The sequence below is a fragment of the Nicotiana tabacum genome, chromosome 19 (assembly GCF_000715075.1).
Source record: "Nicotiana tabacum cultivar K326 chromosome 19, ASM71507v2, whole genome shotgun sequence".
Taxonomy (NCBI): domain Eukaryota; kingdom Viridiplantae; phylum Streptophyta; class Magnoliopsida; order Solanales; family Solanaceae; genus Nicotiana; species Nicotiana tabacum.
Window position 1 is genome coordinate 30,556,017 of NC_134098.1, and position 72,089 is coordinate 30,628,105.

At 38.3% G+C, this 72,089-nt stretch overlaps 2 protein-coding genes across 5 annotated transcripts; both read left to right on the forward strand.

Annotated features, from left to right (window-relative positions):
• Nucleotides 1-7,002: 7,002 nt before the first annotated feature.
• On the forward strand, nucleotides 7,003-10,743 carry LOC107796523 (putative arabinosyltransferase ARAD1). Its single transcript, XM_016619307.2, has 2 exons — nucleotides 7,003-8,717; nucleotides 9,977-10,743. Exons 1-2 carry the CDS (start codon nucleotides 7,800-7,802, stop codon nucleotides 10,526-10,528), a joined length of 1,470 nt encoding a protein of 489 aa, XP_016474793.2. The 5' UTR covers nucleotides 7,003-7,799; the 3' UTR covers nucleotides 10,529-10,743.
• Nucleotides 10,744-12,860: 2,117 nt separating this feature from the next.
• On the forward strand, nucleotides 12,861-31,277 carry LOC107796522 (NADH--cytochrome b5 reductase 1-like). 4 transcript variants are annotated; one of them, XM_075239812.1, is made up of 13 exons: nucleotides 12,861-13,065; nucleotides 14,581-14,717; nucleotides 15,952-16,043; nucleotides 19,902-19,948; nucleotides 21,973-22,102; nucleotides 23,229-23,370; nucleotides 23,494-23,584; nucleotides 23,671-23,748; nucleotides 24,195-24,275; nucleotides 24,433-24,522; nucleotides 29,678-29,743; nucleotides 30,692-30,778; nucleotides 30,920-31,277. In XM_075239812.1, exons 4-13 carry the CDS (start codon nucleotides 19,937-19,939, stop codon nucleotides 31,010-31,012), a joined length of 870 nt encoding a protein of 289 aa, XP_075095913.1. In that variant the 5' UTR covers nucleotides 12,861-13,065; nucleotides 14,581-14,717; nucleotides 15,952-16,043; nucleotides 19,902-19,936; the 3' UTR covers nucleotides 31,013-31,277. The 4 variants fall into 4 exon arrangements, with proteins under 4 accessions (XP_075095913.1, XP_016474791.1, XP_075095914.1 ...); XM_016619305.2 differs by lacking the exon at nucleotides 14,581-14,717 and having other exon boundaries at nucleotides 12,928-13,065; XM_075239813.1 differs by lacking the exons at nucleotides 14,581-14,717; nucleotides 15,952-16,043 and having other exon boundaries at nucleotides 12,928-13,065.
• The last annotated feature ends 40,812 nt before the right edge of the window (nucleotides 31,278-72,089 follow it).

Below are 72,089 nucleotides of genomic sequence, written 5' to 3' on the forward strand. Positions count from 1 at the left end.
ATTGTTACTCCCCTAAAGGGGGAAAGATGGTGTGATATGGTATTAAGTCAGAGTTAAGTGGTTCAGGTAATTAAGGAATGGTAAAGGAAGAAAGCGTCAAAAAGGTGAAAGGAATGAGATTGCATTTAATTAGATCCTACAGATATGTTACGACTCTAGAACATTATGCAAACACGATGCCAGGGAGAGGCAGTAAGGGTTCGCGCATAGGATGTTATTGATAAATAAGTGTGAATGAACACTTGATACATAAGGAGCCAATGCGAGAGGTAAGTTAAGATAAAGGACATAACCCAAGAGGGGTTACACAGAATATAGATATGAGAATGGACCAATGAGTAATCAGTAGATGATTCAGGAAGAGCCTAGTTATGTCTAGACAAGAGGTCATGACGGTTGGTCGCATGGGACTTAACTTTTTTCAGCTTCATTTTGCCTTTGTAGGCTTTTCACTTCTTTCCTCTAAATTTAACTTCAGAGCGTTGGGGAACCTTTGGCTTTTCAAACTTTGCCAAGACGGTTAGCCATGTGGGACTTAACCTTTTCAACTTTATTTTGCCTTTGTGGGCATCTGACTTTGCTTTTCTTATTTCAAGAGTCTTTGACTTCGAGGCATCGATCATCATTGCCAGTCGGAGTCGACTTGATTCCCCTACCGAGGCTGGGTGCCCTTTTGCTTATTGGCTTGTATCAAATGAGAACCCTGTAAATCAGTCTTGCCATCCCTTCTTTGCCTTAGTTTGGAACAGAGTTGGACCGAAAGGAATTCAAAGAAAAACAAACAATGGAATGGATAATGAATTCAGACAAGAAGTGTCCCTTTAGGGGAAGAGAAAGAATGACTTATCTGGAGTACATGCGGACTTTAATAAACATGACATGCCTTTTGGACTGAATGCCTGATCTGTGTGAACCGTCCGACTCTCAGAAATTCATCACAACTTTTGCCTCGAAACTGAGAGACCTTGCCCAGGACTGTGTCGGTGCCAGTGACTGTGAGGATCCTTTTTTCAATCAGTGGCGCCCTTTATGGGTTTTCACCGACTGACCTCTCTCATTTCTCTTCTCACCATCGCCTTATAGTACCCTTTCCAGGTTTTCACTAATAAGACTCTCATTTTTGAATTTCTCTACTCACCATCGCCTTACGGTGCCCGTGAGGGTTTTCACCAATAAGACTCTCTCATTTTATTTCTCTCATTTTGATTGTATCAGAACCAAGCGATTGTATCTTCCAATTCTTGAACATTCTCGTCGATTGATCAGAAGGAGTTGATAAGGATTTGGGTAAAAAATAATTTGGACTGACTTACAACTTTGGAACCTTTCATGCGAAACCATTGCCGAACCATTATAACATCTGCCCCCAGTTTCAAATTTAGGAGGAATGTGTATTTTTATTTTGGTATGACTGAACCCCAGAGAGAGGCTGCCTACGTATCCTTTCGGAATCAAGCCAAACGTAGTTCAAGAAACTTTGTTTCTAATTTTCTTTTGTTTTTCCTTTTTTTCTTTTTTCGTTTTTTTTTATTTTCATTTTGCTTTTTTTATAACACTTTCAGGTTCCAAAGAGGGTAATCAAAGAAAGGAAACCGGCTCAAAGGTTTTGCAAAGGATTGGTAGTATTTGGATAGTGAGAAAGAAAGCATTTGTCATCCCAATCGGAGCATGTTAAAGCTGTGAAAGTAGTCAAACGTAATACCTTTTGACCGCATCTGCATTGACAGCTCTCTTAGGATCATTTCCTTTGATGTCTCCCAAATACAGCGCTCCTTTCAGCAACACTCTTTTAATAATGTATAGACCTTTCCAATTAGGAGCAAATTTTCCTTTGGCTTCTTCATGATACGGGAGAATACGTCTCAGAACAAGTTGCCCTACTTCAAATTTTCTGGGCCTCACTTTCTTGTCGTAGATACGGGCCATTCTTTGTTGGTACAACTGCCCGTGGCAAACTGCAGTCAATTATTTTTCATTAATCAGTGTCAATTATTCTAATCGGTTCTAGACCCAATCTTTATCCTCAATCGCGACTTCAACAATGATCCGAAGAGAGGGAATCTCAACTTCATTCCAATTTTCTATTTATTTTCTTACAAGCTTTGTCTTCAAAACATTCTGCTTCTTGATTCATTATTTCGAGGTCTGACAGCGTTTTAGGATATGGGCATGAAGTCCGCAAGCATGTCATGTTATTAAAATCTGCATTAACAGAACTGAAAAGTGAATAAGAAAAAATGATAAAATTAAGAAAAGAGATATTCTTGGACAATGAAATATTAATTTCATTTGATTTTTTTTAATTTTAAAGATAGAAGGGTTTACATCGAAAAGTAAGACAATAAAGTAAAACATCCAGATCACACCCTCAGATAATCTGGACGTAGAAAGGATAGCAAGACTGGCTACCGAAACTCCCGTATGATGGGGAACTTTCAGGCTTGGTGACCGTTTTTTCAGCTTTTCTTCTGTCTCGGCAATGGCTGCAATGACCTTCAGTGCCGGATCAAATTCCTCATCTCTCCAATTTCTGTTCATCAAATCCTCTGAACCACTCTAAACGGCCTGTGATGTGGCCTTAAAGGCAGCATGATTCAAGATTCGGCCCGTTTTTAAACCATTTTCGACCATCTCCCCAATTTTGATAGCCTCAGCGAATGGTCTACCCATAGCAGACATCATGTTCTGGAAGTAGTCCGCCTCTTGGGCCTGTAGGAAAACCGTAACAATTTCTGCTTCGTCCATTGGAGGCTTTACCCTGGCGGCTTGCTCGCGGCATTTGACAGCATATTCACGAAAATTTTCCGCGATTTTCGTTTTCAAATTGGACAAAGCGTTCTGTTTTTGGATTTTTTTCACTCTTACTTTTCTTTTCTTTTTTTGGTTGTTTTTCGCTCTTTGTTTTTCTTTGTTATTTTTGTCACTCCTTTATTTCTTTTTCTTTCTTCTCTTTTTTTTCACTCGATTTATTTAATGGCTATGATCGAATCCGATGGGGATTGCCTACGTATCATGATGCCGCATGAATCAGATCTTGCGTAGTTCGGAAATATCGGGAATAGACTAACCCATTTTTTTTTTAATAAAGACTTTTAAATAATATTTTTTTTTGAGTTTTTTCTTTTTATGAAAATTTGAATTTTTTTAAAAAAAGAAGGAATTCTAAATAAGGAAGAAAATATTTTAGATTTTGATTTGAATTTTTTTTTTATCGAATGAAAGACTTCGGAAAAGAAGGAAACTATTTTTGATTTTTTTTTTTGGATTTTCTAAGGAAAGAATTTTAAAGATGGAATTAAGTAAAGGGAAAAATATTTTTTAATTTATTTTTTAAAAAATTGGGGCCAGAACCGATGAGGTTTGCCTACGTATCTCAAATCCTGTGAGAATCAGACCCGCGTAGTTCGGTCAGAAAAGCATGAACTTTTTTTGAAAATATTTGGCGTGTTTTGAAGTTTTTTTTTTCAAAATGTCGGCAGAGTTTTGGGATTTTAAAATACCTGAATTTTCAGAAATCGGGTAAATTTCTCTCTCTTGCCTCACTCTTGGTTTTTCTTGATTTTCTTTCCCTATTCTAGAAGTCGGTCAACATGCAAGCCGAAATAAATAAATGTACAAGTAGCACGTAACAATGTATCAGGATGGTCTTTTGATTTGGGTACACCTGTCCTAGACGGACTCAACCCCTGTATTGAGTCCCCAAAGTCAAATGCACGTGATTCAAACAGATGTACCTACTAGGGATCCAGCATGAGGTTATGTCATTCTAAGTTTAAATCCTGGGCGTATTGTTCTAGACCTGGCTTACCCGAGCAGACAACTCGAGCCGGGAGGGGGGGGGGAGCGTGGAGGGAACAGCGTACCGGGAATATAGAAGCTTCACCGGCTTTGCAACTTGTCTGATCCTCGTTCTAAAATTAGGGTATGACTCTAACAGAAAAGAAGATACGCGAAGCGCACGCTTCCTAGAAGATTTAGAAGACTCAGAGAGAAGAAGGGTCTTCGTAACAGTTTATATACAGTTCACGGCAATATCAAAGCGGCAAAGAGCGACAATTAGCACATTAGGCTCAAACACGTAAAAAAAATCAGATAATAAACAAAAGCCAAATATAAAAGTCATCTAAGCTCGAATTATGAACCTTGAACCAGAAGTTCTGGGTTCGTTTCCCCAACAGAGTCGCCAGAGCTGTCACACCTCCTTTTTCCCGGGGGATAGGGAAGTTTTTCCAATCTAAGTGATACTGTTCGAAATGGGATTATTTATTTATTTTAGAGTCGCCACTTGGAATAATTGTTATGGTGTCCCAAATCACCGATTTATTTTAAAATCCCAAATCGAGAAAATTGACTTTATTTATGGTCCGCGAACACATAAGATCGGATAAGGAATTCTGTTAACCCGGGAGAAGGTGTGAGGCACTCCCGAGTTTTGTAATTTTAGCACGGTCGCTTAACAATTAATACCTGGCTTAATTATCTGATTTATTATATGTCTATAACCTATTCTGTATTTTTTACTTTTTAACCATTTTAAATTATTTTTAGCACTTTTAGTATTTATGAAATTTATTTAAACAAGTTGCAATGTCGCGCACTTGTCGTTTTTGCACACATCGCAAATCACGCCGCGTGAAACGCACCTGCAATCTACGAAATATTTATTTTATTATTATTTGAAGTTGTGGTCAAGTCGCGTAAACACGCACTTGAGTTGGGATTTACGTATCATGACTATGCCACGGGAACCGTACCCATAGTCACGATGATTTATTTAAACGCGCCTAAAGCAGGCTACTATGTTTATAAGTTGTTTACTCAAACTATTTTGAAATTGTTGTAAGGCCATGAATTATGGAATTATTTGTGGAAGAATTGAATTTATTATTTATAGAAAAGTGGGCTAGCTTAAAGAAAGATGGGCCAGCTATGTTATTTATTACTTTGGGCCTGATGAGACTAAATCTTTTTGCCTAAAATCTTTTCTTCTCCAACAACCCAAAAACCAATTTCCTTAGAAACAAATCGTGGCCCAAGCAAATTATCCAACCCAATATCCCATATTCTGTACATTTCTTAAACAAAATCAATGACACCACAATCTCATGAACAAAATTAGTAAACAAGCCAAATTACAGTGATTCAATAGACTCTTTATCCGGTTAAATCAACCTAGAACAAAACTTTGCAACTCTAAAATTAACATCATGATTCAATAAACATATGAACAAGGAAACAATCAGATTCAAATGATCTAAATATCAATAGAGTGAACTACTACTTCATGCTACCCAATAATCACACCGATAGACAAGAAGGTAAATGGACAAAATAATCAGTGAAGAAAGGGAAACAAACGGACCTTTGATATAAATTAATAGAGTTGAAATTACAGGAGAGCTAAACAATTCGACGAGTGTTAACTGGAGCTTTCACCGGCCACGGAACCTCGAACGAAAAATTGTGACTTGCAACCCCGATCGACCTTGCAAAACCGGTGATTTAGCGGCTTATTTTTGCTGGGTTTAAAGCTGTTTTTGGGGGGTGCTTTTGCTGGATTTTTCGAAAGAAAGACGAAGAAAGAATGACACGAGTAGAAATTCCCTTATCCTAGAGGAAGAAAAATAAATTTCTCTCAATTCCCTCCTCCCTCTTTTTTTCTCCTTCTCTCCCTCTTTTTTTCTCCTCACATTTCTCTTCTATTTATAGAAAAAATTTTAGAATTTTTCTAATTTTTTTATTTTATTAATTAAAAAAATATTCCCACTTCCTATTTTTCTTATTTTTTAAAAAAAATAATTTCTCACTTTTATTTACTTTTATTTTTTAATTTCTCACTTTTTTACTTTTATTATGTTTAAATTCTCACGTTTTTTACTTTTCTTATTTTATTTTCCCCTTATTTTACTTTTTTTTTTTAATTTCCACTTTCTTTTACTTTTTTTTTAAAAATAAAATCACCTACCTTTACTTTTATTTTTTAATTCCAACTTTCTTTTACTTTTTATTTTTATAAATTTCCACATTCTTTTACATTTATTTTTTTAATTTTCCACTTTCTTTTATTTTTTTATTAAACATTTTTCACCTACTTTTACTTTTACTTTTTAATTCTATATTTCTACTTTTTCTTTTTTTTAAATTCCCATCCGAAATTTTAAAAAAAATATGTAATTTTTTTCGGGTTTTTAATTTATTTTATTTTAAAATAAAGATAAAAATAAAAATAAATATAATACTAATAGTAATAATTGTCCTTTTAAATTATTATTAATTTTTACCTATATAAAAAAGTGTAACAAAGCTAAAAATATATATTAAATTTCTAAAAATATTTACATAGTAGAAGGTAATAATAATTTAAATATAGTCAAAAATTAGGTGCTCACACTTACCAGACCCCACTTATGGGATTTTACTAGGTTATTATTGTTGTTGTTGTTGTGATACGAAACTGACAATACGATATACAGTATCTGTCAATAAAAAAGGACACTAAGTGGGCGTTTGGACATAAGAATTGTAAAATTCCACAAAAAAATAAAAAAAAATTGAAGTGAAAATGGTATTTAAAAATTAGAGTTGTGTTTGGACATGAATATAATTTTGGTTGTTTTTTAAGTTTTGTGAGTGATCTGAGTGAAAATGTTTAAAAACGCTTTTTGGAGTTTTTCAAATTTTTGAAAAATTTTAAAATTTATCTTCAAGTGAAAATTAAAAATTTTATGGCCAAACACTGATTTCGGAGAAGAGTAAAAAATTTTAGGAAAAAAGTGAAAAATCTCTTATGTCCAAACGGGCTCTAATTTTATAGCGTCCAAACCTAAAACGAAAATTCAAAAGCATATTACAAAACCAAAGCAACAGCTACATTATTACTAAAATAAGAAATATTTTAAGATTACAGATTAGGAAATAAAGCTTAAACTACATCTGAAGGTTGTAATAATAAATTAACAATAAAAACAGTAAACAACTCCCTCAGTTCCACACAGAGCGACAAGCCCGCTTCTTCAGATACATTTCCTATTCCTTCGCTTCTTTCAAACTACTTTTCCTTTTTACCCTTTTTAACATTTTCTTTTTCTTTTTGTTTTTTCTGCAGAGAAAACAAAGGGAATAGAACACAAGAGGAAACCCCTCTATATTTGGTGCAATTAGTCTCTTTCCGTTGTTTTCTCTTCAAATTAATCCCTGTTCCTCTGTTTTGTGGGTACGTTTCATCTTGGATTTTTTTATTCTCATTCTATACATTGGAATCAAATATCATCTGGGTTCCCAATTTCTTGGCCTTTTGTTGTTTGTTGCTCCTTTTCACATTCAGCTGTGTATAAGATATCTCGGTCATTGATATTCAAAGACCATCTTTTTTTCCTGGTCCACTCTTATTAATTGAAAGAGCACCATTAGATAATTCAAGATCAGTGGTTAATGGAAGGTGCGTCTGTTTACTATCTGTCCCGTGGGGATGTTGGGAAATAAGAAAAAGGTGAGAGTTTTGGTGTGAGCTGTTCTGAGATAGATTATGTAGGTATAGGTTTGGTTGGTGTGGTTTCAGATAGAATGAATGATTAGCTGGTTCTTGGTTTTATCAATGTGATCTTAATGGTTTTTTGGGCCTAATTTGCATTGCTTTTTTCGCCACTCATTTGTTGCATCAGCTCTGGTGAGATTGGCTAATTGTGATTGATTCAAAATCAACCTGTTTCCAAGCCCATATCGAAGTATTGTGTGGGGGGAATCTTCTTTGGAGAAATGATGAGTTTGTATTAAGTGTTTGTTACTGGTTCAGCATTGACATGGTTGAGAGAAATGCACATTCAATGGGGATTTTTGGCCGAAAATCCTTGTTTTGTTTGTTTACGGTTACATCTGTTTTGTTCATGTTGTCTTGGTCCTTTGTGCTGCGTTCAGCCGGTCGGCCTCACTTTGTTGACCTGAATATACTACCCAACTCCAAGCTTCTTGCCTTGGCAGATGATGGGAATTCCCGGTCTAGGAGTCAGAGAGATGGTGAGGTCCCTATATTAGTTGATAAGAATAGAGCACCAAAAAAGTACAACTTGTTTAAGTGCAATCCTAGTAACCAAGTTCTTAAAGTTTTTATGTATGACCTGCCCCCTCAGTTTCATTTTGAACTCTTAGGATGGAAGGCTGAGGGAAAAAACAGTATTTGGCCCAATATCCGCAATAAGGTTCCTGAGTATCCAGGTGGATTAAACTTGCAGCACAGTATAGAATATTGGTTGACGTTGGATCTTCTCTATTCTGAAATTACTGACAATTTGAATGGTAGAAGTGCCATAAGAGTGTATAATTCAAGTGAAGCTGATGTCATTTTTGTACCATTCTTTTCGTCAATCAGCTATAATCGGTTTTCAAGGCTTAAGCCACACCAAAAAACGAGCATGAATACCTTACTACAGGAAAAATTGGTTACCTTTTTAACTGCTCAAGAGGAATGGAAAAGATCAGGGGGGAAAGACCATATTATTGTCGCCCACCATCCGAATAGTCTTTTGGATGCAAGAGTGAAGCTTTGGCCTGCAATGTTCATTCTTTCTGACTTTGGAAGGTATCCTCCAAGTGTAGCTAATGTTGAAAAGGACATAATTGCACCTTATAAGCATGTAATCAGGAATTATTACAATGACACTTCTGGTTTTGATAGTCGACCAATTCTTCTTTACTTCCAAGGAGCTATATACAGAAAAGATGTAAGTTATTTTATTCGTCTATTAGCTATTTGTCTCTATTTTTATTTGTAGATCATTACTATGTTAGTGTCATCTAGGTTCACTTGTGGGTGGCAAAATAAGGCAGAACTAGGAGAAGGATAGAAGTAAAAATTGTACTTGGATGTATTTCTGTTGTTCGGGATAATGTGTTTGCTTTTTACTGCACAACATATGTTCTGGAAAGTGTAGGAAAACAGTTGACAGCTGACACTAGTGTCTTGTGACAATGTGTATCTTGTTTAGAGAGATAAGGAAGAGTTGGACTATACTACAATGAGGAGCCAGGTGGGATTGGGTGCTATCGGGAGATGATGAAGAAACTCTTCCATGAAACACAACTTTTAGCCCATTTGAAAATGCCTTTGTTAGACAGTGGTAACTGAGTATTTATTGAGGATTTTGTCGAACCATACTGGAACATGGATGACACAAGGAACCAGCCCACCTTGTTTTCTTTGATGTTCCGACTTTCAAGAAACACCTTATCCCAACAAGTGTTAGCTTATGCCCTTTCCTTCTTTGTGATGATCTTTTTTCTTTCTTCTATCTTTGGAAGTGCAATGAGGCGTAGGGTGCAGACAACATGATACTTTGTTGATCAACTGGAATTGTTCACATCCAGTTTTTACTATCTGTACTTAAGCTTAGTAGTAGATAGTAAACATGGTTAATTTAATATCAAAATGTTGCAAGGTTTAATCTGGACTAGTTTCTTGTATGTTTACCCTGATTTCTCAAACATTTTTCTTGATGATTCACCAGGTTAACTCTCAAATGAATTTCAGTGTACGCGTTGTGAATAAGAAGCCTGTGACTATATGCCATCAATCAATATGTAGATCTGGGTATTGAGAAGAGTAGTTTTTAAGCCCTTTTTTTGGGTTAAAAGTATTGAGAAGAGTGGTTCTTACCAGAGCTCGGTGGGTAATGTGTACAATAGTGAAAGCCTGAAACAATTTGATTAACACTGTGATCTGATAGTATGAATTAATACCCATAATCACTCCCTAAAGCCCTTTAATTCGACAAATATTTTGGTTAAATTACAGCAGTGTTACCTCTCCATTCCTTGCATTTCCATTATGATCCAATATAAAGAACTGAAGCCCAAATATCATAATGAACCCATGAGTCAAGCTTTACCTTCTTATGCTTTGCTCTTCCTTATACATGTTTCTAGTTCCTCCTATGTTGTGTTCTCTGGATTTGTATTTCTGACTCTTGTTTCTCATCCTCAGGGTGGGTTTATCAGGCAAGAATTATTCTATATGTTGAAAGACGAGAAAGATGTTCACTTCTCCTTTGGGAGCGTTCAAAAGGATGGTATAAAACAAGCTACAGAGGGAATGCACTCCTCCAAGTTCTGCCTTAACATTGCTGGTGACACTCCTTCATCGAATCGCCTCTTTGATGCGATTGCTAGTCACTGTGTACCAGTCATCATTAGTGATGAAATAGAGCTCCCCTATGAAGATATTCTTGACTATTCAGAGTTCTGCATATTTGTTCGTACCTCAGATGCTCTCAAAGAAAAATTCCTCATAAACCTCATTAGGAGTATTAAGAAAGAAGAGTGGACTAAAATGTGGGCTAGGTTAAAGGAGGTTGAAAATCTCTTCGAGTATAGATATCCTTCTAAGGATAATGATGCTGTTCAAATGATCTGGCAAGCCATTGCGCGTAAGGTTCCTGCTGTTAATTTGAAGTTGCATAAATCCTGGAGATTTTATCGGACCCCTTGGAAGGAAAGAGGGTTGAAATCAACTCTGTTGCCCAAAACTTTTTGGTAAGCACTTACTGAGTAGTTCTTGTATTTGCAATTGACAAAACATTTGCTATGTCTTAGCAGCATATTATTTATACCAAATTTTGGAACAAAGCCAAGTGTAGCAGACAATAGATATAAGGAAACATAGTCAGTGAAAGATAGAAAAAAGAAAGTTATGTTATAGGCTTATGCTTGTTGAATCAGTTGGAACTAATTGATAAATTTGTTCATTCGTTATTTTTTATCTGTTTCAGTCTTGATATCATTCTTTAGTTTGTATTAAAAGGAGCAGCTCCTATAGGTTAAGTTCATATTGGAAATGTAATTATTTCTAGCTAAGGGATTACAGTCCCCACCTACCTCCTCCTCCCCTCGGGAGAATCCGCATTCGGAGTGGAACGCAGTTGGATTTTGGTTCACCGTAATTCCTTAACTTTTTGATAGTTAAAATACTATATAAAATGTTATTTTGAGAAGAGACAACAACAACAACAACGACCCGCTAAAATCCCACAAGTGGGGTCTGGGGAGGGTAGTGTGTACGCAGACCTTACCCCTACCCCGAAGGAGTAGAGAGGTTGTTTCCGAAAGACCCTTGGCTCAAGAAGACGGAAAATACGAGAAGAGAAGGGAAGGGACAATATATTAGTACCATCAAACAGAAACCAAAGAAATAATATTAGCATCACAAGAACTAGAAAATAGTTGAAATGCAATAACAAATCCAGAAAATAAGCCCGATGCTATGAAAACGCAAGGATAGGGAGAACACAACATAAACTCCTAGCAGTCTAAGACCACCCTTATCGAACTAGCCTCACCCCAAGACTCGACTACGTCCTAACCTACAACTCTAATGCTCGACCTCCACACCTTCCTATCAAGGGTCATGTTCTCGGAAATAATCCGGTATAAGCATAGGTAAAACTGCATGACCAGAATAATATAGTGTTGGAAAACTGTCCGCGCGCATATATCTCTTTACCTTAGGAAATTGCCTCTTGTCCCTCATGGAATTGCACAATGTTGAATTGCACAATGTTGGGAAAACGGCATGACCGCAGTAGCAAAATGTGAACATACTCGCTGCGGTTGCCAAACCGTTCCATATCCAAAGCATACCTCTCTCCCGAAAACCCACACCATCCACGGACGGTGCCAATCCAAAAAACTGAAGCAACTAAAATTACAGAGGCCATAACCCCTCCGGCAGACGTATACGTTAATAATCCTAAGTTTCTTAGCCATGTTGTTGGTAATATAATTAAACCAGCTATAATGACAAAGGATTTTCTTAAGTTTGAGAAGAGAAAACATAGTCGGGTAAAATTTTGAGAAGAGAAAACTGTAAATTAAAATCTTAAGTTTTAAGATTCGAATTTTACGGAAACATTGTCGGGTAAAATTTCTGAACCCCTTGAGCTAAATGAGATGTAACAGTCGAAAATTTGCCAACCAATGTTCCCAATTGAATATCAGAAAATTGGCAGGCTGAGAGTGCACTCTGCTCCTCAACTATGGATTACTTGGCTTGCTTCTTGAAAGTGTTCTAGCTCTGAAAAATGCAACTCCTGACTGGGCCAACAATAGCTACCCACCTTACATCTCTTTCTCCCCAGCAGAGGATCCACTATGAAAAACATGCTCAGGTCTAGAAGACCAAGACGTGCACCTTTCAACGCTGCCGCTCATCTAACAGGATTGACCAGAAAACTAGGCGCATAAATCGAGATGAAACTGATTCCCCTACTAGGCCCTCAACCAATGCAAAAATGGCCCAATAACTTGAACGGGAACAATCGGGGGCGGATCCACCATGTTCATCTACTTTGAATGCGTAGTATAAATTTATGTCCAATAGTTTATTAAATTGCGACGAATATCAGATATAAACTCTTAATTTTAAAAATATAATAAATTTCATGCTAATAACATTAAAGGTTAAACTCATAAAATTTAAATCTAGAATTCACATCAGGGGGAATTAAATTTGAATTCGTACTTATCATTTAGGGATAAAAGCATCTTAATAAAAGCACTCAATATTCATGATTTAAACTTGAACCTCTAATTAAGGAGGAATGATTACAGATCACTTTATAGTAATCCTTATCGGTGGTTTACACATATTTCATAAGGGAAGTCGAGTCCGAGACCAAAGTAATATAAATTTGGACTTGAAGAACCAAACAAACATGGAAAAAAAAATCTTGAACCAAACTACATATAATGCATAGGGTATATGCGTTATATGCGTCTGGGCAAAGGGGCCTAACAGCCGTTAACCGGCCCAAAGTGATATAACGCATGGTGGCATGCGCTATATGTCCCATATTAAACCTCTTCTTCCCGACAGAAAGGACACAATACGGTCGCTCCCCCATTTTAAATTTCGCCCGGCTTGTGAAGGTCCTACCATGCGAATTGTTTAAGTTTTCTACCAAAAAACACAAGATTCAAGGTATATTCAAGGCGTAGAAGAAGAATTTTGCTCGAATTTCGGGGAAAATGGAGCATTTCGGCCACATTGAATATTGAGGAAAAAGATTCAAGCTTGAGGTATAACAAATCATGTATTCTTTTATTTTTCTCGAGTTTGATAGTGTTTAACCCTGAAATTTATCTTTTTTGTGAGAATTGAAATTTTTTTGAATTTTATTTCTGTACTTCGGGAATCTCGTGGAAAAATTAAAATTTTAATTATATAAATTTTACTTTTTAAAATATCTTTTTTTGCATTTTTCCGATGTTTTTGTTTATTTATTTATTTTGGAATTTCTGTCATTACTTTTTTTTTGCCAATTTCACATTGTATTATGAATTTTCGTTGTCAATTAATATTTATTTTTAATTATTTGATTTAGTTTAATAATTTATTATTGAAGTTTAATTATATAAAGTATTTGTTAGTATGCATTTTTTTATGGAATAAGTTTAGAGTTGGCGAATTGACGAGTTTGGTGAATTTGGCATTTTGTTTAAACGGATTTCATATTAGGATGGTTTGTGCGATTATTTAATGGTTATTAACAAAAATTATAATGACCTAATTACAAAGGAAACTCTATCGAAATTTTAGCGTAAAAAGATTATAAAATAATATATAAATAAATTAATAAATTACAAACATAGTTAATACTCCATACATTTTAAGTAATAATTTGAAATCAATAAATTAATGCTCTATTTTACACTCCAAAATAATAATAGCATAATATCTTCATACTTTTTTCACTTCAAAAAGTATTTAGTTAATGAATTTTTAAAAACATAATATTCCAAAATAAAAGATATATTTAAATATTAAATTATGCAATAAATAGCTCTATATATTGAACACTGCCAAAAAATATTACTACCCCTTAATAGACATGTTGAAACTTTATTATCTTCCAAGAATATGAGCTACCAAAAATACTTTTAAGTTATTATCTTCCTAGCAGCAAGGCCACCATTTCTATGACGACCCGACTTGTCATTTTGTGTAATTACGTCCCATTTTCCCTTTTGATACTTCACATATGCGTGTTTATAGTTTTATGACTTACAGGGTTGATTAGTTTCGTTCCGGAAAGATTTCGGGTTGATTTGGACCCTCTGATTCTTGACTTAGAAGCTTAAGTTAAAATGTTGACCAAACTTTGACTTTTGTGAAAACGACCTCGAAACGGTGTTTTGATGGATCCGAAAGCTTCGTACCGTGATTTTGGACTTGGGCATATGCCCGAAATCGAATTTGAAAGTCTGTAGGTTGATTTGTGTTGTTTCGCTGAAATTTGGCAATTTGAAGTTAAAAAGTTTGACCGTAGGTTGACTTTTAGCTATCGGGCTCAGAATTTGACTTTGGGACTTGGAATATGTCCGTTATGCTATTTAGAACTTGTTTGCAAAATTTGGTATTATTTGGAGTTGAATTGATATGATTTAGACGCTTAGTTGCAATTCTAGTAGTTCTTGAACTTTACTTGGAAATTCATGCGTTTTAGTGTTCGATTCGTAGTTTTAAATGTTATTTTTGTATTTTGATCACGCGAGCGAGTTCGTATAATATTTTGAGACTTGTGTGGATATTAGGTTTGGAGCCCCGAGGGCTCAGATGAGTTTCAGACATATTTCGAAATGAATTGAACTGAAAATAGAATTAATGGTGTTGCTGGTGCTCTAGTATCGCAATTGCGAGAATCAGCCTCACAATGAAGCAATTTTAGGAGGTATGTATTTTGTGTTCTTGCATGTTCTTAAGGTTATCTTGATGTTGATTAAGTTAAATGGACGGACTAGACATGAACTGGTGAATAAAGTTTCTAATTGAGGATAGTTGGAGTTGTGAATTATTTTCTTTGTTATAACTATATGGTATAAGGCTGGAATCATTGATGAATGACTTCATTTTCATGTTAATGATATCTTTAAGTTAAAGTAAGAAGTCTATAAGGGGTGATATGGGGTATATGGATTCCAATCGGAGCTTGCCGCTCGTCGTGAAGTAGTTGTGACTTGTTGTTGTTATATAGTGTCTTATTATTGATACTTATGTGTTACTGGATTGCTCTGGTTGTTGTTTTTGTTGTTTTTGGTATATGGTATTGGAGGAGGCCCTTGTTACAGGGGAGATGCTGTCGAGTTTACGTAAACGAGCTACTAGCTTAAGTTACGGACTTAGCCTTTACTCAACACTAATTTTGAATCTCCTTATGCTATGGTAGATTGAGTTGAGTTGTTTAAAGAGTTGCTTGGAAGGTATTAAGGACACAACATGGTTAAGATATGTTAAGGCTATCCCTTCTTTCCTTTTGGCATGATCCATATGATACAAATGAAACGAGCAAACGTGTAATTTTTATAAATGACTCTATTCATAGAGGTAATAGGGATGCCTATGTTCTTGATTCCCCATGTGTCCTGTTATTATATCGTCTGTTCATGGGTCTTAGATAATACATAAGTTTATAAAGTTTATATCATGATATTAACCGAAGGCATATTGATCTTATGACATTTCGAGAGATAGTATCAACTTACTTCTTTATGCATTGCATTCATTTATACATATACATTGACACATGACCAGATGGCGTTATATATACATATATGATATGTATATGGGGTATGGGGAAAGGTTACGACGTTATATACGCACCTCCACCTGATCAGTTGGTATACGTTGATGATTTCGCCTACAGAGGCCGAGATGATATGATGGGATGCCCTCAGAGGCTTGATGATGTTATGTACGTATATACATATGCATGATATGATATTTATACGCACATGCATGACATTATAAATGTTTTATGATTCATAGAGCTATTCAGACTTCCAAGTTGAGTCCTTTACTCCATGTTTTTATGTCTTTTATATACTGTTTTTCATGCCTTATATACTCGGTACTTTATTTGTACTAACGTTCCTTTTGCCTGGGGACGCTACATTTCATGCCCGCAGGTCCCGATAGACAGGTTGACAGTCCTCTTAGTAGGCTATTAGATCAGCGGAAGGTGTTGGTGCACTCTACTTGCTCCGGAGTTGCCTATTTGGTCAGTATGATTTGGACATGTATTGATTGTTATGGTGGGGCCCTGTCCCGACCTTTATAAAGCTTATGTACTCTTAGAGGCTTGTAGACAAATGTCATATATATGGATATTTGTATGGCCTTGTCGGCCTATGTTTTGAGTGTACAAATGATCATGTCATCGTTATAGGCCCATATGTCACATGTAAAAGTTTCTATATCATGTTGGGTCGTTCTATGTCTTATATTCCCTTATGTTTTATTCTGTTTATCTCATGACAGACCTTCTAGCCCATTTACCCATGATGGTATGATAAGAAAGATACATTACATTAGTACTCGGGTGAGTAAGGCACCGGGTGCCCATCGTGGCCCTCCGATTTGGATCGTGACACAAAAATCGCCTTAATCCGAGCTTGCAAAGTCCAAAATGAAAAAAATCCCGGAAACCCTTCGAATATAATTCTGTCCAGGGCCTTTCGCACCCGCGCTCCACTTAACCGTATCTGCGGTCCCACTTTTGCGGTCAAAGCTCCACATTTGCGGAGTTACATTAGACCCCCGCCCTCTCGCTTCTGCGGCCCCAAGCCCCCACCTGCAGGTGCGCTCCTGCACAAAACCGTACGTTTCTGCGGACCTGCCTCTCCAGTCCCCATTCCATTTCTGCGACCATCGTTATGCATTTGCGAGCTCGCAGATGCCGCATTTGCCTCGCACCTGCGGCCCATCAGCAGCCCAGCCAAACTCGCTTCTACGATGCCCCCTTTGCTTTTACGTCCTCGCACCTGTGACCAAGACCTTCGTAGGTGCGATTACACCAGTCCAGAACTCATCAACCATCTCTTAAGTTCAAAATTCGATTAGTTAACCCTCCGAAATCTACCCGAGCCCCCCAGACCTCAACCAAATATACCAACAAGTCCTAAAACACGATACGAACTTAGTCGAGGCCTCAAATCACATCAAACAACATCAAAAACACAAATCACACCCCAATTCAAGGCTAATGAAAACTAATGAATTCCAACTTTTACAATCGATGCCGAAACCTATCAAATCAATCCCGATTGATCTCAAATTTTGCACACAAGTCATAAATGACACAATAGACCTATTCCAACTTCCGAAACCAAAATTCGAGCCCGATAACCACAAAGTCAACTCTCAATCAAACTTCTCGACTCTCCAATCTTTTAATTTTCCAACTTTCACCATTTCAAGCCAAAATCACCTATGGACCTCCAAATCATTATCCGGACACACTCCTAAGTCTATAATTACCTTACGGAGCTATCGAAACCGTCAAAACTCCATTTCGGATCCATTTACACGTAAGTCAACATCCGGTCAACTCTTTCAACTTAATCTTTCAACCTTGGGACTAAGTGTCCCAACTCATTCTGAAACATCCCCGGAACTAAACTAACTACCCCGGCAAGTCATACAATAACAGTTGGGCATATAATAAGTAGTAATGGGGGAACGGGGCTACAACGCTCAAAACGACCGGCCGGGTCGTTACAAAAATAATAGAGAAGGAGCAGTTGGGATGCGGACACCGCTAAAAACACACACCGGTCTAATTGCGTGATTATGTTACTAATGTTGCCCAGAAATTGAGTCCATCTTGTCCTCCATCCACTTCACAACATCACTCAGATACGCCTTATCCTTTAACACAATATCTGAATTACAATAAATTCTCTATACAACAAAGGGCTTTCCTTGCAGCAATCACTGCAGCTCATGAACTGGCTCATTTCTATTTGGCCGTAAAATATGAAAAGAGGAGAGAAACAACGAGATTAAAAATACAGGCGCTAGAGAATAACAGAACATGGGTAATAAAGGATCTGCCTCCTAACAAAAAGGATCTCGATTGCAGGTGGCTTTACAAGATAAAGTACAACTCTGATGGAATAATTGATCGACATAAGGCCTAACTAGTTATTCTCGAGAATCATCAAGTATAGGGGATCGACTATAATGAAACGCTTGTCCCAGTGGCAAAGATGGTGGCTGTACGCATATTTTTGGTTGTAGCAACTGCAAAGAATTGGGAGTTACATCAAATGAATGTACATAATGCCTTCCCGCATAGGGATCTTTAGGAAGAGGTGTACATGAAATTGCCTCCTGGGTTTCGAGTTGCAAGTCCAGGAAAAGTGTGCAGACTTCGGAGTCCCTTTATGGGTTAAAGCAAGTGCTGGGGTATTGGTTTGCTAAGTTGTCGGCTGCCTTGGAGGACTATGGGTTCAAGCATTCATATTCTGATTACTCTCTTTTTACTCTGAAAATGGTGAAGTTCGAGTAAATATCCTTATGTATGTTGATGATCTGATTATCTCTAGCAATAAATCCGAGGCTATTCGCAAGTTCAAAATATGTCTTCGCAAATGCTTTCACATGAAGGATTTGGGTAGATTGAAATATTTTTTGGGAGTGGAAGTCTCCAAAAATTAGAAAGGTATCTTCTTGAGACAACGAAAATATGCCTTGGATATTATTTCAGAGGTTGGGTTATTAGGTGCTAAGCCTGTGGGAATGCCTTTGGAACAGAATCATCGACTAGCATTGGTAGGTAGACGGGCACTTGATGACCCTGAGCACTATTATCATTTGATAGGTCGACTTATTTATCTGTGCTTCACTCGGCGGAAACTATCCTATAGTGTTCATATTTTATCTCAGTTCATGCAGCAACCAAAAGAGGAGCATTGCAACTTTATGGGTTGTTCACTTTTACTAAAAAGCAAATGTAATCTACGTCTCTATGGATGGTATGACTCTGGGCTGGTTTTCCCTTGACTCGACGCTCGCTTATAGGTTGGTTTATCTCGTTTTGCTTATACCATTTCTTTGTGAATGCTCCACTTTTCTCTTTGTCGTGCTACTTCCGCTAGTAGATCGTTCAACACCTACTGCACAAACCTATTTTGAACCTATTGGTCCTAGTATCATAGGCGATCGAACGGCCGCCCCCTAATTACTAGACCAACCTGCTACAATAATTCCATAAAACACCTAGCGAAGATATGGCAAACAAATAAAGTGACTCACCCATATCTTGGAATGACAATCTGTGAGGTGAAATGGTTGAAGGAATTTTTATCAACTTTGGGAGTGACTTTCACTTCCCCTATTCATCTTTATTGTAACGGTCAAACAGCATTACACATAGCATTTTATTCGTGACAATATTGATAATGGGAATATTCGCACTAGCTTTGTGACTTCACATAAGCAATTGACAGATATCTATACAAAGGCATTAGAAAAATCTCAGTATGTTTCTCTCTTGTGCAAGTTGGGCATTTGTAATCCGCATGCGCCAGCTTGAGGGGGAGGGGGATATTGAAAAAGCGTGTGTGTGGGTGTATATATTTGTATATGTTTAGGACTAGGAGAGTTTTCTTTTTCCATATTTGCTAGGACTAGTTTTTCATATTTGTTAGTACTAAAGTTTACTACTTGACTTGTATATATATTCTTGTTAATCAATAGAAGAAGGCATGTCTTTCTCTTCCACGCTTGTCCATCGTATGCTTGCGTGTTTTGGCAATTTTCATCTTCAGGTTATTAAAGCTAATTTTCTATCTTTAGTTTTGATCAAGGTAAGCATCATAGTACGCTCCTTTAACTTTCTTGTGTTTTTTGTTAGTGTTAGTTTCATCTTTTAGATCTTAAGGAAATAAAGTAACACATATATCTATTAGTTTCTTCTTCTCTTTTCCTGGATGATATGTCTTTAATGCACCTTTGCTGGTATTTATATATCATGACTATATTGTGAAATCCCAAATTATGAGAATATTATCTTTTTAAAATATCCGCCGTTAAAATAACAGTTTTTGTTATCCCAACTACTTGATGCTGATAGGTCAGCTGAGAGCGCGAGATTCGGGGTACTCAGAGATGAAAATTATGGTAAGATTACTTTCCTTTTCTAGATTGTTACATGGTGTTATTTTAGTAGATAATGTATTATTTTTGATTGTGTTGCTACTGACGAGGAGTTGTTCTAAAGTGATGGAAACCACAAGTGAAAAAGAGTAACATATTTAGAGTACTTTTAATTTATAGTAAATTAGTCATTAGCATATGTTGCCTTTACAATTTACCAGCACTGGTCGACAACATAAATTATGAGGATGCACTATTAATTTGTGCAAACTATAGAAAAGGTCAATTAGAAAAAAAGAAAAAAGAAAAAAGGGACGAGATCATTTACATAGAGGATTCTCGGAGAAGTGATCATGCATACGAGATGGTAGTGACACTGAGTCTTAGAATCCAACATCTACGATCAATAAATTACTCATATAATGAGATCATTATCAATACTTATGTGTATTGATGTAGTTTGTAAAGAAGTCAATATCAATATAGCGACTACTTAGACTCAAACCACCAAATTATGGGAAAAAAAGAGAACAAAAATAGGTATAACACATTAATTAAATGCGCTATGTCACTCCCTCCCCCTCCTTTTTTTTGAAATATACATATGATTGAAAAGCAGAAAAATGACATTTATTGTACTTAAAGAGCAATAGACTATTGGGTGCTCCGAAGCCTAAAGGCTATGTTTTGAAGGTGGGTTTCTGCCTTGGAGTCTAGGGTTCAATTTCTACCACCTACAAATTTTATTTTTTTGTTTCTTTTATATTAAAATAATTATGATTTTGAATTCATTACAAGTAAAAAAAGAGAAGCCTTTTATTATTTCGTTAAGAAAATCTACCAAAACTTTTAATAGTTGTTATTTTATATTATATGCAATACAAAATTATTTTTTTCTCTTTTTATTTTCAATATAGAATCATGAATTTTATTTTATAATTAAAATTTTCCATAAGAGAAATTTAATTAATATATACATTTAATCTATTGCTTGGAATTCTTTATTTTTAAATGTTTTTTCTTCAATGGAGAGTACTTATAAATATTAAAGTATTTATATCTAAATACTTAAACCAAATAATGAAAACAATTAGAAATAAAAAAGAAACAGAAAAATAAAATTTTGGTAGTGGCAAGAATTGAACCCTAGAACTCCAAGGCCAAAACACACCTTTATATCTAGACTTTAACCATCGGAGCACCCAACAATATATTGCTCATTTTGTACATTAATATTCTTTATATATTTTTCATGCGCTATATATATTTAAAAAAAAGAGGAGGGATAGACTTTAACCCCATCCATTAAAAAAAGGACATAGTGCATTTAAATAATGTGTTATACTTATTTTTGTTTCCTCTTTTTTTTTTCATAGTTTGATCGCTTGAGTCTAATTTTTCGCTATGTTGGTTCCGTACTCATGACTTAAGTATAATTCACTTAACTTAACTGTAGTTCTTTTGACAAAATATTTTGACATTATTTGTTAGAACTACAATCTTACTAGCACAAAATAGTATTTTTATAGGAAAATTAATGAAATTTTTTGTCTTGAAAAATGATATCAGCATTAGCCGCCTCTTACAACGAACATTTCTTATAGTAATGCTTTTTCCTATCTATTTTTTTTATAGTTTTAGGGATTATACGTACCAGGCACATAAAAGACTAGTATACGAAAAAGTCCCTAAGATAAAAGGCATTGAGTTTGGTATTGATTCCAAAACCAAGAGTGAAGCTAGAAGATTGGGAGTTGAGGGTAGGTGAGCCGGCTGATCCCTTTATTATCTACCCCTTTTATCATTCCCATACCCAATTTTCGATATTGGGCTCTGCTCCCATATTTCTACTTCTCTTCTATTCAACTGTCTGACCTACCCTATCAGACACTTTTGAAGATTGCTCTGATCTGGTAAGAATTCTATTCATTTTATTGGTTTATATGGGCCAAAATTGATTCCAAACCCGTTTGACTTTTACATTAATATTTTCCATTTCTGGGAATTTACGATTCAATGGATTAGTGTTTGAGGTTTTTTTTAAACAGTGCTGTAAAGATCAGGTTTTGAGGATGGAGTTTTTTGAAAGAGCAGAAGCTCAATTTATCATTGGGGTTGCTGTTGCTATTGCTGCTGCTGGTGCTGCTGCCTACTATTATTCTTCCAAGAAACCCAAAGGTCTTATTTACTTTAGCTGCCCATTACTTACTACATAAGTGAAGGGCGAGCGATATAGACTTGTGCATGGCTATGTTTAAGTCTAGAGTCCGAACCTCATTTTAGCGCACAAAGTAGCGTTAGATCTTGAGTTGCTTGACCCATTGAACATCTAGAGTTCGAATCACATTTTAGCCTCAAACGCTTTGGTCTAGTGGTAAGAATATAAGAATGCAGCACCATGTGTGGGTTAGGCATACATCACGAATTTGAATCCTGCAACGGTCAAAAACTTAGTATTTAAGTGGGGAGGGTAGAGAGTTGGGCTTATTATTTATTGAGTTTCAAACTATGTGCCATAGTCCCCGAGATTTCTAGGTTATCAAAATATATATAGGATATAGGGGAAATGTTGTCAATGGACCAGGTGTGTTTGGTATGTTTTCCTCAAAATGTTTTTCCGAAAATAAGTCATTATTGTTAGTGAAAAATATATCTTGAAAATGAGCATTTATTGAAGAATGATAATAATATTAACAGATGGGATAGTGTTTTGATGAAATTGCTGTGTATATAGAGATTGATAGTAATGTTTAACCATTGATTGGAGCAGTTGGTGAAAAATGCTTTCTTTTTACAACCAAACACTGTTTTCTATTATTTGATGACTCTAAGTACTCCAAAAATGGTTGTCACAGTTTGCTTCGTCGTGTTTAAGCTGCAGACTAAGATTTTTATGTAAATGGATTTTTGACTAAGATAATTAAATAACTCTTTCTTCTTTTTTATATGAGAAACTTGTAACTTACCAAATATAACATCAAAACAGTGAATTATTCCATGTCTGATTGGTCAAATTGACCATGATAAGTAAACAATTGTCAAACAAATCGAGACAAACAAAGCATGCATTATTAGTCTTCTAGTGTTGACTTTTAAAGGCTGTACTTATTCATTTAGATAGTAAAGTTAAATACCCAATGTTTGTAGCAAGGAAACCTAAGTGCTCCTCTTGTATTTTCTAAGATGTCAGCATATCTGCTGACTTATTGGTTTAATTGAGAATATCTGCTTGAAATTTTGTGGTGACCATGCTTTTGATCTTGGTTATTATAGACTAACTAGTTAAATCGTGTTGGCTTTACAGTATGCTTGGATCCTGAGAGGTTCAAAGAATTTAAGCTTGTGAAGCGTACACAAATAAGCCACAATGTTGCTAAGTTCAGATTTGAACTCCCCACACCTACTTCTGTATTGGGCCTACCCATTGGACAACATATTAGTTGCAGGTTCAGTTTGGTTTCTGCATTAGCCTTTGATCCTTGTGCCTGAAATATTTCTTTTTACTAATTATTAGGAGACATTTGGTAACTCTTCTGCCATGATACAATACTTTATGCTCTAACGAACAGGGGCAAGGATAGTCAAGGTGAAGAGGTTGTTAAAGCGTACACACCAACTACTTTGGACTCAGATGTTGGATATTTTGAACTAGTTATTAAGGTAAATTCTGGTTTTCTGGTTAGTCTTTGCTTGCTATAAAGTATATTCTTTTGCTCACTCTAATTGGTCAATTTGCAAATGCTTAGATGTATCCTCAAGGAAGGATGTCTCATCATTTCCGAGAAATGCGTGAGGGTGATTATTTGGCTGTGAAGGGACCTAAGGTGCTGTTCTGCTTCGTTTTTGTTATTTCATGTGTTATCATTCATTGAACAGCAACTTACAGTAGTTCATGTTCTAGTGCTGTAGCATTCTAGTTTTCTTGCGGTCCTTTCAGAATGATTTTTTTCACACCTGCTCTCTTTCAAAACTGCCTGAGTTTGTTTGAACTTTTGGAACAATATCAAAATGACTTGCAAATTGGACAATGAAACGAATAACAAGTCATGTGATTTACCTAGAAATTATTGTTTTGACAAGGATAGATTTGCTAGATATCTTATCATATTCTGCACTTTTATGTAAATTGTGGTTTCTCTGCATCCATGCCTGAGGTTCAAATACGGGACAAGCTCCAATTTACTTTATTTCATTTGAATTGTAGTCTTATTATTTTGTTAAAAAGATTCATCGGTAGTGGACTCATGCAATTTACATCTCTTGTTAATAGGGCCGCTTTAAGTACCAGCCTGGTCAAGTGAGAGCATTTGGAATGCTTGCTGGAGGCTCTGGCATTACCCCAATGTTTCAGGTCTGTCCCCTTTGTTTGATGTGTTATTCCAGCCCACCTTTCTTTTTGGTTACTTATGGTTAGCTTTATTGGTTTTCCACAATAAATTGTTACCTTGCACTTATTTACTGAGGTTTTTGGGTTTGAAGTCGGTAAATATTTGGTTGTCTTTTTCCAGGTTGCTAGAGCTATTCTCGAGAATCCAGATGACAAAACAAAGGTGCACCTGATATATGCTAATGTTACCTATGAAGACATTCTTTTAAAGGTAATTTAGCATATCACCTGATGAATCTGCTGTTTGAGTTCGTGACTAAACATATTGGACAGTTTGAGCAGTGAGCTTATCAATAATCTCATTTTTCTTGCTTTTTCTATTTTCTTTCTAATTTTCAAGTTTTTCCTTTCTTCCTCTATGTGGCAGTAGTGCTGTGTTATTGTATCTGGAGAAAGTGTGCTTAGTATAGCTCTATGCTGACTGTGGTTTTGAAGGATTTAGTATACTTATCCAGTTTTAGATGTTTTTAAGTTTTTGCGTAGTAGTGTTGTGTTAGATAGCTGAAATATAAATGCCTCCTGATTATCTTTGATGTAGTAAAACACAAAATCAGCACACAGTGATCTGTACTGTAGTTGTAGAGCATTTCCACATTGAGGAAATTGTCTTAAACTTGGGAAGAATTTCTGTGTTTGTCCATTTCTCGCAGCTAATTTCCACAGGTGAATATCATCTCTAAAGTATTCAATCTTTCTTCACTTCAGCTATATTAGTAATAAAGCTGCTTCTTGTACTGTTTCCTGGGGTTTCTCCCTCACCCCAGTTTCATCCTTTGCTTATAAAAGTAAAATTAAGCACATTTATTTGTGACCGCCACATGCTATACAACTTTTCTTTTGATAGGTAAAGTTTCCAAAATGTATGTATGTTTGTGTTTCGTAGTGTCCAAAAATGTATGCACATTATGGTCTAGTTTCTTTTAGGGGGCATTTGTTCCTTTTCCCTTTTTTGGGTGGGGGTGGGGGGTGGGGTGCATTTAATCTGAGTTTAATTTGAGGGAGTTGGTTCGGGGTTTGAACTTTTAAAAACACTCTTATTTGCTTTTGGAAGAAATGGTTTTGGGTAGCCGTTGTGTTTGGAAAAATATCATTAAAACCCCACCACGTTATGGACGCTTTTGTTGAAGACATAATTAAGTAAATAAAAGTGTGCTCTCTCTAACAACTTAAGCTTTTAGATGAGATGGTTACACACTTCAACATGGTGTCAGAGCATCGGTGAAAAAAGATCGCTGTGCGTCATTCCAGCAACATCCAGGAAGAAAAAACTCGGTCACTGTGCAATTTTCCGGTGACCTTAGTGACTAATTTGCGCCATCTCACGTTTGGTGAGTGTTGTTCACAAACCAACACCACCATTAGACTCAGAAAACTCCGGCGACCAAATCCCATTTAGATTCTCCGGCATCAAACGGCGCACGCACCGGTCAGAGTGTGACTCCGCCGGCGCGTCTGTCCCACGCGCTGTGCGTGCTTATCCGGCCATTTTTTGGCCGAGCTTCTTCAGGACAGCTTGTTCACAAGGCAATTCTGACCCTACCTAGCCAGTTTACACCTAATTCCAGCTTTTTTTTCCCAGTGATTTAGTTGCAGTTGCAGTTTCCGGCGACTGTTCCGGCGGCTGGTTCCTTTTTTTTAGCAAGCCACAAATTCTGGGAGTTGCAGTGGTGCTAGACCTCTCTTCAATCCAAACCATACAACTTTTAGTCAAGAATTTGAGAAATTGGTTGTAGGAAAATGGGATCCAATACTATGAATAGTTGGATGGTTTCTCTACAGGGTTATATTGAGTTCCTTCAGTACAAAGCATGTAAACAAACATCTTCAAAGATAGCTTCCGTTGTTCAAACAAGTTGTAGCATGACTTGTGTCTCCCAATTTTCAACCTCCGAGTCTTGGGTCATTGATTCAGGTGCCTTTAATCATATTTCTGATAACAAATCTCTTTTCACTACTATTTCATGTTCTCAATCTCTTCCAACAGTCACAATGGCCAACGAGTCTGAAACCGTGGCAAATCGGTCAAGCAAGTCCACTTCGTTCCTTACCTTTAGATTCAGTTCTTTACGTTCTCGGTAGTCCTTTTAATCTCACAGTCGTTAGTCCCATGGCCAAATCACTTGAATGCTCTGGTTTATTTCTTGATGACCTTGTTTTTATACATGAATGCAGTACGGGGCGGATCATCGGTACGGGGCGTGAATCAAATGGACTTTATTACCTTATCCTTGCAAAATCACATGGACTCACATCTTGTCTTCTCTCAACAACTTGTCCTGTTGTTGATTCACCAGATTTATGACATAAACGGTTAGGATATCCCAGTTTGTCGAAAATTCAAAAAATGGTACCTGGTTTATCTCACTTGTCCACTCTAGAGTGAGTCATGTCAGCTCGGTAAGCATACTCGTTCCCATTTCCCTCGACATCCTAATAATTGAGCAGAGTTACCTTTCACTTTTGTCCATTCAGATGTTTGAGGTCCTAGCCGAGTCAGTTCTACCTTGGGATTTTGCTACTCTAGTAGTTTCATTGATGGTTATTCCAGGTGCACTTGGATATTTTTGATGAAAAATCGATCTGAGTTGTTTTCTATTTTCCAAACCTTCCACGCTGAAATTCAAAATCAATTTGGGGTTTCTATCCGCATATTTTGTAGTGATAATGCCCTAGAGTATTTGTCTTCCATTTCAGTAGTTTATGAACTCTCATGGGATTATTCATCAATCATCTTGTCCGTACATCAATAATATATTTTTCTCCCGTGCTTTCTGAGTTCCGTACATCTTGTCCGTATCAGAGTAGGCTGAGGTCCTGGGTTCGAGTCTCACCGCCACCCAAATATCAAAAAGAATTTTCACATGCTTGGCTCATAAAAAAAGAATCAAACTCGCACATGCGAGGGCGTGTTGAAGACATAATTAAGTAAATAAAAGTGTGCTCTCTCTAACAGTTTAAGCTTTTAGATGAGATGGATACACACTTCAACAACTTTCATATACGAACAAATTGAATAGACAAAATCTGATCAAACATCTTCTTTTGCTACTAAACGTATTTTCTTGTTGCCGAAAAATGTAAAAGATCTGTCTAAGGAGGAAAAACTTAGCAAAATGAAAATGTCAAATTTGCAATTGCCAAATGGTCTTGGCTTATGCAGTGAAAACATCCCCAGAGCTGTTTCTGGAAACCAACTTATTAACACGTTTGGTTTAAAGCCAAACCAAGTTGATTTCCTAAACCTATTGAGAGCCCATTTGGCTTAGCTGATCTAGAGTATCTGATTAGCATTAGGTGCTGAAAAGTACTTTTAAGTGCTGAGCTGATTTAATAAATAAGCAGTTACTTGTTAGGATAAAAGTGTTACCGACAAGTTCTTTTTATGTTAAAATGACTTAAATGACCTTAAAACTATTTATTATATGAATAAGGGCGTGATTTCTTCTAGAGTTTAGATTCCAGGTAGATTCAAATACAAAATGTTCTATTTCTCATTTTATTTTAGTACAAAGTAATTAAATAAGATTATTTTTTATAAAAATCATTTTATGATAAGCAGACAATCATAAGCTATACAATAATAATAATTAAATTAACAGAAGATTGTCAGTAAAACATACCTATGTAATACACAAAATTTGTAGAGAAGAAACAGACACTTGATGCGTATTATTTGTGAAAAATTAAATTAAAACATTCAGCTATCACGAATTGCCATCCAAATATTATTATCTCCTTGATTCTCCACATTTTCTACATTTGCATCGTTGACTCATGCGAATCTGCCAACATCAGGATCAACGAGTGGCAGATAACTCTCATTTTCAGCTTCTTGTTTATCCCTCTTGAAAATTAGATGACAAATACCAAAAAATATTCACCACAACAAAAGCTCAAAAAGATGCAAATATAATACTTCCTCCGTTCCAGTTTATGTAAACCTATTTCCTTTTTGGTCCGTTCCAAAAATAATGACCCCTTTCTAAATTTGAAAACAATTTAGCTTAAACTTCCAATTCTACCCTTAATGAGAAGCTTTTATAACTACACAAATACTGTGGACCCCTTTTTGACTTGTTCAGAACCACAAATTCCAAAAGTCTTTATTTTTTCTTAAACTCTGTGCCCAAACAAACATGTTCACATAAATTGGAACGGAGGGAGTAGCAAAAAGAGTATGAGAGGTATAAGAAAAGTGAAAAGTATATTGTACGAAAAAGATCATAGATACACTAATAGTTTGTAAAAGTTTTTGCATAACCGGTGTTGTTTTATCTCTTATAATAGGTTGCTTATGTTTTACAGGTTATCACTTCATATAAAAAGTTAATTGCAATTGACTTTGAAGTAATTCGTTAGTGTAAAACTACAACACCAGTTATGCAAAAATATGCGGAAGACGAGTGAATTTTGCTTACCCCAAATATTGCTGACGAGAATCTGGCGAATTGGAGAGGCGGCGGGTTGTTTAGGTTTTGAAGAATTGGGAGACTGAAATCATGCGAGGAGTTTTGTCTTAAAAGGAGTATTCTAGGGATAGAATAGTAGATATCTTGGTCAAAATTAAAGTGTTTATAAGCTAAAAAATCATAAGTTGGGGGTGACCAGCGGCTCATTTTTGGCTTATAAGCACTTCAGCTTAGCCAAACACCCTCTGATTTGGTTTTTTCTAATAATTGAGAATCACTGAGGGCCACTGGCGCACGGTTTAAAATTCGGTGGATAATAAACCCGCCCTGCTATTCTTCTCCACTTAAATATCATGCTTCCGTCTGCGGCGTGTTCGAACCCGTGATGTGCGGCTAACCCACACATCATGCATTTCGCTCTTACTAGTAGACTAGTACACCAAAACCCTAAGCCCTGGGACACCTTTGATTTGGTTTTAAAAACAAACATTTCGTGTTTTTCTCGAACCCTGATGTGTTCTTTCAAAACTGCATTCGGGAAATGTTATGAGAGAAACTGTCAGATGTTATGTTTTAATGGAGACTTCAACTTTTATCTATATTTTGAAATTTTGACGGGCGGGGGAGAGTGATTATAGCTATAGCACAGTCTAGCATAACAGCTACAGGCTTAATCAGATATTTTGTTTATATGATGAGCTTAATCTTCAGATACTTTATATTTACCCTTTATATTTACCTAGTCAACCATTTGCTGAACTTTCCAATAACTTTCCTACTTCCTGAAAGTTTGCATTTTAGCAATTTGGGAGGACATAGCTGAACAATTTGTGCCGCAAAAGTAAATTAGATTACTACTTGGAAATGTTGATCGTTGCGTGCTAGTCAGTTCTTGTTGAAAAGATTATGTATGAAGATACTAACTCAGCAACTGAATTTATTTTTCTTGGCCTACAGGAACAGTTGGATGGCCTTGCTGCTAACTATCCTGACCGTTTCAAAATTTATTACGTACTGAATCAGGTGACTTCCGTAACTTTTATGTTCTTTTTTGGCTTTCAAAATCATATCCTTTCATCTAGTTGTTGTTCATTATACACATTTCTTAACATTCTTTTCTTCAGGATGCCTTTATGTTTGTAAATACTAATCTCCCATCTTTCATCCTAGTTTCTAGTACTCCTGTAGATACCCCAGAAGTGTTGCATTATTTCATTTCACCTGTTTGCTGATTTATCAGAACCGAAGAAGGAACTGATGGGAAAGATGTCCCACTTTTCCCCTCAACCTTCTTGAAACACTTAACACAAACCTTTTGTGCTCGTGAAGGATAGCATTTTACGGCTAGTGTGTCAAAGGCCTGCAAACTAGACGGAATCTAACCAAAATGTCGAGTAAACATGCTTGGATCATGGAATCGATTTTGCCCAATTATTTTTAATCAAATGACATCTTGTCTTTCTTCTAAAATTCTTGATTTGTGACAAAGGATTGGGTTGCAACTAGCTATGGTTCAGTGTTTGGTTTTGATGTAATACTACAGAATAGGTAAAATATTGCCCCCAGCAGTGTAGTTAGTTGCCGAGTGTAATATATGTGGTTCAACTTCCAGAAAACTCACCACCCACCTCGAGACAAAGGGTAGAAGTAAGAAGTAGAAGTTGAGAGATATAGGTCTATGCAATTAAGCTATACTATTCAAAACATTTATTACACGTGATCAGGTCATTTCTTCTTTTGTATCTTGCCAAATTGCTCCTTGTCTAGCTGATTGCACAAATATATCTTCTCCTACATATTCAAGAAAATTTGTGTGATTGTTCACTTGTGAGAAAAAGAATATCCGACTGTTTACTCGATATATGTGTGCCTTCTGTTTATCGAGACTGTGTAAACATATATTGTTATAAAACATAGTTTGAGTTGCACATTCATGAATATTATGTGATCCTTTACTTGATTTATATGTAGCCTCCTGAATTATGGAGCGGTGGTGTTGGATTTGTGTCCAAGGAAATGATTCAGACTCGTTGCCCTTCCCCAGCATCTGACATTCAGGTGTGATATAATTTCTCTTCAATGGTTAAGCAAGAGTCTGGTTTCAATAATTCTAAATTGGATAAATAAGTGGACAAGAAATTATAATATGTTTCGAAAGGAATGTAGAGATTAAGAGCTGATTTCATGTCGAACATGCAGATACTGAGGTGTGGTCCACCTCCAATGAACAAGGCTATGGCTGCTCATCTTGAAGCCCTTGGATACACCCCCGAGATGCAATTCCAGTTTTAACTTCCTTTTCTTTTTTGCATTTTATTTTTATTTTTATCCCTTCATTGATATTTAAGCTCCATCGAGAATGCTGTCATTTACAGCTGAGGAAAGGCACTTATTATTTGCTTATGGTAGACTATTAGGGCTGTTTAACAGAGTTTGGGGATGAAACAACTCTCGAATCTAAAGCTTGTTTTCAGTTTAAGTGGGCGTTTGGACATAAGAGTTGTAAAATTCCAAAAAAAAGTGAAAATAATTTTCAAGTGAAAATGATATTTGAAAATTAGAGTTGTATTTGGAATTTTGGGTTGTTTTTGAAGTTTTGTGAGTGAATTTTGAAAAACAGTTTTTTGGAGTTTTTTAAATTTTCGAAAAATTTCAAAATTTATTTTCAAGTGAAAATTGGAAATTTTATGGCCAAACATTGATTTAGAAAAAAAAATGGAATTTTTTTGAAAAAAGTGAATTTTTTTTTATGTCCAAACGGGCTCAAATAACGTGTCTTCCCTGATTTTGGTATGTTCTTTGCTCTTCTGAAATTTGCGTGGTTCATTTTCAAAGTCTACCTTTACCAAGATAAGAAAAGAAGTAATTAAGCTAATTGAAGTATCGTTGTTATTGGGTGTCACGACCATCCCACCATAGGTATCTCTAAGACTAGGTAAGTCAAACACTTAATAACATTAAAACACCTAAAATATGATATAATAAGATTGAATTTAATATTACAGTGGAAATAGCATTAACAAAAGCCCAAAATAGCAAAACGCAATACAATTTCCCAGAGTCATGAGCCTCTAATTGGATACATAAGGATATTTCAAATACAATACTGTTGGAATGTAACATTAACAACATCAACATAAAGGATGCGATTCTAAGGACTGCGACGGTCATGTAGCTCTACCTTGAATTATGGCGATCAGTGTAAGATCTCTTTAGATCCGCTGTCTCCAGCACTTGGATTTGCACAAAAATGTACAGAAGTTTAGTATCAAGTACATCACAATCGGTACCCAGTAAGTATCAAAACTAGTATCTTGGTAAAGTAGTAACAAGGTTCAAGTCACATGATATACTCACTAGTTAAAGAACCCGTGCAATATATCAATAACTGGCAACATAATACATAGCGAAAAATATTATTACAATTTCGTTAGAACATGTGATAACAACTCAATGTAGGAGAATCCATCTTTGACAACCAATCATCAAGTAGAAACAGAGGCATATGATAGCACGTCAAATGTAATTGGCAGCTCATTAAGAATACATAACGAAGTTTAAAGAAAATATGTATATGATCAAAATATCATCCCGTTTCGTCACATGAACATCATCAAAGAATCACCCCCAAAATCATCACATAACATCATCAACAATGTCGTCTTTATTTCGCCGCATGTGCAATATCAAGAAATACTACCCTTATTTTGCCGCGTGTGCATATCACCAGTCTTGTTTCACCATATGGGCAATCCGAGAAAATAACACCCTTATTTCGCCCCATGCGCATAACAATAATCACAATCGCACGACCAAGACCTTGTGCTAACACCCAATCTATCCACCCAATCAGTGCAGAAATGTAGTACGAGTATGTAAATCAACGCATACCCAGTAAGTATCTAGCCTAGTCCCAGAGAAGTAATGATGAGGGGTCGACATCGATACTTACTAGTGGTCCAATAAATCAGTACAATAAATTATAAATAGATACAAAACACAATGGTAGTAATGAGTTAAGAACTGTAACTACCATAATTCTCTAACATAACGTCCATGTGAATTTCTCAATTATCATTTGCCATCTCAGCATGTAAGAAATATCAAGTGCTATCTTAAACAGATAAGGAATATCAAGCGCTATCTCAAACAGGTATGGAATATCAAGCGCTATCTCAAACAAATAAGGAATATCATGTAGATGCCAGGTTTCAATCAAAAGGAAAATCTCATGAATATTCGGACTCCTAGCGATATTACGCACGAGTTATGCCGAGGTCGTGCGACCCGATGCATAAGTCGTGTACATACACTGCCGAGGTCGTACGAACCGATTCATAGATGTATCACAAATTATTATTTCATAGCACTGCCTAAGTGTTCGGCCCGATCCCTAAGAAGAGAAGAAACTTATCGAATTTACGTGTCACGTATTCGCCACACAGTGATATGAGCATAAAGTAAGCATGTCTTTACCAACAATCAAATATCTCGCCAAACAACTCAAGGTAATGAGGTTCGACCTAAGATGATCTCCAATCAAATTTCAATTATAAGTTTTAGGAAATTAAACTAACAAGTTGAGTTCAAGTAACACAAATATTGTATGGTAAAAGTTCAAAGTCTACTCGGACATAAATATGATTCTAGCTACGTACGGACTCTCGTCACCTCGTGCATACGTAACTCCCACAACAAGAGCACACAATAAATACAGTACCTACGGGGTAGTTTCCCACTCACAGGGTTAGACATGTGACTTGCCTCGCTCCGAAATCCGATAATTGACTTCTACGCCTCTCTAACACCTCAAACCGATACCAAACGATCCGAAACTAGTCAAACAATGTACAAATCAATCAAAATATACTCCAATACTTATAATTTAACAATTTATAATAATTTCCAACTCCGCTCGAAAAGTCAACAAAGTCAACCCCCGGGCCTACATGCCCGAATTCAGAAATTTTTTGAAGATAAATATTACCCATAGCATCACGAACTCAAATATATAATTTATTCATAATTCCATGTCCAATTTCGTGGTCAAAATCCAAAATTACCAAATCTAGGTTTTCTTCCAAAATCCCACAATTTCTATCAATTTACATGTTAAAATCCATATATGTTCATGAAATATAATCAAAAGTGGTTTAGAAACACTTACCCCCAAGAGGTGGATGAATTAGCTCTCCAAAATCTCCCCAAAATCGGCTTCAAGAGAGAAAAATGAGATGAAATGAACAAATCTCGATTTTTGCAAACTTATATACTGCCCAGGCCACTCCTCTTCGCGATCATGGAAAATCACTCGCGATCGCGAAGGCCAAACTAACCTTGCCCAGAAATCGTACTACGCTAACGCGAGGCCAGTCCCGTGATCGCGAAGCCCATCCTGCCAAACCTTCATGAACGCGAGCCACGCTCCACGAAATCGTAGACCTAACCTGCCAGCCCTCGGCAATTCCTTCCGCGATAGCGAACAGTTCCACGTAACTGCAAAGAGCTACCCTCAAATCCAGGCCACCATGCTAACGCTTCACGCGCGACCCTTTCCACGCGAACGCGATGAACCATCAAACCAAACACCATGATCGTGAGCTACCATGCGCGATCGCGAAGAACAAATTCACCCAGCTCCCAAACAACACCTCGCGATCGCGAGCCTCTCTTCGCGATTGTAATGAACACCCCTGACACCAGAAACCAGCAATCACAAAATAAAGCAAAATGGTTTGAAACCATCTCGAAACACACCCGAGGCCCCAGGTACCCCGTCCAATCACACCAACAAGTCCCAATACCTTATCCAAACTTATCTTAAGGCTCGAAACGCCACGAATAACATCAAATACACGAATCAACGATTAAAACCTTATCTTAACTTTCAAACATTCAAACTTCGCCGAATACGTCAGAATCACACTTAAACATTCCAGAATGACGCCAAATTTTACTTACAAGCCACAAATCACAATATGAACATATTCCAAGGCTCGGAATCCAAAACGGATATCGATAACACCAATCCACTTCGAATCAAACGTAGGAAATTCTAAAACCTTCAAAATGCCAACTTTTCTCATTAAGCGCTGAGACGCTCCCGGACTATCCGATACTTAACCCGAACATACTCCCCAGTCTAAAATCATCATATGAACCTATTGGAATCTTCAAATCCCGATTCCAGGGTCAATTACTCAAAAGTCAAAGCTTGATCAACTCTTCCAACTTACAGCTTCCGAATTGAGAACTATTATTCCAAATTAACTTCGAACTTCCCGAAAATCGAAACTAACCACGCGTGCAAGTCATAATTCATAAAGTGAAGCTTCTCAAGGCCTCAAACTGCCGAACGACATGCTAGAGCTCAAAATGACCGGCCGGATCGTTATATTCTCCCCTACTTAAACATACGTTCGTCCTCGAACGTGCCAAGAACCGTTCCAGTGTTTCCCAAAACCACTGTTTAACACCTCGTGCACCTACTCGTGCTACCATAACCCATATAAGCACATTATCTCAAGCCAAATTAATGATCTTTCTTGCTACCTTAGCCCACAAGCATTAGAAATAAATTCCAACATCCGGAATTCTCTGTAAGGTCCGATTCTAACATACGTATACCGTATCAATCTCAACACGTGTTACCAAAACATGATCATGCACCCATGCTGAAGTTATTATCACTTTTATCATTATGTGATTTATTTTATTATTGAGTTACTCTTAGTTGAAATTGTTGTTACATGATATCCTTTTGTTGCCGGTTATTCGCATGCATTTAGACGTAGTACTAGTTCGTGCTATCTCTTTCATTGTTAGCATATTCATACACTAGAATCCGAAGTTTGCCATTTCATAGAAATACTTTTACTATTGAGTTTATCCTTAAACAGTTAATTGGAATTGAGGTTATCGGAAGTCATTAATCTATTTTAATTGAAGTTGTGTTTAAAGGGGGTGTTGTTCCTTGTCGAGTCACTTTTCCGTTCATTTTGTTGTTATTGAGATTCTATATACGTTGTGTTGATCCGTGGGCTATTTGTTGTGGAAATATTGATATCGTTGGATCTTTGGAAAGGTTGTGGCCTATGGGCACTTGTGATACGAGTTGATATGTTGTGTTGTTGTGATGATAGCACATGTGAATTATTGTGTGGTTTGGTTGTTGTTATGCAGAGTATAAGGGTGGCATTTCACCATTGTTGTTATGCGGGGAATAAGGGTGGCATCTCACTATTGTTGAATGTATGGAGTGATACGGGTGGCTATTGTGTTATTGTCCGAGCGGAGCAGGTGGCTATTATACGAAGTGATAGGGATGGATATCGAAGAGATAAGTGTGGCTAATGATAATGTCCAGGCTGAGTGATATGGGTGGCTATCAGATAGATAAGGGTTGCAATGTCAGGGGTGATGTGTGATGGCTTGGGGACATTGTGTTGGTGATTTTCGTGTGATGGTGTGCTTTTCCTTGTGTATGTCATACACCTTGCATGATTTGTTTTGTTGCTTCGATGAGCTACTCGATGTCTTTGATATTACTTGTTGACTTGGGCTGCAGGAGTACACTCGCACAAGCATACACTGTAGCATGCCACTTATACTAGCTTAGGAGTATGAAACTTGACCTTTATTGATCATGCCCATGTGTTCTTGTATTATCCATTTTCATGTTGCTATTGAGCCTGCAACCATGCCAGGCGGATTGTGATTGTGAGCCTATGACCATGTCGGGCAGATTGTGATTGTGAGCCTGTGACCACGCCGGGTAGATTGTGATTGTGAGCCTGTGACCACGCCGGGCGGATTGTGATTGTGAGCCTGTGACCACGCCGAACGAATTATGAATGTAAGCCTGTGATTATGCCGGGCTGATTGAGATATTGGCACGTGAGTTATCCGTGCGATTGTGATTCGAGATGTGGGCATGACGTGCTATAAGTATATGATGGTGGGTTGAGACCTGTGACTTGTAACTAAGAGATAAAGTATTACGGAGTGATGTCGTTGTGAACCTTGTGTTAGAACGACTTGATTTATTGGTTGTCATTATGTTCCTTATTTGGTTTCAACGGTATTTTCATAGTGTTCCTATTGCCTTACTGTTTATATCACATGTTGATTCTTGTTGCCATTTACTGATTCATGATTTCCATTATTAGCTTTATACTTCTATACTGCACAAGTTATTTTGTCTAGTAGGTGTCTTGACTTGTACCTCGTCTCTACTCCACCGATGTTAGTATTGATACTTACTGGGTACCGACCATGGTATACTCATACTATACTTCTGTACATTTTTGTGCAGAGCCAGGTATTGGAGATATCGGACTCGGGCGGAGTTAGCTTGTTGATCGCAAGGATTCAAGGTAGAGCTGCTTGGTCATCGCAGTCCCTTGGAGTCCTTTCCTTATATTGTACTGTCATATTGTCACTTGAACAATAACAATATTGTATTTCGATATTTGAGACCTTTCCATGTACTTAACTAGAGTTCGTGACTCTGTATTACCAGTCTTGGGAGGTTGTTATGATTATTGCGGCGTAGGCTCATTTCGCTCTTGTTTCGGTATTCATATTAAACTCTATTTCAAATTAGCATTGTTAATAATTGGTTTAATTGTTATAGTAATCGGCTTACCTAGTCTTAGAGACTAGGTGCCATCACGACATCCTACGAAAGGAGTTTGGGATCGTGACAACAGTCAAACCTCTCTATTACAGCCTTGCTTGTTCCAAATATTTTTGGTTGTTATAGCAAAGTGCTGTTATAGAAAACATATATTATAACATAGCTGTTACACCCCATGTTTTCGTACATAAAAGTATGTCGTAAGTCAGTTAATGTAAGCCTAAAAATGAGATCATCTTTAGAATTACATAAAGTAAGTTAATCATGTTAACTTGGAGGTAACAAATATTTAAGATCCTGAACTGCAAGTGCCAAGAGGGTTGTAAGGTTTAGAAGCTAAACGAATCGAAGAAAATACGTTTCGTGGAAAGTTGGCAAGTTGAGAATGTTATAACCCATACTTTTGGGGAGATACTAGGGTTCTTAACATGATAAAGAGGTGATTTTATGAGGTATTTTAGTCGTATTATAGTTGTGTGTTATGTTTTGAAGTCAAACGAATTATGAAACAAAAGTTGACAAAAGTTGTCACAAGTTATGCTCATAATTTTACTTAAACTTTAGGTCTAATGTTACTGAGCTTTTATCTCAATGCACTTGGAACCGGGGGGGGGGGGATCAACCCACCACATTGAAGATCTATGAGTTTAGTTTCCAATGCATTAAACCGTTTGTCGATACGACGTCGGAGTAGAGAGATATTCATATTTTTGCGAGACTGCGCAAGCAACTCTCTTTGGGACCCACAAGGTCGGTTGAGGTTTATCTTGATATATAAAGTTGTAGCCTTCGTATCTAAGGATCATTTAGGCCCAAATCAGACCTAAAAAGTCTCTCTAGACATACTACTTACATCCTTAGGATTTTGACGCAATTCCATCATCCGCAACTCTAAGTCAAGAGGCGAACACATCAATGCGATCCTTACGACATAGGTAAGACTTTGCCGTCCTCCTTTATCCTTATAACTCAATTTTGGGAAAGGTATTCGTGGCTAAGGAAGCTTGTCACCTCTGTATTTTATCTATACAATCATAATTAAGAGCGTAGATCAATGGGAACAAGGTTTGGAAGCAAGAACACAAGAGGTATGTAGGGTTTTCGTTTCGTTTTCGGCATGATTTGGTTTAGCTATGTTCTAGCCTTTCTTATTGATATTTTAAGGGTTGTTAAAGGGAAATATCAGCATGTATTATATTCTTGTATATTATTTAATTACATATGTGAATTATGGAATATAATAGTTTAGGTTGGAACTTCAAAACACAACAATAAAAGGGCAATTCACCAATTTGGCCTATGCGATTCAGACTTCCGTTTGTTCCGTTCCTTTGATTTTTTTATGTTTACCTAACCCCAATATTATCCTAATAGATTCATTTAAGATTATATAAGATTAATTATCATGTGTTGATGCTTAGATTATTCCTAAATCATATTTAGACTTTCATGTCATATGTTACTATAAGTCGACATTACATTTACAATTCCGTTTTGTCGATCGTTTGACACTATTGTGGATAACTGGATTTTCTTTAGTTTGATGTTATCATCTTGGCCGAGTATCCATTCTCATATACATTGTGGTGCTTGTTGTTGTTTTTGGGGATCATCCAGTTTTAGAGGAAACTCTGTCGAAATTTTTGGAAATTCTAAGAGTTAGACAAATTTTGAGTTCTTTGGTTCTAAATTTATTATAGAGGAATCCTAAAGAGTTAATTAACCTTAGTATCTCATGTACATAGTTTCTCCCTAAACTGGGTTAAGAGTTAGAATTTCGGGATTTTAGCTCATTCTTTCATATTTTAAACCCTAGGCTCGAATTTGGGAGATTTGGAGGGGGGATTTTCATCTACAATCATTGGGTAAGTGATTTTGATTAATTTCCAACTATTTTACATGATTATAAATGAGATTTAACATCAAAATTATGAGAATCAAAGGGGAATTTTGAGAAGCTGTCTATGTTTTGAAAAATAAAAATTTGGGATTTGAGAGTCGAATTGGACTCGAATTTTGAAACATATATATATATATATATATATATATATATATATATATATATATATATATATATATATATATATATATATATATATATATACTAGTATCTATAAACAGTCGAAATCTACCTTTGGACTCGAATTTTGACCGGACGAACTTGGGGTTGACTTTTGTTGACTTTTGAGAAATTCCGACCACAGGTCGTGGTGTGAGAAAGAGGCCTAAATGGGGGAATGCCCTAGCCTTTCGAATTTATTCGCAGAACAGTTACCTAGATGGAAAGCACAGTATAAAAGTATTCGTAAGAGCTGTAGGTTATGAGATTGATAGGTGCATCAGTCAACATTCGAGGACGAATGTTCTAAATGGGGGAATAATGTTACACCCCATATTTTTGTACATAAAAGTACGTCGTAAGTCAGTTAATGTAAGCTCAGAAATAAGATCATCTATGAAAGTACATAAAGTAAGTTAATCATGTTACCTTGGAGGTAACAAATATTTAAGATCATGAACTGCAAGTACCAAGAGGGTTGGAAGGTTTAGAAGCTAAACGAACCGAAGCAAATAAGTTTCGTTGAAAGTCGGCAAGTTGAGAATATTATAACCCTACTTTTGGGGTGATAATAAGGTGATTAACATGATAAGGAGGTGATTTTATGAGGTATTTTAGTTGTATTATAGTCGTATGTTATGTTTTGAAGTCAAACGAGTTATGAAACAAAAGTCGACAAAAGTTGCCGTAAGTTACGTTCATAATTTTACTTAAAATTTGGGTCTAATGTTATTGAGTTTTTATCTCAATGTACTTGGAATTAGAGGGTAATCCATCCACAAAATTGAAGATCTACGAGTCTAGTTTCCAACGCATTAAACCGTTTGTCGATACGACATCAAAGTGGAGAGATATTCGCATTTTTACGAGACTTGCAAGCAGCTTCCTTTGGGACCCACAAGGTCGGTTAAGGATTATCTTGATATATAAAGTTGTAGCCTTCGTCTCTAAGGATTATTTCGACCCAAATCAGACCTAAAAAGTCTCTCTAGACATCCTAAATATATCCTTAGGGTTTTGAAGCAATTCCATCATCTGTAACTCTAAGTCAAGAGGCGAACACATTAACGTGATCCTTACGACATAGGTAAAACTTTGTCGTCCTCCTTTCTCCTTATAACTCAAGTTTTGGGAAAAGGATTCATGGCTAAGGAAGCTTGTCACCTCTGTATTTTAGCTATACAAGTATAATTAAGGGTGTGGATCAATGGGAACAAGGTTTGGAGGCAAGAACACAAGAGGTATGTAGGGTTTTCGTTTCGTTTTCGGCATGATTTGGTTTAGCTATGTTCTAGACTTTCTTCTTGATCTTTTAAGGGTTTTTCAAGGGAAATATCAGAATATATTGTATCCTTGTATATTATTCAATTCCATATTATGGAAGAAAATAGTTTAGGTTGGAACTTCAAAACTCAACAAAAACAAAAAGGCAAATTGCCAATTTGGCCTATGCGATCCAGACATCCGTTTGTTCCGTTCCTTTGATGTTTTTATGTGTATCTAACCTCATATGATCCCAATAGCTTCATTTAAGATTATATAATCTTAATTATCATGTGTTGATTCTTAGATTATTTCTAAATCATATTTAAACTTTCATGTCACAAGTTAGCCACTATGATTCGACACTACATTCACAATTCCGTTTTGTCGATCGTTTGACACTATTGTGGATAACTGGATCTCCGTTAGTTTGATTTTATCATCGTGGCTGGGTATCCGTTCCCGTGTATATTGTGGTGCTTGCTGTTGATTTTGGGGATCATCCAGTTTTTGGAAAACTTTGCCGAAATTTTTGGAAATTCGAAGAGTTGGACAAATCTTGAGTTCCTTGGTTCTAATTGATTATATAGGGATCCTAATGAGTTAATTAACCTTAGTATCTCATGTACATACTCAGTTTCTCCCTAAAATGGGAATAGGCTCCTCCGTCCAACTTATGGACGAAGAGCGTCAGATTACGTTTGTGATTCCGTTTATGGTTTCCTTCATGATCTCTTGAGTCCATATGATGTTGCCACATGTGTTATGCCTCATACATGCTTACATTGATTATGCTGGGGGATATAGCCCATAACACCAGCGAGGCCTATTGATTATATGCTGAAGGGGGATAGCCCATAACACCAGTGAGGCCTATTGATTGTATGTTGGGGGGAGATAGCCCATAACACCAGCCGGGAATATTGATTATATATTTACATGCTGGGAGAATATAGCCCATAACACCAGTCAGGCATATTATATATGCGTATATAGCTACAATTTGTATTGCATGACTATACATGAGGCTAGTTCAGTTTTATAGTTACCTGATTGGGGGGATATAGCCCATAACACCAAACATGTACCAGTTCAGATAATTGTTCAGTTTTAGCATAGTTTCAACTTAAACTTCGGTTCAGTTCTAGATCAGTTGCTAGTTTAGACTCTTGTTTAGCTTTCAACTTATATTAAGATTTTCATCTTACAGTCATACTTTAGTATGCTTTACATATGCGTTCCACCTTCCATACTTTGTACATATATTACTCACATCCCTTCCGGGGTGTTGCGTTTCATGCCGTGCAGGTACAGATGGATCAGTGTTTGAGCCACATCAGTAGGCCATCCACCAACCGTTGGAGTCACTTCGCTTACTCCCGGAGTTACTTTATCTTTTGATATGTGTACATTCAGCTAGTTTGAGTATGACGGGGCCCTGTTTCGTCCAGTACTTGTTCCGTTCAGCACTCCTAGAGGCCTATAGATATGCACCTGTGCAGTTTTTATGTTTTTATATGTCAGCTTGTGTTAGCCTTTTCAGCTTTCCAGATTGTACAGTTCTTATCAGCTATTCTTATTGTCACGACCTCGTAGGATGTCGTGATGGCACCTAGTTTTTAAGACTAGGTAAGCCTATCAATGCAGAATAACAATAGAAATCTAATATAAATGAAACTGAAATTCAAATAATTACAACTCCCAAAACCCGGTAGAAATAAGTCACAAGCTTCTAAGAATTTATCTTCAATGCCTTTATACATCAAAGTCTAAAGAAAATAAGGAAATAACATAATAAGGATAGAAGGGGACTCCGGAGTCTGCGGACGCTAGCAGATATACCTCGAAGTCTCCGCACACAGGTAGCTCACTGATATCTGGGCTGGTAGGGAGTACCTGGATCTGCACAAAAAGATATGCATAAGCGTAGTATGAGTACACCACATTGGTACCCAGAAAGTGCCAAGCCTAACCTCAATAGAGTAGTGACGAGGTCAGGTCAGGCCCTACTAGAAATAATAAAAGACATGGCGAAATGTTTAACAATATAATAACAATAAAATGACAATAGAAATAAATCAAGTAAGTAATATGTCACCTTTAATTACACATACTAAGGGCAAATAATATCTCGCGGAAAAAAAATAGAAGTTTACAACTTTAAGAAAATCACAACAATAATCAAAGGCAATTGCAGCCATAAAGAAACATCAACAAGGGCACTCCGAAGGTACCGCCTCGTAGTCCCAAATGATAAATAAATTCATAATATCTTATTTTCTTATATCACCGCGGGAGCCTTCATAATTAATTTTAAAGAAAATATTTTTCCCAAAATAGCATCCCGCATTTTAGCCACCCTTATCACACTGCATGACTTCTAGTAGTTCCCCTACTAGCCACGCGTATCAAGCCACCCTTATCTCACCGCATGCATTTTAACACCTAGACTATATACCACTGCATGCATATCAATATCACAATATATCACAATCTGCACCTCAAGTGCTCAAATATTTCAAATTGCCAAAATAAATCAACAACAACAATATTTTCCACAATAGGGAGCTCACGACTCAATCACAACGAGTACAAAAATCTCACAAAATATTAGGGAATAAATAACTCAGCAAAAATATTTTCACAATTTTTAACACGTTGCCTCAATACTAAATTTGAAATATCAATTACTTCATATTAATAATATTTAAATTAAAGAAATTCAACCTTCAAATAATGCACAGAATAAAAGAAACCAAGTTTCAACTAAACAGGTAAAATAATTAGCAGGAAAAAGTCAAGTAAATTTAAAGTATAGAAATTAAATCAATGATGAAGAATATAACAAGATAAAATAATTTAATTAATATGCAACAATGATCTACACAATTTAAAGACATAATCTTCCACATTTAGTCCATGTACACACTTGTCACCTCGTGTACACGACTTTCAACACATCATAATTATCATATCAATACCAATCCTAAGGGAAATTTCCCCCATACAAGGTTAGACAAGTCACTTACCTTAAACCACGCTCAATCAGTCAAGTAGTATGCCTTTTCCTCGATTTTTAGACTCCGATCGGCTCGAATCTGCTTTAATATTTGAGAAATCCGAGAGTACATGGCTTCAAATCCAAGCGAAAAAACCGACGAAATCGAGCAGGAACCGCGACCAAAATCTATGAGCGTACCTCGAACGGCAACTCCACTTTAATTGAACTCCATGATTGAAATCGAAATTAGCAGGAAGAAGCTAAAATATTTTCGTATTTTTTCCAGAGAACACAATCGACAGAGAAAAGAAGATGGAACAAGTTTCTGATCGCCGATTAGGGTGGAAGAATTGAAATTAAATATGAGCACCTCATTTGGGAATCTGCTGATCGAGCTCAAAGAGGAGTGAAATAGGAAAATAGGAAGAAATAGCTAGGAGTAGAAAAGAAAAAGAGATGAAAAATCTAAAGGTACTTGGTTTGGGAAAATTGGGGCGACAAAGGTGTGCTAAGGTGTGATGTGTTATAATTTGGTTTATATTTGGGGGGTGTAAAAGAGTAAGGGCCATTTCAAGCCTAATTTAACTACGGACCTTCAAATAATTTTTCGGACACGCTCCTAAGTTCAAAATCACCATACGGAGCTATTGGAATCATCAAAATTCTATTTCAGGGTCATTTTCACATAAGTCAACATTAAGTCAATATTTTCAACTTAAGCTTTCAACCTTGAGACTAAGTGTCTCAATTCATTTCGAAATCTCTCCGGACCCGAACCGACTACCCCGGCAAGTCACATAATAATTATAAAGTACAAAATGAGCAGTAAAAGGGGAAACAGGGCTAAAACTCTTAAAATGACTGGCCGGGTCATTACATCCTCCCCCTCTTAAACAAACATTCATCCTCGAACGAGTTTAGAATTATACCTGGAGTGGTGAAAAGATGAGGATAACAACTGCGCATATCGTGCTCGGTCTCCCAAGTCGCCTCCTCGACCGAATGACCCCTCCACTGTACTTTTACTGAGGCGATGCTCTTCGATCTCAACTTTCTAACCTGTCTGTCCAAAATCGTCACTGGTTCCTCAACATAAGATAGATCCTTGTCCAACTGGACTGAGCTTATCTAACACATGAAATGGATCGCCGTAATACTTCCGGAGCATGGAAACATGGAACACTAGATGAACTGTAGTGAGATAAGGTGGTAGTGCAAGTCTATAAGTCACCTCTCCAATTGTTTCAAGAATCTCAAAAGGCCCAATATACCTAGGGTTCAACTTGCCCTTCTTCCCGAACCTCATAACACCCATCATGGGCGAAACCCGGAGCAAGACCTGCTCACCAACCATGAATGCAACATCAAGAACCTTCCGATCCGCATAACTCTTTTGTCTAGATTGGGCTGTACGAAGTCGATCCTGCATCAATTTAACCTTTTCCAAAGAATCTTGAACCAAGTCCATGCCCAATAGACTATCTTCACCCGGCTCGAACCAACCCATTGGAGACTGGCACCGCCTACCATATAAGGCCTCATACGGCGCCATCTGAATGCTCGACTGATAACTGTTGTTGTAAGCAAACTCCGCAAGTGGCAAGAACTGATCCCAAGCACCCCCAAAATCTATCACGCACGCATGAAGCATATCCTCCAATATTTGAATAGTGCGTTCGGACTGCCCGTCTGTCTGAGGGTGAAGTGCTGTACTCAACTCTACCCGAGTACCCAACTCACACTGTACAGCCCTCCAGAACCGTGATGTAAACTGCGTACCCTGGTCAGAGATGATAGATACCGATACGCCATAAAGTCTGACTATCTCGCGAATATAGACCTGAGCCAGCTGCTCCAAAGAGTAAGTAGTAACCACAGGAATGAAATGAGCTGACTTGGTCAATCTATCCACAATAACCCAAACTCCATCGAACTTCCTCTGAGTCCGTGGGAGCCCAACAACAAAATCCATAGTGATCCGCTCCCATTTCCATTCTGGAATCTCTAACTTCTGAAGCAATCCACCTGATCGTTGATGCTTATACTTCACCTGCTGGCAATTTAGGCACTGAGCTACATATCCCACTATGTCTTTCTTCATCCGCCTCCACCAATATTATTGTCTCAAGTCTTGATACATCTTTGCAGCACCCGGATGAATGGAGTACCGCAAATTGTGAGCCTCCTGGAGAATCAACTCACGCAAACCATCTACATTAGGCACACATAGCCTGCCCTGCATTCGTAATACACCGTCATCTCCAATAGTTACTTCCTTGACATCACCGTGCTAAATTGTGTCCTTAAGGACAAGCAGATGGGGGTCATCATACTGACGCTCTCTGATACGATCATAAAGAGAAGACTGGGAAACCACACAAGCCAAAACTCAGCTCGGCTCGAAAATATCCAATCTGACAAACTGGTTGGCCAAGGCCTAAACATCCAAGGCTAAAGGCCTCTCTGCTACCAGTAGATATGCTAAGCTGCCCAAACTCTCCGCCTTATGACTCAAGGCATCGACCACTACATTGGCCTTTTCAGGATGATAGAGAATAGTGACATCATAATCCTTAAGCAACTCCAACCATCTCCGCTGCCGTAAATTAAGATCCTTCTATTTAAACAGGTGCTGTAGACTCCGGTGATCGGTATAAACCTTATAATGGACACCGTACAAATAATGCCGCCAAATCTTCAAGGCATGAACAATAGTTGCTAACTCAAGGTCGTGGACAGGATAATTCTTCTCATGTACCTTTAACTGTCTGGACGCATAGGCAATCACCCTACCGTCTTGCATCAACACTATACTGAGACCCATACGCGATGCATCACAATACACAGTATAAGATCTTGAACCTACAGGCAACACCAATACTGGGGCTGTAGTCAAAGTTGTCTTGAGCTTTTGAAATCTCTCCTCACATTCCTCGGTCCACCTGAATGGAGCACCCTTCTGGGTCAATTTGGTCATAGGTGCAGCAATATAAGAGAAACGTTCTACAAATCGGCGATAATACCCTGCCAAACCAAGAAAACTCCGGATCTCCGTAGCTGAAGACGGTCTGGACCAAATTTGCACTGCTTCAATCTTCTTCGAATCTACCATGATCCCCTCGCACGAAACTACATGACCCAAAAATCCCACTAAATCAAGCCAGAATTCACACTTTGAAAATTTTGCATATAACTTATTTTCTCTCAAAGTCTGAAGCACAGTCCTCAGGTGCTGCTCATGATCTTCCCGACTCCGGGAATACACCAGAATGTCGTCAATAAACACAATGACGAAAGAGTCAAGATAGGGCTGAAATACACTGTTCATTAAATGCATAAAGGTTGCTGGGGCATTGGTCATCCCAAATGACATTACAAAAAACTCATAATGACCATACCAAGTCCTGAAAGTAGTCTTCAGAATATCTGGCTCCCGAATCTTCAACTGATGATAGCCTGAACGCAAGTCAATCTTAGAGAACACCCTGCCACCCTGAAGCTGATCAAATAGGTCATCAATACGTGGCAATGGGTACATGTTCTTCACTATGACCTTGTTCAACTGGAGGTAATCAATACACATTAGCATAGAACCATCCTTCTTCTTCGCAAATAATACAGGAGCACTCCAAGGCGATACACTAGGCCGAATGAAGCCCTTATCAAGCAACTCCTGTAACTGCTCCTTTAATTCTTTCAACTCTGCTAGGGTCATACGATATGGTGGAATAGAAATGGACTGAGTGTCCAGTAACAAATCAATGCCAAAGTCAATATCCCTGTCAGGTGACATACCCGAAAGATCTGCTGGAAATATATCAGGAAAATCCCTTACTACAGGAACTGACTCAACGGTAGGAGTATCAACGCTAAAATCTATCACATAGGCCATATACGTAACACACGCCATCTCAACCATTCGTTGAGCCTTAAGAAATGAAACAACCCTGCTAGGAACATGATCCAAGGTACATCTCCACTCTAACCGCGGTAGACCTAGCATAGCCAACGTCACTGTCTTGGCGTAACAATCAAAGATAGCGTGATAGGGCGACAACCAGTCCATGCCCAAAATAATACCGAAATCCACCATACTGAGCAATAATAAATGAGCTCTGGTCTCAAAACCACTGATAATAATCAAACACGACCGATACGTATGGTCAATAATAATAGAATCACCCACGAGTGTAGATACATAAATAGAAGAACTCAAAGAATCACGAGATACGCCCAAATATGGGGCAAAATAAGATGACACATAAGAATAAGTGGAGCCTGGATCAAATAAGACTGATGCATCTCTATGACAGACCAGAATAATACTTGTGATAATAGAATCGAATGCAACGGCCTCTGTTCTAGCAGCAAGGGCATAATATCTGGCCTGACTTCCCCCTCTTTGGCGACTTTTACCTGTTCGACCTCCACCTCTAGCTGGCTGTGCAGGTGGAGTGGCAACTGGTGCAGTAATCATGGCCTGAGAAGCCTGAGGGCCCTGTGGAATAGGTGGGGCCCGAGCAATCTGTGGAGGTGAACCCCTCCTAAATCTAGGGAAATCCCTCATTATATGACGAGTGTCACCACACTCAAAACAAGCCCGCGGAGGACGTGGCTGCTGGTACTGGCTCGGGCCTGATCGACTAGATTGCCCGCTGAAGGCACCCCGTATAGGAGGTATAGTAGACACTGGCGCTGCATAATATGGAACCTGAGGTCTGGGAGTAGCCGGAATACCCCTGGAAGCTGGAAGTGCTGAATGAATAGGACGTCTCACATAGCCTCTACCATGATGGGCTGCAGCTGGGGCATGAAAACTATTATATGTGCCAGAATCTTAGGGTCTCTTAGCTTCCCTCTCTTCCCTCTCCTGGATCCGCATACCTTCCAATCTCCTAGAAATTTACACCACCTGTTGGTATGTGATGTCCATCTCTAGCTCTCGGGCCATACTGAATATGATACTAGGGTGGAGCCCCTCAATAAATCGGCGAACCTGCTCTCGAATAGTAGTAACTAAAGCTGGTGCATGCCTAGCCAAATCACTGAATCAGACCGCATACTCTGACACGGTCATAGAACCCTGACACAACTGCTCAAAATCCGCGCGCCATGTATCTCTAAGACTCTGAGGAACGTACTCCCTCAAGAACATATCTGAAAATTGAGTCAAAGTGAGTGAAGCTGCCTCAGCCGGACTATCCAACTTATATGCCCACCACCACTGGTAGGCTGCTCCTCTAAGCTGGAATGTCGTGAAAGAAATCCCACTAGAATCCACAATACCTATAGTACGGAGGATACGGTGACATTCCTCAAGAAAAACCTGAGCATCCTTCGAAGCTAAACCGCTGAAAGTGGGAGGGTGGTACTTCTTGTACCTCTCGAGCCTGAGCTGCTCCCTCTCTGAAACTGCTGCCCTAACCTCGGGCTAAATTGGGACAACTGGCTGTACTGGTATAACCTCTGGGGCATGGTCAACCTGGGCCCGTGGCTCTAGAGTACGGGCGGCGGGAGTCTGTGCTCCTCCCCTAGCCTTAGATGTGGCAGGAGCAAGTGGAACTAACCCTGCTTGAGCTAGAGTGCCAAATATGCTCAAAAACTGGGCAAGAGTCTCCTGAAGTGCAGGGTAGTAACAAGCGTCTCAGGTGACTGCTCTCCAACTGAAGCTACTGGTGGCTCTGCTGCAGCAGCTCGTGCAGGTGCTCTGGCTGCACCACGTGGTCTTCCTCGGCCTCTAGCTCGGCCTCTGGCCCGGCTCCGGCCTCTTGCGGCTCCAATAGAGGGCGTGGATGTCTGATCATAGGATCCAGTCGTGGGTGTCCTCACCATCTGTGAGAGAATAGAAAGACAATGGTTTAAAATTTCAAAATCAACAAATACGCACGATAAGGAATCAAAGAAGCGAATATTTTTCCTAACAGTTCCATAGCCTCTCGAAGATAAGTACAGACGTCTCCACACCGATCTGCGAGACTACTAAACCTTCTTGTGACTCATAACACCTATGAACCTAGAGCTCTGATACCAACTAGGTAAGCTTATCAATGCGGAATAACAATAGAAATCTAATATAAATGAAACTGAAATTCAAATAATTACAACTCCCAAAACCCGGTAGAAATAAGGCACAAGCTTCTAAAAATTTATCTTCAATGCATTTATACATCAAAGTCTAAAGAAAATAAGGAAACAACATAATAAGGATAGAAGGGGACTCCCGAGTCTGCGGACGCTGGCAGATATACCTCGAAGTCTCCGTACACAGGTAGCTCACTGATATCTGGGCTGGTAGGGAGTACTTGGATCTGCACAAAAGGTTGTGCAGAAGCGTAGTATGAGTACACCACAACGGTACCCAGTAAGTGCCAAGCCTAACCTTGGTAGAGTAGTGACGAGGTCAGGTCAAGCCCTACTGAAAATAATAAAAGACATGGTAAAATATTTAACAATATAATAATAATAAAATGACAATAGAAATTAATCAAGTAAGTAGTATGTCACCTTTACTTACACAGACTAAGGCAAATAATATCTCGCGGAAAGAAAACATAAGTTTACAACTTTAAGAAAATCACAACAATAATCAAATGCAATTGCAGCCATAAAGAAATATCAACAAGGGCACTCCCGAGATACCGCCTCGTAGTCCCAAATCATAAATAAATTCATAATATCTTATTTCCTTATATCACCGCGGGAGCCTTCACAATTAATTTTAAAGAAAATATTTTCCTGAAATAGTATCCCGCGTTTTAGCCACCCTTATCACATCGCATGACTTCTAGTAGTTCCCCTACTAGCCACGTGTATCAATCCACCATTATCTCACCGCATGCGTTTCAACACCGAATACGTATCAATATCACAATATATCACAATCTGCACCTCAAGTGCTCAAATATTTCAAATTGCCAAAATAAATCAACAACAACAATATTTTCTACAATAGGGAGCTCACGGCTCAATCACAATGAGTACAAAAATCTCTCAAAATATTCGGGAATAAATAACTCAGCAAAAATATAATTTTTATAATTTTTAACACGTTGCCTCAATACCAAATTTAAAATATCAATTACTTCGTATTAATAATATTTAAATTAAAGAAATTCAACCTTCAAATAATGCACAGAATAAAAGAAATCAAGTTTTAACTAAACAGGTAAAACAATTAGCAGGAAAAGGTCAAGCAAATTTAAAGTATAGAAATTAAATCAATGATGAAGAATATAACAAGATAAAATAATTTAATTAATATGCAACAATGATCTACACAATTTAAAGATATAATCTTCCACATTTAGTCCGTGTACACATTCATCACCTCGTGTACTCGACTTTCAACACATCACAATTATCATATCAATACCAATCCTAAGGGAAATTTTCCCCACACAAGGTCAGACAAGTCACTTATCTCAAACCACGCTCAATCAGTCAAGTAGTATGCCTTTTCCTTGATTTTCCGACTCCAATCGGCTCGAATCTTCTTTAATATATGAGAAATCCGAGAGTACATGGCTTCAAATCCAAGCGAAAAAAACCGACGAAATCGAGCAGGAACCGCGACCAAAATCTATGAGCGGACCTCGAACGACAACTCCACTTTAATTGAACTCCATGATTGAAATAGAACTTAGCAGGAAGAAGTTAAAATATCTTCGTTTTTTTCCAAAGAACGCAATCGACAGAGAAAAGAAGATGGAACGAGTTTCCGATTGCCGATTAGGGTGGCGGAATTGAAATTAAATATGAGCACCTCATTTGGGAATCTGCTGATCGAGCTCAAAGAGGAGCGAAATAGGAAAATAGGAAGAAATAGCTAGGAGTAGAAAAGAAAATGAGATGAAAAATCTAAAGGTACCTGATTTGGGGAAATTGAGGCGGCAGAGGTGTGCTAGGGTGTGATGTGTTATAATTTGGGTTATATTTGCGGGGTGTAAAAGAGCAAGGGCTATTTCAAGCCTAATTTAACTACAGGCCTTCAAATAATTTTTCGGACACGCTCCTAAGTCCAAAATCACCATACGGAGCTATTAGAATCATCAAAATTCTATTTCGGGGTCATTTTCACATAAGTCAACATCAAGTCAATCTTTTCAACCTTTCAACCTTGAGACTAAGTGTCTCAGTTCATTTTGAAATCTCTCCGGACCCGAACCGACTACTCCGACAAGTCACATAACATTTATAAATTATAGAATGAGCAGTAAAAGGGAAAACAAGACTAAAACTCTTAAAACGACTGGCCGGGTCATTAAACTTATGCTTGTTAAGTTTATCCGTTTATATTCATGATTAGCAGATTTTCAACAAGTTTAGTGATGATCGACATTTAGTGTCAGTTATCTGTCGCAGCCCTAGGCTGGGTTGATAGAAATTGATTTCAAAAAAATTTGGCTTTTATAGTGATATACAGGTCTGATGGTACATCCTAAAAATCTTTTCTATTCTTGCAGGTGTTAAATTACTATTAGGACTTGAGAGTTTGTCCTTGTTGACATTGTCGTAATTATATGATATGTAACAGAAAGCTATCCAAAGGAGTTCATTTCATATATGAACTCCAAAAAGATCTTAAAATGACATAAATACGACTTCTAATAAATTCTAATAATTTGATTATGACTAATCAAGCAAGTTCTGAGAGAAGTCCCCCCCCACAACTTACCAGCATAGGTAACACTTAAGCAACAAAAAAGAAACTTGTAATGGATTTAACTAAGATTCGAACTTACTTTAAGATCGCGACAATTGCGTCCATAATGATTGTTTCCCCTTAAAATTGGATAACAATTAAACTTATAATATGGTTTTAAAGACACGTGATTTCACCTAATACAAATTGATAAATGTGAGGATGAGTAATAAAAATTAACAATAAAGTAAAACAAACTAGTGTTAGAATGAAACTCAACCCTCGAGTTTGGACACCCTCGAACTGGTTGATGCAAGAACTATGAAAGTATAATAAGCTAAATAACAATGATGAGAAAAATAAAGAGAATTATATTTCTTTTTGTGTCTCTCAACCGTGTCCTAAAAATGATTAGAACCCCCTCCCCCCCCCATATAGTAGAGGAGTTCCACTTATGGTAGAATTCTAATTACAGAAAGAAACCCCATGATTAGCTAATTAACCGTTTCTGATTTGATCCGTTCCGAAATTTATGTCATGATCCTCGACCAGTTACCGAGATTTATGCCATGATCCTCGGTCAGCCACAGATATCTTGCCTTTCTGTTATTATGTTATCTTTGATCTTGCTCGATGTCTGTCTCATTTGGCTTCGATCGCTACTAGCCTCGATCTCGACAGGTACCTCGGTTCTGAGCTCGGTACCTTATTCTCGTGATATGGCCTATTCCGTTATGAGACCGTCCTTCGATGCAAACTCCCAGCCTCGGTCAAACAGTAAAATTGGGTGGGCCTGGTTTTAACCGTATACAGATAGTCCCGTCATTTTTTTTGGAGTGTAATGACAAGAAACGAATTGAGCCTTCGATTTTCTACCCTGACCTTTCATGATGTCATCCTTGTGATGTAAGCGACGAAAGTGACTAAAACGTCCCATCTGTACAGTTACCAAGGCATTAAATGCACGTCAGTCGATGGTCGGATACCGCCAATATTGAACCGTCGTTGTGAAATTTATAAATAGCCTCTCTCTCCACCATTTCGAACTTTTACTTTCAGATTTCTAATCTCCAAAGCTTTTTATACCTTCTAAATTCTTCATCTGTCCATCTATTTTTAACTTCAAATCTATACAAAAATGGCAAAAACATCAAAAAATATTCCTCAAAAGGAAAACGCTTCTTCATCGCGGCCGGCCGGCGACAAAACACCGGTGGAGCCATGACCTGAAGAGTGTGTTCCCGGGGTGTGTGTTCTCACTTCTGACTTCAAGACCGATAAAGCCTCATCGATTCCTGGTCGATGTGAGCCAGTGTCGAGGTATATATGCTCGATAACTGAAGGGTTCCTTATGCAGGTAAGGAAATACTGCAACTGGAAGGGCAAAGAAGTGGTGATCCCGACCCCGGAAGAAGACATTACCACCCATGTGGAAGGGTTTTTAAGTGTTTATACTTACCCTTTCACACTGGGCCCCCTCAAACCCGTCGTCATTGATTTTTGTCATCAGTATCAAATAACCCTAGGCCAAATCCATCCTTCTTTTTGGCGAATTGTCATTCTGCTTTGATTCTTCGTGAGCAATGTCGAGGGGATGCCTTTCACCCTCGACCACCTCATCAGGTTATACAGCCCCTACCTCTATCGAGGCGGGTTAATAAAACTCTAACGTCGGTCCACCAAAGTACTGTTCTCGAGCATAGACGAGGACAAGGACCGAGGCTGGATGGGCCGGTTCGTTCGAGTGAAGACTTTCGACCTAATCCCGGCTGAGAAGATGCTATTTCCTGAGAAATAAAATATGAAGCGTAAGTATAATCCCAATGTTAGTTCTTATTTATTGTATTTTCCCCTTTGCTTCTTTTCATCGATATCCTTTTCTCTGATGTAGCAGTCGCTTGGATGCCCGGTGTAATTCCTAACCTCAAGAGCTGGGTTCGGGACCTGGCCTCGATCTCTTCGTATGCCGAGCGCTCATGGTGCGATTTATCAAAGGGCCGATGGGAGGCCAAAACTCATGGTAAGCCCCTTTTCCATGTCTTTGATGGTTTTGTTAAGGCATTTCTCACTTAATTTCTTTTCATATAGTCCTTAACAAAGATGCTGTTATGAGGCCCCTATCTGGTGAGAAGGAGACTTCGATCGGCACCGAAATCGGCGAAGGACAAAAAGAGAAAAAAGACCTCACGCTCCGAGGATCCAGTACCTAAGAAGAGGGCAGCTTGTAAGCCGAGGAAGAACATCATCCTCCTAACCGAAGAGTTTGTTCAGCGTCTAAGGGAGGAGGATGAAGAAGATAACTCCGGGTTGATGGCCCGAGTGGGAATGAGCATCAAGGCCCCAAAGGCTACTAAATCGGTGAAGGCTGTAGAGACTCCGTCTCTAGATGAGGGGGTCTCGGGAAAAGACTTGGGCGAAGACCCCGAGTCATCGAGGATCGAAGATGCTTCCCACCACACTGAGCCAACGGTGGGTACGACTGTCGAGGCCCTTCGAGATGAGGAGAACACCTTAAGTGATCCACTTGGGGCAATAGAAATTGGAGGCTCCCCGCTGCTCCCCTCGTTTTCTGAGGAGATGATTCAAGAGGCTCGGGCCTTGAAGAACCTCTCCATCGAAGGAGCCCACGGAAGGGAGGATCCCTTCCGTGATTACTTTACTGGGGTCGAAGATACTACCGGCCTAAGTGATTTGGAAGTCTCGAGGAAGGACTCGGGCGAGGCATTGAGCCTTTTCAATGAAGCGCAGCAAGCTCTGAATCGGGTAAGCCTTAGATCCCCTTGTTGGTATTAGATCCCCTTGTTGTTATTACTTTTGTGTTCATTTTTCTCTTTTTGTCTAACTTCTTTTCTTCTTTCTGCGTAGGCCTCATCGCTTCACCGAGAAGCATTTTCTCGGTCTCGAGCCGAACTGAGTCGGTACGAGGCCGACATTCAAAGGCTTACCGAGGAGAGGAATGCCCTCAATCTTCTCGATAAGCAAAAAGAAGAACAGATCAAGGACCTCCGAGCCGAATTGGCCACGACTCACAATGATCAGACCGACCTGATTGAGCAGGTAATGAAAATTTTACTCATGGGCTCGATTCGGGAACGGTGGCTAACATTTCAATCTCACAGCTGCAGTAGAAGATTGAGAGGATCGAGCAGTTCCACGAGAAGGTAGATACGATAAAGGCGGAGTCCTTGGGGTGGAAAGAAGGTATGGACCGCTTTGCTGCAGAAAAAAAGAGTACTCGAGCCCAATTATCATCGGACGAAAGTCAGCTTCAAGGTATGAAGGAGAAGAGCTTGACTCAAGCAAGGAAAATAGAGGAGCTCGAGGCTCGGTTGGCTTCCAAACTTGCCAAGGCCAAATCTGAAGCCGAAAAGGCAAAGGCAGATACGATCGTGGCCGTCTACCGGGCTGATGCTGAAGCCGCTCATGTCCAAGCGAGAGAGGCAGCCGAGACTGCCCAAACTCGAGCATATTGGATTACTGAACTTTCTAGATGCCAATCTCGGAGGAAAATCCACGCTCGAGGTTTCGATCATACCAACGGGATAGTAAAGGCTAGAGAGCATGAAGCCGAAGCTGGAGTGCTGGCCACTTCTGATGATGATGATGATGATGGCAGCAAGAGCGGGCCCGAGAACAGGGAGGACCCCGATGGAGAAGAAGCTGCCCACAGAGAAGATCAGGAACCTTAGGATTTTTCACTTTTGATCTTTTGTATAGGATCCTGATCGGACCTTGTAAATATTCTCATATTTATAAAGATCTCTTTCCTTTCTGACTTATCTTTATTTCATTTATTCCTTGTGAAAATTTTGTTTTATTTATGCCTTATGAAAATTTTGTCCATAAGTTTGAGGCTTAGGCAATTTGATCGGAGCCGAGCTAGTGTAGTTTTTATAATCGAGTGAGTGCTTGCTCGAACTCGGAGTAGGGTGACCCTTAGGTTTTAATTAAGTTAGGATGATTTCTCAAAAATAAAACTGGCCCTTTAGGCTCTTGAATTAGGCCGATACGGCCATAGAAAAAAGAATGGCTTTCTCCCTCTTTTCAGCTTGAAAAGTTTATTGTTTAATCATATAAATTCTGTTGTGCCTTAGCACGAAATAAAGGATTTGCTCGAGAGTTCGAACAGTTTTGTACCCATTAGGATTTTCAAGGGTCGATATTATCGAGACCCTTTGTTTCGTAATGCCATAGCATAAAATAAAGAATTTGTTCGGGAGTTCGAACGACTTTATACCCATTAGAATTTTTGAGGGTCGATATTATCAAGACCCTTTATTTCGTAATGCCTTAGCATAAAATAAAGAATTTGTTCGAGAGTTCGAATGACTTTGTACCCATTAGGGTTTTCGAGGGTCGATATTATCGAGACCCCTAGAAATTTAGCCGAGGGTAGCCTTTTTAACCGGTTTGTGAAAATATTAGAAGGCCTGTTTAATAATAGAAATCGGACGTCTCCGAACCGTGTTAATTTGGCTGTAGCCTTTAACTTGGGAATCGCCTTTTGGGCTTGTTCCCTTGTTATACTTCGAACTTATTCGAAGTATCAGTTCCCGAGTGGGGAGGCCGTGGCCTATAAAATCAAGGATTGCCTTTTTAAGGTCTTACGATTTCGAGGTTTAGTAATTCGATCCTGTCGATTTTTTGGACGGCAGTCCCCGAGTATCGGGTAAATTGTTTGAATTTCAGTTGTGCTCGACCCTTAAGCCAGTTTCCACAATAGATTATAAATATGAAATTGTAAAGTATAAATTTCTCTAAAGCATGGAACATCTGGTAAGGAAAAATACTTCTTTCAATATATTATACATGCGTACATATTTTGCCATTAGGGTTCGAGTAATCTACATGGACACGGTTCATTTGACCGTTTGGTCCTCTACAAAATTTACCTATCGAGACCCTGTCGACACGAAGTATTTTTCTTGTAACTATCCAAAGTTGATGCCCCCAGTATTCGAGGTTGATTGTAAAGGAGCCTCAGATACTGTCGAATTGTTCTAAGTTAGCACGAAAAATGGTTGCCTCGTTAAGAACCTCGCCGGAAAAACCCATTTGGGACAAAATCCGGTCTAAGGAAAAAAGAGTACAACGCGTGCTTTCAGGCCTAAGGACTCCGTGTTTGAAGAATCCTTTGATGTATTCGATTAAACACCTACAAATGGTTAGTATAAAATATAAATGAAAATGGAGAAGGTCGTACCTTAGCAGTAATATCGTTTGAGGAGTGATATGTTCCAATTGTTTGGTAATTGTTCGCCGTTCACCATGCCAAGTTTGTAGGATCCTTTTTCGATGATATCGAGGACCTGATATGGTCCCTCCCAGTTCGGGCCAAGTTTTCCTTCATTTGGGTCTCGAGTATTGAGAGTGACCTTCCTCAGAATCAAGTCCCCGATTTTGAAGTGTCAAAGATTGGCTCTTCGATTGTAGTACCTTTCGATCCGCTGTTTCTGTGCGGCCATTCGAACAAGGGCGGCTTCTTATTTTTCATCTAGCAATTCGAGGCTTGTATTCATAGCCTCGTGATCTGACTCTTCCATTGTATATCGAAACCTGATGATGGGTTCCCCGACTTCAACCGGGATCAGAGCTTCAGCACCATATACTAAAGAAAATGGTGTTGCCCCCGTACTGGATTTTGATGTTGTTCGATATGCCCAAAGGACTTCGGGCAATATTTCTCTCCATTTTCCCTTAGCGTCGTTCAATCTTTTATTTAGATTTTGAATGATGGTTTTGTTTGTCGATTTGGCATGTCCGTTCCCACTAGGATGATACGACGTTGACATGATCCTCTTTATTTTGAGATCTTCAAAAAATTTTATTACTTTGCCGCCGACGAATTGCTTTCTATTGTCGCATACAATCTCGGCAGGCATCCCTAATCGACATATAATGTGATACCAGATGAAGTTTGTGACTTCTTTCTCTCTAATTTTCTCGAAAGTCTGTGCTTCAACCCACTTAGAGAAATAGTCAGTCATAAACAAAATAAATTTAGCTTTACCTAGGGCCGATGACAGAGGGTCGATGATATCTATTCCCCACTTCATGAATGGCCATAGGGATAAGACTGAGTGGAGTTGTTCTCCGAGATGGTGAATCATCGGCGCATACCTTTGACATCTGTCGCACTTTCGAACAAACTTTTTTGTATCCTTTTCCATATCGGCCAAATAGTATCCTGCTCTGATGACTTTATGAACCAATGATTCGGCGCCAGAATGATTTCCGCAGGTGCCCTCGTGGATTTCTCGTAGGACGTAGTTGGTATCTCCTGGCCCCAAACATATCGCCAATGGTCCATCAAACATCCTTCTATATAGTGTTCCATCTTTGGCCAATGTGAATTGTGCGGCCTTCGTACGTAGAGTCCTCAGTTTTTTAGAATCCGATATAAGCTTCCCGTTCTTTAGGTACTCGATATACTTGTTCCTCCAATCTCAGGTCAGACTTGTGGAGTTGATTTCGGCGTGGCCTTCTTCGATTTCTGACCTTGAAAGTTGTACGACAGTCCCCGAGTTAATCTCGCCGTCTTCGACTGATGATCCCAAATTTGTAAGGGCATCGGCCTCGCTGTTTTGTTCTCGAGGTACATGTTGTAAGGTCCATTCTTTAAACCGATGTAGAGTCACCTGTAATTTGTCCAAGTACCTCTGCATTCGATCTTTTCAGACTTCGAAAGTTCTGTTGACTTGGTTTACCACGAGCAGGGAGTCACATTTGGCTTCGATGACTTCTTCTCCCAAACCTTTAGCTAGCTCAAGACCTGCAATCATGGCCTCATACTCGGCCTCATTGTTAGTTAACTTGGAAGTTTTGATAGCTTGTCTAATTGTATTACCCGTGGGCGGCTTCAAAACGATGCCTAGCCCGGACCCCTTCACGTTCGAAGCACCGTCTGTGAAGAGGGTCCACACCCCCGATGATGTACATGATTTTAATAACAGTTCCTTTTCGACCTCGAGTACGAGGGCGGGCATAAAGTCAGCCATGAATTCCGCTAAGATTTGAGACTTGATGGCCGTTCGGGGTTGATACTCGATATCGTACCCACAGATCTCGACAACCCATTTGGCCAATCGGCCCAAAAGTTCGGGTTTGTTCAAAATATTGCGAAGGGGATAAGTAGTTACCTCACAGATCGAGTGACACTGAAAATATGGTTTTAATTTTCTAGAGGCGCTTATTAGGGCAAGCGCTAATTTTTCTAAGTGTGGGTACCGGGTCTCGGCCTCACCTAGAGTTCGACTAACATAGTAAACAGGAAATTACGTACCTTGCTCTTCTCGAACTAGGACTCCATTTACCGCGATTTTCGAGACTGCTAAGTACAAGTAGAGTTGCTCGTCTGCTTTCGAAGTATGAAGCAGTGGCGGGCTCGAACTCGTAATTGGACGAGTTGTCGGATTTTGTAAGTTTCGTCAGATTTCAAGACATGGGCCTCACGGGTGATTTTTGGAGTGTAATTTCAGATTTTGTGGGAAAATATTAGTATTTTGATATGGAACTAATTCCTATAAATTGTGTGGACTGAATCAAATTAATTGTGACTAGATTCGAGCCATTCAGAAGTTGTTACGTGTAGAATGGAATTTCTGGAGCATTGTTTAGCTTGCTCGACATTGGATTCGTCTTGTTTAGTGATGAGGTGACGCACATGCTATGTGATGGGCGTGTGCGCGTGAACTATGATTTCCATTTTTTTTGTGGTACCTTGTAGTTACCTGAACTTGTCTGTAATCATGAAATCTCTACGTACTAGAATTATCGAGCTATGATACATGTTAGAAGCCATGTTTAGGCTACATGCTTATTCTGTTGGGACCCACCGAGGTCATTTCTGTTGTCGAGTTATCTGCTTTCATTGCATTACATATTCAGTCATACACATTCATATGCATATCATATCTCAGTCTCTGTTGTTATTTATTGATGCATCATATCATTGTTTTCGGGCTAGTATCATGACACTGTGATCCCGTGAGAGAGAGACTGGATAGATTGATGACTGAGTGAGGCCGAGTGCCTGATTAGGAGTGACATTTTTGGGACCGCTTTAATTCTTCAAATGCTTGTTGTCATTCCGGGGTCCATGCAAAATTGTTCTTCTTTTTAAGCAGCGAGAAGAACCTGTGACTTCTATCTGAAGACCTTGAGATGAATCGGCCTAGGGCGGCTATGCGCCTTGTTAATCTTTGTACGGCCTTAACATTATCCACGACAGTGATGTCTTCGATCGCCTTGAGCTTATCGGGGTTTATTTTGATACCCCGATTTGATACCGTAAAACCGAGGAACTTGCCCGAGCCGACCCCGAATGCACATTTCTCCGGGTTGAGTTTAATGTTGTATTTCCTTAGTATATCGAAGGTCTTCTGCAAATGTGTCAAATGGTCCTCTGCTCGCAGGGACTTAACTAGCATATCGTCAATATAAACTTCCATTGACTTACCTATTTGTTCTTCGAACATTCGATTTACTAAGCATTGATAAGTGGCACCAGTATTTTTTAGACCAAACGGCATTATATTATAACAATAGGTGTCGTACTTAGTGATGAACGAAGTCTTTTCCTGATCCTCCGGGTTCATTTGTATTTGATTGTACCCGGAGTAGGCATCGAGAAAACTAAGTATCTCGTAGCCGGCCGTGGCATCGATCATGCGATTGATATTCGGCATACTTTGTTTAAATCTTTATAGTCTATGCACATTCTAAGTTATTTCCCTTTTTAGGGACTACGACTACGTTTGCTAACCATTCGGGATATTTTACCTTCTGAATGGATCCTATTTTGAGAAGTTTGGTTACCTCGTCCTTGATGAATGCATGTTTTACCTCGGACTGGGGTCTTCTCTTTTGTTTTACTGGGCGGAACTTCGGGTCCAAGCTCAGTCGATGTGTAGCGATTTTCGGCAGGATCCCTTCATATCTAAATGGGACCAAGCAAAACAATCCATATTATTGATAAGAAATTTAATGAGTTTTTCCCTGAGCTCGAGGGTTAACCCCGTACCCAGTTATACCTTTCGATCAGGTAGATGCTCGATCAGTACGACTTGCTCCAGCTCCTCAACCGTCAATTTGGCGGCATCGGAATCCTCGGGGATTATGAAGGATCGAGGGATCCAATAGTCATCGTCCTCATCCGTTCCTTGCTTCTCCGATTGAGTTGAGACTGGTAGCTATGGTTGCTATTTAGCTTCCTATTTTCCTTTGGACTCCGATCCTTTTGTTGACGAAAGTGCCGATACAGGTATCACTTCGTCGACCGCGAACATCTCTTTGGTAACAGGATGTTCCCCATACACCATTTTTACTCCATCCGGTGTTGGGAACTTCAGCATTTGGTGAAGGGTTGAGGGGACCGCCCATATTGTGAATCCAGGGTCTTCCGAGCAGTGTGTTGTATCTCATATCGCCTTCGATCACATGGAACTTTGTTTCTTGAATAATTCTGCCTACATTTACTGGTAGGATGATTTCACCTTTAGTTGTTTCGCTTGCCATGTTAAAGCCATTGAGAATCCGAGCTGCGGGTATGATCTGATCTTGTAGGCCGACCTGCCCCACGACTCTCGATCGAATAATATTGGCCGAACTTCCTGGATCAATTAAAACACGTTTAACCTGAATTTTATTCATAAGGATATAGATTACCAAAGCATCATTGTGGGATTGTGAAATCCCTTCTGCTTCCTCATCATTGAATGATAAAGCGCCTTCTGACACATAGTCTCGAGTTTGTTTTTCTCTGGTGATTGATACTTTAATGCGTTTGAACACGGGCCCTTGTGGAATATCGACCCCACCAACGATCATGTGAATCACGTGTTGTGGTTCTTCCTACTTGTTCTTCCTGTTTGCGTCTCTGTCTCTGAAATGGTTTTTAGCTCGGTTGCTCAAGAATTCTCGAATGTGACCCTCATTGAATAGACGGGCCACCTCATCCCTTAGTTGTCTGCAGTCTTCGATTTTATGACTATGTGTACCATGGTATTTGCATGTTTGATTGGGGTTCCTTTGGGATGGATCAGTTTGTAGGGATCTGGGCCATCTACTATCTTTGATTCTCCCAATGGCTGACAAAATACCTGATGCGTCGATGTTGAAGTTTTATGACAATCGTGGTGCTTCTATGGGATTGGCATGTTTATCGAAGCCATTTTTGTTCATGAGCCCTCAAGAGCTCTGTCTTCGATCGTTCCTTCGATCATTTCGGATGGGATTGTGTCCTGGGCTGCTGTTTCTATGATCTGTGTTGTATGGTAGATACCGATCTCTGCTAGATCGGGGTTATTTATCGATATCCCTTTGAGTTCTACCGACGGGCCTGTTTGGATAAGCGGAATCGGAAGGGGTCCCCAATTGATCATCCTCGACCCTGATCTTCGACTGGTACCAATTATGTACGTCAGCCCAGGTTACCGCTGGATATTCAATTCAATTCTGCTTTAGCTGTCGTGATGCCACTGAACTTCGTTCGTTCAAACCTTCGGTAAAGGCCTGAACAACCCAATCGTCTGTGACCGATGGTAGTTCCATGCGTTCCATCTGAAACCGAGATACGAATTCCCTCAACATTTCGTTGTCTTTTTGTCTCACCTTGAAGGGTCTGATTTTCTAGTCACAACCTTTATTGCTCCGGCATGTGTCTTTACGAAGGAGTCTGCAAGCATGGCGAAGGAATCGATGGAATTAGGCGGCAAATTATGGTACCATATCATTGCTCCTTTCGATAAGGTTTCTCCAAATTTCTTCAGTAGAACAGATTCAATCTCATCGTCTTCTAAGTCATTTCCCTTTATTGCGCATGTATAAGAAGTGACATGCTCATTAGGGTTAGTGGTTTCGTTGTACTTAGGAATTTCTGGCATTCGGAATTTCTTCGGAATGGGTTTCGGTGCCGCACTCGGAGGGAAAGACTTCTGTACAAATTTCTTTGAATCCATACCTTTTAGAACTGGCGGCGCCCCCAGTATTTGGTCAACCTGGGAGTTATATGTCTCTACTTTCTTGTCATTTGCCTCGATTTTCTTTTCTCCCGATTAAATCCGTTTAGTGAGCTCCTCGAACATTTTCATAATGGCGGGGTCAGTCCCCGATTCGTTGGCATTCGACCTTTCGGGCACAGGCTCGGTCCTTTGAACAACTTCTAGTTTGATCATACTCGGTGCTCGGTGTTGATTTTGTAGTTGTGCTATAACGGCCTGTTGAGCCTGTGACATTTCGAATATCAATTGGAGGCTAACTCCACCATCTTCTCCGCCCTGCGTACCTCAACCACCTGATTGAACTTCCCTGTGTATACTACCTTCGGGCTCAACGCTCAAATTTGCATTTAGGGCGACATGTGAACTGATATCGACGGGATTTGCAATTGGAGCTCCCCCGAGGTCGGCCTGAGGCACCTCGATTCCTGAGGCAGCTATGTTGTCATTTTCCCCGTGAAATCCAAGGCTTTTGTCACCATGTGTAGGTACTGCTTGTGAGTTTGACATGTTTGTCCTGAAAACAAAGATTCTTACGAGAACAAGTGTAAAGCAGTGTGTATTATTAAAATTAATATTAAGCCATCACTATTATCCTTAGCCCCACGGTGGGCGCCAAACTGTTTACCCTTAAAATTTGATAACAATTAAACTTATAATATGGTTCTAAGGACACGTGATTTCACCTAATACCAGTTGATAAATGTGAGGATGAGTAATTAAAATTAACAATAAAGTAAAGCAAACCAGTGTTAGAATGAAACTCAGTCCTCGAGTTTGGACACCCTCGAACTGGTTGATGCAAGGACTATGAAAGTATAATAAGCTAAATAACAATGGTGAGAACAATAAAGAGAATTATATTGCTTTTGTGTCTGTCAACCGTGTCCTACAAATGATTAGAACCCCCTTTATATAGTAGAGGAGTTCCACTTATGGTACGATTCTAATTACCGAAAGAAACCCCATGATTAGCTAATTAACCGTTTCTGATTTGATCCGTTCCGAGATTTATGCCATGATCCTCGACCAGTCACCGAGATTTACGCCATGATCCTCGGTCAGCCACGGATATCTTGCCTTTCTGTTATTATGCTATCTTCGATTTTGCTAGATGTCTGTCTCATTTGTCTTCGATCGCTACTAGCTTCGATCTCGACAGGTACCTCGGTTATGAGCTCGGTACCTTATCCTCGTGATATGGCCTATTCCGTTACAAGACCGTCCTTCGATGCAAACTCCCGGTCTCGGTCAAACAGTAAAATCGGGTGGGCCTGGTTTTGACCGTATACAATGATAAAGATATTCTAAACCCTTTAGTAGTTCAAAGAAAATTATTGCAATAACTGTTTCTTCAAAACATCAGGATGAGCATCCTTCATATTATGGACGCGGGACCTAGCTCCATCCATGTATGGCACTACAACCCATATATTATGATCACTAACGACGGATACAAGACCAATAATCTCATACAGAAGAACTAAAATAAAATACGAGCAAGTTATACAAATATAGTGTTGACACAACTTAATTAGGTTGAGTACAGAAAATACACAAAAAGAAGATCACATTTGAAGAAACTGCTCTAGTCTTTTCTTACAAAGATAAAAAGATATAGGAAATACATCACATGCAATCTTATTTTGCTAGAAGATTGAAAGAAAAGCTTCGTAGCCTCTCCTTCTTAAAACGCTATAGAGAACGCAAGCTTCTCTCAAGTTTCAGGTAATGAACTAGAAGAAAATGGGTGAAAGATTGGTTTTGATGAGGAAATTAAAGTAGCGTGTTAATTAGCACCAATTCACTGCTGTAACCGTTATTTGTATTAAGTGGTTGCAAACGTTTCACGCTTCTTGAAAAAACACGATTCTTGATTTTTTTATTTTATTTATAATAATAGAGAACATAAAGGAAAACTTTCGAAAAAGGTCAAAAATATTGGAAAAAAGATAAATGGCAATCATCACCAATGGGAGGTGCCACATCAACAATTATTCCAAGATATATATACATACATACATATATATATATATATATATATATATATATATATATATATATATATATAGATAGATGAAAAGAATTTTATTACTCTCTCCATTTCAATTTAGATGAGGTAGTTTGACTAGGCATGGAGTTTAAGAAGAAAAAAAAAGACTATTGAAACTTGTGGTCTTAAAAGCTTAAGGGGCAATAGCTTTCTGGGGCCATGACAATTGTATAATTATAAAAGTTTCTCATTAAGGGTAAAATGAAGAGTTTAAAATTGAATTATTTCCAATTGTAGAAATGTGTCATTCTTTTTGGAAGGAACTAATAAGAAAATTGTGACTTTTAAATTGAAACAGAGGGAGTAGTAAGCAAAAAATGAAAACGTTGATCAATTAAACGAGAGGTCGATAACTAGGATTTTTGTGGCCCGTTTGGCCATAATTTTTTTAGAACTTTTTTCTGGAAAATTTCACTTTTTTTGAATTAGTGTTTGGTCATGAAAATTTCAAATTTCACTTGAAAATGAATTTCGAAATTTTTTAAAAATTTTAAAAATTCCAAAAAACTGTTTTTCGAAATTTTTAGTTTTTTACTTCAAATCACTTATAAAATTTCAAAAACAGCTCCAAATTATATTCATATCCAGACACAATTCTAATTTTCATAACATTTTTACCTTTTTCCGAAATTTTACAATACTTATGTCCAAACGACCACTTAGTGCCATGCCGAAAGCAAAACACTCCTATTAGTTTTACTTAAATCTTCAGCAAAGAATGACGGTCACTCAAACAGGTTCATTATTAAGTTCACTACCCCATACCTATGTTTGTGTGTGTATAATTTTAAACGGTGAAAGTAAATATAGTTTCCTTTTATCTACAAGTTATTTATTAAAGAAAATGCATCCATCATATTATTACGAAGTTTGGATGGACTCTTTGATTTTCTTTATGTAATTGTACAAGGAGAGTTTGCAGAAATCCCTTCCCCCAACTAAAAATGCATTGGCCCAACCGCATAAGGAACAAATGCATTTGTCATCTTGATGTTGCCGAAAAATATAAATGCTAATAGCAAAGAGGGGAATATTCATCCTAATGATGCATCTTTCATCTTGCAAACATAGTAGAAAATTATCTTCAAGGAGTGTGATGGATAAATGAGATCTTTTCACTCTTAATTAGATATCCCTTACTTCGACCTAATGATATTTCGACCTAATGAATGGAGAAACTTTTGGTAATGGAGCACTTCCCCTTCCATTACCTTATGCTACGTGAATTTGAATTAACTCGACCAGTACATATCGATAACCAAAAGACAATGTAAAAAACTTACAATTTTCTTACAGTGATGCTCTAAGAATATGAGACTAATTAATTGTATGGTATTAAACTATTAATGATGGAAGCTGCATTTTACGAAGCAAAAGTTACCCTTCAGAAGCACACTGTAAATACCGTGGATAGAACAGGATTGGAGTGTCTGACTGGACTGTTTAATGTTATTTTCAGGATGAAGAGGATGCCAGATAAGTAGAGGTGGAGTAAGGTGGTACCGTTGTACAAGAACAAAGGTGATATCCAGAGTTGTAACAACTATAGGAGTATCAAGTTACTAAGTCATACCATGAAAGTCTCAGAGAGGGTGGTAGAAATGAGGGTGAGGAGGACAGTGTCTATATCCGACAATCAGTTCGAGTTCATATCGGGTCGTCCAACTACGAATGCTATCCACCTTATTAGGAGGTTGGTGGAATAGTACCGGGATAGGAAGAAGGATCTACACATGGTGTTTATTAATCTGGAGAAAGCATATAGCAAGGTCCCTAGAGAGGTTCTTTGGAGATATGTGGAGGCAAAAGGTGTGCCGGTTGCTTACATTAGGGCAGATTAAGGACATGTATGATGGATCTAAGACTCGGTTTAGGACAGTAGGAGGTGAATCGGAGTATTTTTCAGTTGTTATGGGGTTACACTAAGGATTTGCGCTCAACCTGTTCTTATTTTCCCTTGTGATGGACGTACTGACACACCATATTCCAGGGGAGGTACCATGGTGTATGTTATTCGCTGATAACATAGTTCTGATTGATGAGACGTGAGGCAGCGTTAACGAGAGGCTGGAGGTTTGGAGAAAGGCCCTTGAATCAAAGGGTTTCAAGTTGGCAGGACTAAGACGGAATACCTGGAGTGCAAGTTCAGCGGTGAGCCGAGGGAAGCGAGGCATGGACGTGAGGCTTGAATCATAGGTCATCTCCAAGAGAGGCAGTTTCAAGTGTCTTGGGTCGGTTATCCAGGGGGATGGGGAGATCGACGAAAATGTCACATACCGTATAGGGGTGGGTGGATGAAATGGAGGTTAGCATCTGGAGTCCTGTGTGACAAGAAAGTGGCGCCGATACTCAAAGGTAAGTTCTATAGAGCGGTGGTTAGACCGGTCATATTGTATGGGGCTGAGTGTTGGCTAGTTAAGAACTCACATATCCAGAAGATGAAAGTAGCATAAATGAGGATGTTGAGGTGGATGTGCGGGCACACCGGATTGGATAAAATTAGGAATGAAGATATTCGGGAGAAGATGGACGTGGCTTCTATGGATGACAAGATGCAGGAAGCGAGGCTCAGATGGTTCGGGCACGTACAGAGGAGAAGCCCAGTGTTACATCTTGTACCTTAGCATTAGGATATGCCGTAGTAAATCCACATGAGTTCGAATGGATTATGTCTATTAGGAGGTTATAGAGGATTTAAAACATTATTATTATGAGACCCTGTAAGTTTACAACCTTGATACCGTTAGATATTATGTTAGTGTGGTACTTTCTTTTAAGTAGAGTATTTTAGTAAAAGTTTTATAAGTATAATTTTGGATAGTTACAATTATTACTATTTTCGAATATGGTAAATTATACACGTAATATAAGAAAGTTTATGAGATTTTCTTTATTTTAAAGATAGAAATTATTTTCTCACAAGAAAAGAAGGTTATCTTTTTACCATTTTAAGAATTAAGCGTACGATAATTTTTACTTTTTATATGAGATTAGAAAAATTATAAGTTGAGAAAATATATGTATTTTTTTCATGGATGTTTTAATAAAATAATAAGTGTATGTATTTATTTTATATGGTACCACATGACCATGATAGTAGGGTACATAAAGTGTGTTAAAAATGAGTAGTATTTTAAGTAATTTAAAATAATTTTTAATTATGTGGATAATTGGATAATTATTAATTTTAGTGAAAGATTAATTAATTAATATATTTGGATAAGAATTCAACGTGGCAGATTTTTCCTTAGCAAAATTTGTGACTGCATTTATTAAATAGGTGGCATGATCAAAAAGGGACTTTGATATCTGGGAGAAGTTTGATGTAAAAATTACTTTAGTTATGAACTTATAATTGTGCCGACTTAAGTTACCATCTCCAACTTTAGCTTTTGCATCCTCACCATTCAAAATATTTTTAAGGAATTGGATAAATTCAAACCTGGCTACATCATTGTTTTAAGAGCTTAACTAGTCTATCTTTCAGCCTCTAAAAGTTTAGTAGCCTAGGAGGCACCATATACATTTGTGCACAGCCTGGTGAAATGAATCTCTCTCGTAATCCATTCAGAAGTATGTTATGTGGACCAGGGTATGGGTGGTAGATGTGCGTGTAAGGTTTGCATTTTCCAAACAGTTTTTGTTTAGAATATGGGGTGGACAAAATATTTAGGCATTACTTTGAGGATACAGCTATCAGTAATTCAATCAATTGAGCCTAATCCCAAGCATTCGAGGTTAGATGTTTATGAAAAGGATTTACTAGTCATAGTCATCAAAAGAGTGAACTGAGGTATGTTAAGGCTAATCCTTCTTTCTTTTGGCATGATCCAAGAAACGATACGTAAACGTAATGATATTCCATAAGTGGTTCTACTCTTAGTAGTTAAGGATGTATATGTTATTCATTCCTGTAAAGTGATATTCAAGCATGTCTACATATGTATCTAGTCCCCTATTGAGATATTTGATAAAGATGTTAATATTTATAATATAGTGATATATGTACATGCATCTTCATGCATATTCATTTACTACCGTGCTACGGTCGGTCGGGCAGTTATCACCGGTTGGGCAGTTATGTATCATTATTTACTACCGGTTGGGCAGACATGCATATTCATTTACCACCGAGCTACGGTCGGTCGGGTAGTTATGCATTTACCACCGAGCTACGGCCGGTTGGACAGCTACGCATTTACCACCGAGCTACGGCCGGTCGGGCAGTCATGCATTTACCACCGCGCTACGGCCGGTCGGACAGTTACCACTAATCAGTTGGGTAGTCATGCATCATACGATATGGATAATAGAAATAATATCAAAGAGAAGCATTATATATGTAAGTATAATAAGTATACATATACAACGACACTTCAGAGATTTAGGATTGATTCTTATATGTTTTTAAAGTAATGTTGATTTATTGTTATGTTTCAGTTCTGCCTTACATACTCAGTACATTATTCGTACTGACGTCCTTTTGTTGGGGACACTGCATTCATGCCTACAGGTATATAATCAGTTTGACGAGCCCTCATATTAGACAAGATTGACATTCAATGAAGGATCGGTAAGACTCCACCTCATTCGGAGTGCAGCCAAGTCTGTGAGTCATCGTGTCAGAGTTTTGCTACAGACTTATGGGTAGGCCGGTACCCTGTCCCATTTGATGTCAAATAATCTTAGAGGCTTTGTAGACAGATGTTCATTTTGTACAGTATGTCAGAGGCCTTGACGGTCCATATATATTCATGTTTTAAGAAAAATGATTCAGTGATACAGTGTTTTCCCACTTACACTTGTACATTATGAGTTGTGGCCATGTTGGACCATGTTAGTTACAAAAGAAATGATTTCATCCAACTCGACCTATGTATGTTCTAGTTTTGGTCGAATGATCATGAGTTACAGAGTGGTTCGATCGGCCCAGCACGGCACCGGGTGCCAGCCACGCCTCTCCAGGTTTGGGGCGTGACACCTAGATGTCCCGGTTATGAGATATGAGCGGTTGGATTTGGCGGGTACGAGAAGAGGTAGGGGCGGCCTAAGAAGTATTGGGGGGAGGTGATCAGGCAGGACATGGCGTGGCTTCAGATTTTTGAGGACATGTCCCTTGATAGGAGGATGTGGAGGTAAGCATTAGGGTTGTAGGTTATGAGGTAGTTGAGCATATTCCTACTTCGTACAGGTGAGAGGCTAGTCTGTTAGGATTTTTCCTTAGACTGCTAGTGGTTAATGTTGTGTTCACACTACTTTTTCGTTTTTCATAGTGTCGGACCTTATTTACTAGTTATTATTATTGCATTTCATCTATTTTCTGGTTCTTAAAATGCTGTTATTATTTCTGTGATTTCTGTTGATGATACTGATATATTGTCTCTTTATGTCTTCTTGAGATGAGGGATCAGAAATAGCCTCTCTACTCCCTCGGGGTAGGAGTAAGGTCTGCATACATATTCCCCTCCCTGTCACACCTTCTTTTCTCCGGGGGATACGGGAGTTTTTCCAATCTAAGTGACACTGTTTAAAATGGGGTTATTTATTTATTTCTGAGTCGCCACTTGGAATAATTGTTATGGTGTCCCAAGTCACCGATTTATTTTAAAATCCCAAATCGAGGAAATTGACTCTTATTTATGGTCCGCGAACACAGAAGACCAGATAAGAAATTCTGTTAACCGGGAAAAGGTGTGAGGCACTCCCGAGTTCCGTGATTTTAGCATGGTCACTTAACAATTAATACCTGGCTTAATTATCTGATTTATTACATGTCTACAACCTATTCTGTATTTTTTATTTTTTAATCGCTTTTAATTATTTTTAGCACTTTTAGTATTTATGAAATTTATTTAAACAAGTCGCAATGTCGCGCACTTGTCGTTTTTGCACACATCGCAAATCACGTCGCGTTACAGTTATTCAATAGACTTTTTATCCGGTTAAATCAACCTAAAACAAAACTTTGCAACTCTAAAATTAACATCATGGTCTAATAAACATATGAACAAGGAAACAATCAGATTCAAATGATCTAAATATCAATAGAGTGAACTACTACTTCATGCTACCCAATAATCATACCGACAGACAAGAAGGTAAATGGACAAAATAATCAGTGAAGAAAGGGAAACAAACGGACCTTTGATATAAATTAACAGAGTTAAAATTACAAGAGAGCTAAACAATTCGACGAGTGTTGACTGGAGCTTTCACCGCCCACAGAACCTCGAACGAAAAATCGCGACTTGCAACCCCGATCAACCTTGCAAAATCGTTGATTTAGTGACTTGTTTTTTCTGGGTTTAATGCTATTTTTGGCGGGTGCTTTTGCTGGATTTTTCGAAAGAAAGACGAAGAAAGAATGACACGGGTAGAAATTCCCTTATCCTAGAGGAAGAAAAATAAATTTCTCTCAATTCCCTCCTCCCTCTTTTTTTCTCCTTCTCCCCTATTTTTTTCTCCTCACATTTCTCTTCTATTTATAGAAAAAATTTCGGAATTTTCAGATATTTTTTTAATTTTATTTTATTATTTTATTATTTTTTAATTAAAAAAATATTCCCACTTCCTATTTTTCTCCTTTTTAAAAACAAAAATAATCTCCCACTTTCCTTTACTTTTATGTTTTAATTTCTCACTTTTTTACTTTTATTATATTTAAATTCTCACTTTTTTTTACTTTTCTTTTGTTATTTTTCACTTATTTTACTTTTC

What these genes read in the sequence shown, in the direction of transcription:
- LOC107796523 (XM_016619307.2), top strand. Translation starts at nt 7,800, where the DNA reads ATGGTTGAGAGAAATGCACATTCAATGGGGATTTTTGGCCGAAAATCC. An exon ending in GAGCTATATACAGAAAAGAT is followed by an intron (nt 8,718 to 9,976) that starts GTAAGTTATTTT and finishes TCTCATCCTCAG; the next exon opens with GGTGGGTTTATCAGGCAAGA.
- LOC107796522 (XM_075239812.1), top strand. An exon ending in GGACAACATATTAGTTGCAG is followed by an intron (nt 23,371 to 23,493) that starts GTTCAGTTTGGT and finishes TCTAACGAACAG; the next exon opens with GGGCAAGGATAGTCAAGGTG. An exon ending in TGGCTGTGAAGGGACCTAAG is followed by an intron (nt 23,749 to 24,194) that starts GTGCTGTTCTGC and finishes TCTTGTTAATAG; the next exon opens with GGCCGCTTTAAGTACCAGCC.